At 46.2% G+C, this 72089-nt stretch overlaps 1 protein-coding gene across 1 annotated transcript; it reads right to left on the bottom strand.

Moving 5' to 3' along the window:
* Positions 1 to 36358: 36358 nt before the first annotated feature.
* On the bottom strand, positions 36359 to 54500 carry FZD4 (frizzled class receptor 4). The gene is made up of 2 exons (XM_068264853.1): positions 53698 to 54500; positions 36359 to 38548 (listed from the first exon to the last, which is right to left on the bottom strand). Exons 1-2 carry the CDS (start codon positions 53944 to 53946, stop codon positions 37223 to 37225), a joined length of 1575 nt encoding a protein of 524 aa, XP_068120954.1. The 5' UTR covers positions 53947 to 54500; the 3' UTR covers positions 36359 to 37222.
* Between the last annotated feature and the right edge of the window lie 17589 nt (positions 54501 to 72089).

Genomic DNA, 72089 nt, shown 5'->3' on the forward strand with positions numbered 1-72089 from the left:
ATTGTGTTTGAAGCAGAAAGAAATAAGAAAAGGGGATACATGGCAGTGACTGCAAGCCAGATAACTAGATATTAAGGTGTTTGGGAGGTTGTGGGCCCTGTGTCGCCTCTTAGTCTAATAGCAGTGTGTGATGGCTCGGGTGGCAGGGATGGAGGGGCGCACTTTGGTGTCTCAGCCTTGGGTGCTGGAGGACCTTGTCCCGGCTCTGCTGCCAAATGTATTTCCTTTTAAACAATACCAGTTGCATGGAAATCCTGCTGATCCTTCTGGTCACTAGGGTCTAAATCACACACCTGAAACAGGCATGCAGCTAATCTTTTCAGATGTGTCATAGACATTTGATCTGCATACTAGGGTCTATGGCAGGGATCACACTTGTTTTTCAGTTTTCAACTCGGCTTTTTCTGCGCACATTTTCTGCACACCAAGTGTGTTTCTATGCAGAAAAATGTGTGCTTTTTTTCACAACAGTTAATGTAATTGATACAGAAAACTGACAAAATGTGCACAATTATCATGCAGAATGTCAGGTTTTTTTCTGTGCAAGAAAAACACATTAAGTGTGAACTAGCCCCTAGATTAACATGAGTTTTCAGTTTTTCTGTGCAGAAAACGAGTATGAAAACAGTCAGGTATGTTCCCTGCCTTAAAGTATTAGAGGCAGAGGATCAGAAGGATAGCCTCATTTATTTCATAGTGACTGTTACATTCTGGTATTTGTCTGTGCGTGTGTGTTCTGAATGCATGAAGGGGTTACCCTGTCCAAAAAGGTTAGACAGGATGCTGTTGATTGTAGGGGTGTGTGTGTGTGTGGGGGGGGGGGGGGGGGGGGGGGGCTGGGGGGCGCAATTTTAGTATTTGCCATGGGCGCTGTCTTGCCTAGATACGGCACTGTGGACGGCCTTGTCTTGGTAGGTTTACAGTTGTGCCATACTCCTTCCATTTCTGAATGATCGCTTGAACAGTGGGATGTTCAAGGCTTTGGAAATCTTTTTGTAGCCTAAGCCTGCTTTAAATTTCTCAATAACTTTACCCTTGACTTCATGGTGTTGTTGCTCCCAATATTCTCTTAGACAACCTCTGAGGCCCTCACAGAGCAGCTGTATTTGTACTGACATTAGATTAGACACAGGTGCACTCTATTTAGTCATTAGCACTCATCAGGCAATGTCTATGGGTAACTGACCGCACTCAGACCAAAAGGGGCTGAATAATTACGCACACCACACTTTGCAGTTATTTATTTGTAAAAAATGTTTGGAATAAGATCAAGATGGCGCCGGACTCGGTCGCCTCGGCCACAGGGCTCCGGCCTTTTTCTTCTTTTTGAGGAGGTCTTTCCCTCCACTCACCTCTTGCCTCGTCTTGGGCTGGGGTAAGAGGCGGAGGGCATCGGTGGAATCCAGTCTGGCCCCGCAAACAGCCACGGACCGCGGAGGGAAGGCAAGGAAGCGGTGAGCTGCTCGGAGGGGATCAGCTGTTTGGGAGCCCACGTGCAGCATGGATCTAGCTGCACGGAGCTCCGCTGACCTGCCGCCGCTACCCCCCGGACCATCGGGACACCATCCGCTCTGCAGGCAGGATCAGCTGTTTGGTGAGCCCACGTGCAGCATGGATCTAGCTGCACGGAGCTCCGCTGACCTGCCGCCGCTACCCCCCGGACCATCGGGACACCATCCGCTCTGCAGGCAGGATCAGCTGTTTGGTGAGCCCACGTGCAGCATGGATCTAGCTGCACGGAGCTCCGCTGACCTGCCGCCGCTACCCCCCGGACCATCGGGACACCATCCGCTCTGCAGGCAGGATCAGCTGTTTTGGTGAGCCCACGTGCAGCATGGATCTTAGCTGCACGGAGCTCCGCTGACCTGCCGCCGCTGCCCCCCGGACCATCGGGACACCATCCGCTCTGCAGGCACGATCAGCTGTTTGGTGAGCCCACGTGCAGCATGGATCTCAGCTGCACGGAGCTCCGCTGACCTGCCGCCGCTGCCCCCCCGGACCATCGGGACACCATCCGCTCTGCAGGCAGGATCAGCTGTTTGGGAGCCTACTGTACGTTCTCCGGGTCTGCCTTGCTGCGGGGCCTCTGCACGTCCCCACCGACGCTGGCCCTGCCCTCCCGGGCCCAAGGGTGACCTCCGGGCACTGCTGGCTGCTCCAACACCCGCTGCATTGCCAGACATCTCTGCTCGGCCACCCACGTGGAGATCCCCAGTGCGAGAGTGGCTCCGCTGGCCACTCCAGAGGCAGTCTCCGCCGACTCCAGCCTGGTGGGCCACCCACGTGGAGGAGCTCCTCTCCTCTGAGCTCTCCCGCAGGCCAGGCCTCCCTCGGTGAGGCCACTGCCATGGAGATCACCCCCACATTCAGCCCTCAATCTGCGGCCATGTCTGATCACCCCACTAGGTCCCCTCTGCCTGCAACCAGGTCCCCTCTGCCTGCAACCATCATCAAATGGACTCTGGACCTGACCAGCCCAGACCGGGCACCAAGCCTTTTCCTTTAAACTCCTTCACTTTACACAGCTCTCTCAGTTGCTTTCTCACTTTCTCTCTCTCTACTTTCGTGGACAAATCGGTGCACCTGTCTTGTTGGGAGCGTGTTGCTGTGTAGCGTCCAGTGCCGAAGATGGCAGCGCTCATATCAGCTCTCAGGCTGCTCCTCCAGTCCCACTCTTTTCTGTCCCTGCTATCAATGTATTTGCTGTGCTGTGTTTTGTATTTACGTTAAATGTACGTGTGTGCTGTAATGCCCTGTTTTGCTTTTTATTTTTGCTTTTATATTTTATACGTATGACCCATGCTTGACTGCATGTGATGCTGCACTCTGCTTAATTGTACGCACAAGCTGTAATGTTTTTTTTGTCCTATGTATGCTTGTCCTATGTATTTGCCATGCTTAACTGTATGCTATTTCTTGTCTCTTCAACAACGACCCTGTATGTGCCAAAACCAATTCCGGGTACAATCCACCGATTGTACTTGGCGATAATAAATTCTGATTCTGATTCTGATTCTGATTCTGAATCATGTATGATTTTCATTCCACTTCTCACGTGTACACCACTTTGTGTTGGCCTTTCATGTGGAATTCCAATAAAATTGATTCATGTTTGTAGCAGTAATGTGACAAAATGTGGAAAACTTCAAGGGGGCTGAATACTTTTGCAAGCCACTGTAAGCTTTTCCTGCAGCAGAATTCAAAGAGTCATTAGCTCTGCTCTGTTTCATATTTTAAAATACCAGTGTGTGGTTTGTAAACTGCAAATATGACAGAATGATGCCATGTTATGAAAACAAAAAGCTATATAACTGAAAATAAAAATATGAGATTCTTTTCTTTACTACTAATGTTCTATCAATTATCTGTACTACACATACAGTTCATTATATTGTGGTGTGTTTTTTTTTCACTTTAGTGTCACTTTAATCTGCGACTATAACTGGAAGTTTAGCCATCTGCTAAAACCATCAGCTCAGTTGTGATGATTTTATGAAATTTTGACTCGATAAGCAAGCAACGCCTTGATATACAAGGTGTCACGCCTTGTATATCAAAACGTGGCTTGCTTATCACAAACAAACAAACAAAACAAACACAGAACATTTATATCGCGCTTTTCTCCTGGCAGACTCAAAGCGCCAGAGCTGCAGCCACTAGGGCGCGCTCTATAGGCAGTAGCAGTGTTAGGGAGACTTGCCCAAGGTCTCCTACTGAATAGGTGCTGGCTTACTGAACAGGCAGAGCCGAGATTCAAACCCTGGTCTCCTGTGTCAGAGGCAGAGCCCTTAACCATTACACCATCCAGCCACTGCTTATCAAGTCAAAATTTCATAAAATGTTTGCTTGTCTTGCAATGCGCTCTAAAAGTGAAGGTCTGAGGTGAAAAATATAAAAAATCTACTTACCTCAGGCTTCCTCCAGCCCCTTACAGCCGTCCTGTGCCCTCGCCGCAGCTCCGCTCCTTGTCGGTTTCCCGGGGTCCCCTCCGGTACAAGAGGCCTACTTGCGCTCCAACGTTAGGCTCACGTAGTCACGCTGACGTCATCCGGACTGTACTGCGCAGGCGCAGTAGTTTGCGCCTGCACAGTACAGTCCGGATGACATCAGTGCTAGGTCGGCATCTGCACTGGAGGGGACCGGGAGCCACCGGAGCTACGGCGAGGGCACAGGACAGCTGCAAGGGGCTGGAGCAAGCCTGAGGTAAGCAGATTTTTGATTATTTTTCACCTCGGGCCTTCCCTTTAAACCAAGTTACTCTTAAAAGGATACTGTAGGGGGTCGGGGGAAAATTAGTTGAAGTTACCCGGGGCTTCTAATGGCACGGCAATGCAGGCGCAATGGTTCTCAAACTTTAAAGTCTGAAATTCCAGAAGTGAACCGGAGGCGGGGCCAGAGCATCGGTGAGTGGCTGCGTGGGCACAGGAAGTCTGTGGGGGACCATTAGAAGCCCCGGGTAACTTCAACTCATTTTCCCCCAACCCCCCTACAGTGTCCCTTTAAGCCAAGGTTTTACTGCACTACGATTGGTATAAAGCTTCTAATAAAGCGAGTGGATTATTCAGAAAAAGACCTGGAAAATTGTCTATAGCAGCTCTCCTCCAAAGTGGCCATATGTTCCATCCACACACACAGAACACTATGGGTCCTGCTTTCCCGTCCTCTGATCTAACTTTAGCCAATGAAGATGTTCCAAAAATACTTGTGAATGTGGCACGGCATTGCAGGACCTTAAGAAGAAAGAGTGTCCTTGGTGTGAAATATTGGAGATGTCAATGCTAATTATACCGTCTGGAGGGCCTGATGTGTTTTTTGTTGTGGAGGGAAACATTCACTAAGCAAAGTAACTTGACTCTAGTTACAACAACAAGGCCTCATACTTATTCTCCTGCCCTTTTTCCACTTAGAATTTGGTACTATGTCACGTGACAGCCAGATGTACTTTACAGATGTCACCACCTAAATGAGTGTCCCCTGGGCCGGTTCTAGCTACAATGATGCCCTGAGGCAAAAGTAACTTGGGGGAAGGTGACACTCCCCTTGGAACCAAAACACCCCCAGGGCCCCTGAGCCATCCGCCAAGCCCAATCCAACCCCCCCCCCCCCATATCATTAGGTGTCCATCATATGTCCCCCCGTATTCCTGTATGGAGTGTACACACAGCATTCTCACTCTCATGGGTTACCATATCTGGAGAGGACCTTGGAGGGGCCCCCATAGGCTCTGGGGCAATTGCCCCTTTTGCCTCTATGGAAGTGCTGGCCCTGAGTGTCTCCTTCCTTGAGTCCCCATCCAACCCCCACCATCAATTCTAGTCACAGTAAGAATAAGTAGATAGCAGTGACTTCACTCAAAACCTTTCCCTTTCACTGTCCCAGGGGCAGGGCCAGGCCGAGACAGAGGCTCGGGAGGCACCAGCCTCTGGGCGCGGAGCACTGAGGGTGCACCTCTGATCCCCTCCCCCGGACATGTGCAGAGAGGATCAACCTTCAGCCCTGTCTCAGAATCCCATCTCTGTGACTCCTTTTAGCAATGCTGGAGGAAGACATGGTGATGAGACGCTGCAGTAGGGCTGAAGAGGGATCCAGGTGGCGCCGTCAGGTGAGGGATACAAGCCTGCTCCGCTCACTCTACTCTGCATATGGGGGGGCTACCTAATATGGGGGGCACATTTTGCTATCTATGCCGGGTTGGGGAGGAGTTGTATAATACTGGGGGCACATCTGGCTAGCTATACTGGGCAATGGGGACTTCCTGGTACTGGGGGCACATCTGTCTATCTATGCTGAGTGGGGGGCAGCTATACAGTACTGGGGGCACATCTGACTAGCTATACTGGGGAGGGGATGCCTAATACAGGGGGCACATCTGGCTATCTATACTGGGGAGGGGATGCCTAATACAGGGGGCACATCTGGCTATCTATACGGAGTTAGGGGGGCTACATAATATTGGGGGCACATCTGGCTATCTATACTGGGGAGGGGGCTGCATAATTAAGGGGGCACGTCTGGCTATCTATGCTGAGTGGGGGGGCAGCTACACAGTACTGGGGGCAAATCTGGCTATCTATTCTGGGGAGGGGGCTACCTAATACAGGCAGCACATCTTGCTACCTATACTGGCCTGGGGTGGACACAATTTGAAGGGGGGGGCACACTATAGAATTTCTACCTTTAGTGAAGGATAACCTTGCCCCAGCCCTGCCCAGGGGTGTAACTACTGAATAATCAGTCCATAAAGTTGCAGGGAGACCCAGGGATGTGAGGGCCCACAACAACTCACCCTTCCATATTGGGACCCACCATCACAGCAGGCTTTGTTGTGGCTACTGGCCACATTTGCTGTAATTGGCTGGAGTCATGATGGTATCCTTGTAATAGAAGAAGTCATGGGGCTACAATTGGTGTATGATAATTATCCAAAAGGGTAATCACAGGGAAAGAGGAAGGGATGTATTTATAGTGGGCCCAATCAAAGTTTTTCTTGGTGTCCCATGATTTGTAGTTATACTCGTTTACCTTCAAATCGCACATTTACTAGAAATTAAGGTCATCTTGGAAAAAAATGTCTGGAGGATCGTTTCTGCTGTCACATATGTCTCAGAGGAGAAGAGTCCTGCAAAGGAAATAAGAAGAGAAGAGTCCAGCAAAGCAAAGAAGAGAAGAGTCCTGCAAAGCAAAGAAGAGAAGAGTCCTGCAAAGCAAAAAAGAGAAGAGTCCGGCAAAGGAAAGAAGAGAAGAGTCCTGCAAAGCAAAGAAGAGTCCGGCAAAGGAAAGAAGAGAAGAGTCCTGCAAAGCAAAGAAGAGAAGAGTCCTGCAAAGCAAAGAAGAGAAGAGTCCGGCAAAGGAAAGAAGAAGAGAAGAGTCCGGCAAAGGAAAGAAGAAGAGAAGAGTCCTGAGAACCATTAGTCAAGGGATCGTGTCTGCTGTCACATATGTCTCACAGGAGAAGAGTCCTGCAAAGGAAATAAAAAGAGAAGAGTCCTGCAAAGCAAAGAAGAGAAGAGTCCTGCAAAAGGAAAGAAGAAGAGAAGAGTCCTGCAAAGCAAAGAAGAAGAGTCCTGCAAAAAGAAAGAAGAAGAGAAGAGTCCTGCAAAAGGTAATAAGAAGATAAGAGTCCTGCAAAGCAAAGAAGAAGAGAAGAGTCCTGCAAAGCAATGAAGAAGAGAAGAGTCCTGCAAAAGGAAAGAAGAAGAGAAGAGTCCTGAGAACCATTAGTCAAGGGATCGTTTCTGCTGTCACATAAGTCTCAGAGGAAAAGAGTCCTGCAAAGCAAAGAAGAAGAGAAGAGTCCTGCAAAGCAAAGAAGATGAGAATAATCTTGCAAAGCAAAGAAGAAGAGAGAAGTCCTGAGAACCATTAGTCAAGGGATCGTTTCTGCTGTCACATATGTCTCAGAGGAGAAGAGTCCTGCAAAGGAAATAAGAAGAGAAGAGTCCTGCAAAGGAAAGAAGAAGAGAAGAGTCCTGCAAAGCAAAGAAGAAGAGAAGAGTCCTGCAAAGGAAAGAAGAAGAGAAGAGTCCTGCAAAGGAAAGAAGAAGAGAAGAGTCCTGCAAAGGAAAGAAGAAGAGAAGAGTCCTGCAAAGCAAAGAAGAAGAGAAGAGTCCTGCAAAGCAAAAAAGAAGAAAAGAGTCCTGCAAAAGGAAAGAAGAAGAGAAGAGTCCTGAGAACCATTAGTCAAGGGATCGTTTCTGCTGTCACATAAGTCTCAGAGGAAAAGAGTCCTGCAAAGCAAAGAAGAAGAGAAGAGTCCTGCAAAACAAAGAAGAAGAGAAGAGTCCTGCAAAGCAAAGAAGAAGAGAAGAGTCCTGCAAAGCAAAGAAGAAGAGAGAAGTCCTGAGAACCATTATTCAAGGGATCGTTTCTGCTATCACATATGTCTTAGAGGAGAAGAGTCCTGCAAAGTAAAGAAGAAGAGAAGAGTCCTGAGAACCATTAGTCAAGGGATTGTGTCTGCTGTCACATATGTCTCAGAGGAGAAGAGTCCTGCAAAGTAAAGAAGAAGAGAAGAGTCCTGCAAAGTAAAGAAGAAGAGAAGAGTCCTGCAAAGGAAAGAAGAAGAGAAGAGTCCTGACAAGCAAAGAAGAAGATAAGAGTCCTGCAAAGGAAAGAAGAAGAGAAGCGTCCTGCAAAGGAAAGAAGAAGAGAAGAGTCCTGCAAAGCAAAGAAGAAGAGAAGAGTCCTGCAAAGGAAAGAAGAGAAGAGTCTTGCAAAGGAAAGAAGAAGAGAAGAGTCCTGAGAACCATTAGTCAAGGGATTGTGTCTGCTGTCACATATGTCTCAGAGGAGAAGAGTCCTGCAAAGTAAGGAAGAAGAGAAGAGTCCTGCAAAGGAAAGAAGAAGAGAAGAGTCCTGCAAAGGAAAGAAGAAGAGAAGAGTCCTGCAAAGCAAAGAAGAAGATAAGAGTCCTGCAAAAGGAAAGAAGAAGAGAAGAGTCCTGCAAAAGGTAATAAGAAGATAAGAGTCTTGCAAAGCAAAGAAGAAGAGAAGAGTCCTGCAAAGCAAAGAAGAAGAGAAGAGTCCTGCAAAGCAAAAAAGAAGAAAAGAGTCCTGCAAAAGGAAAGAAGAAGAGAAGAGTCCTGAGAACCATTAGTCAAGGGATCGTTTCTGCTGTCACATAAGTCTCAGAGGAAAAGAGTCCTGCAAAGCAAAGAAGAAGAGAAGAGTCCTGCAAAGCAAAGAAGAAGAGAGGAGTCCTGCAAAGCAAAGAAGAAGAGAAGAGTCCTGCAAAGCAAAGAAGAAGAGAGAAGTCCTGAGAACCATTAGTCAAGGGATCATTTCTGCTGTCACATATGTCACAGAGGAGAAGAGTCCTGCAAAGTAAAGAAGAAGAGAAGAGTCCTGCAAAGGAAAGAAGAAGAGAAGAGTCCTGACAAGCAAAGAAGAAGATAAGAGTCCTGCAAAGGAAAGAAGAAGAGAAGCGTCCTGCAAAGGAAAGAAGAAGAGAAGAGTCCTGCAAAGCAAAGAAGAAGAGAAGAGTCCTGCAAAGGAAAGAAGAGAAGAGTCCTGCAAAGGAAAGAAGAAGAGAAGAGTCCTGCAAAGGAAAGAAGAAGAGAAGAGTCCTGAGAACCATTAGTCAACGGATACTTGCCGTGATTAACTTTGCCTTCACGGCCAGAGTTCTGCTTTAAAGCCCCCCAATAGCCCTGGCATATTAAAATGTTAAAAATACAAATTCAAAACACATGTAATCCAATGTAAGCAGTGGTGGTCAAGATACTATAGCTCCTATGTGTAAATTAAGAAAAAGCAAGTGTGAGGATACTCACCTGAAACGAGATCCCCCCCCCCCCCCCCCCCCCCCCCATAGGGGCCAATAAGCATGGATCAGAGGTTGTGGCAACCTAGTATGTCTAGTCTAGTATGACTAGAGTATCAGAGAGCGGAAAGTTTATTAGTTGGGGCCCCCCATACCTCTGGGCCCCACTGTAGTCGCAGGGGCTGCTCCCCCCCCCCCCCCCCCAGTTACACCCCTGCAGGAGTTGATTCCAATGAGAGAAGAATCCATCATTTTCCCACATCGGGAGGCAATCTATAGGTGTATGGCCAACTTTCAAATGAGTCTAATTTTTAAAAAGATAATTGTTGATATAAACAATTTCATTTTTGTAAGTTGCAATTTCCTACAATGGCCATGCAGTAGCATCTATTGAGGTGCGAATGAGACCTGTGGTCGCCACAAGCTTAAATTAAAAATAAATAATACAAAAAAGAAAATCAGGGAGAAATAAATTGCCTGTCTGCCAGTCTGGTGGTAGCTGTGGATTAAATTGCAGACATATTTTGTCTGATAAAGAAAGAAAAAAAACCCAAAGCAAGCAGCTCTACACATATAACTTTCACAGAATAAAAGCGCTGTCACACTTAGGGGGTAACCTAATACGCCTGGCCCCTTCCGAGTATATTACATTACCTCTCGCATGAAAAGTAACTTCAAAAAGAATTTCCCCCACTGGAACTGTAAAATATGTAAGCATTAGGAGACTATTGTTCAGGACCTTTCTGTAGAGGGCTGGCAGAGGTTAGAGATTTAAATTACTTAGAAGACAAGACAGATGCTGAGAACTATATAGTTTCTTTTTTTCTAACATTTTTTTTTATTAGGTAGACATGATTTATGAAAAAATACGCATATAAAAGAGAAGTGCGCTTTTTGTTTTATTTGTTAGTATAGCTAGGGCACCAGTGTGCTGGCTGGCCCGGCTGTCACTTCTCCCTTACCTGTCGTAGTTGGCTGCAGATGCCCTTTAGTATTAGGTAGCCAGAAGTACCCTCAATATTAACCTCCTTGGCGGTAACCCCGTGTGTGACACGGGGTAAGCCGCCGGAGGGTGCCGCTCAGGCCCTGCTGGCCGATTTAGATAATTTTTTTTCAAACATGCAGCTAGCACTTTGCTAGCTGCGTGTTTGGTCTGATCGCCGCCGCCCGCTGCCAATGCGCCGCTACCCGCCGCGGATACAGGCCCCTCCCCCTGCGCATACCCCTTGCGCAGCCTGGCCAATTGCCGCCAGGCTGCGCTATGGGGTGGATCGTGACTCCTTGTGAGGTCACGACGTCCATGACGTCGATGACGTCACTCCGTTCGTCAGTGCAGTTTCTAGGCTAAAATGCACCCAGGGCGAGGGTGTAAAAATTGCGCCCCCCCCCCCCCCGAAGCAAGGTATGGGTGCCCACAGTGTAGGTTAGCCAGGTCTAGTTGCACTCAGTATAGATTCCCCCAGAATAGGTACCTCAGTATAGGTAGCCAGCTATAGGTCCCCCCAGTATAAGTAGCCAGGCATAGGTGAGTCAGTATAGTTGCCTCCGGTATAGGTTAGCCAGGTAGGTGCCTCCAGTATAGGTAGCCAGTATAGTTGCCCACAGTATAGGTTAGATAGGCAGGCGTCCCCGGTATAAGTTAGATAGTTAGGTGCCCCCACTACAGGTTAGCTAGGTGGGTGCCTCTAATATAGGTAGCCAGAATAGTTGCCCCCCGCATAGGTTAGATAGGTAAATGCCCCCAGTATAGGTTAGTTAGGTAGGTGCCTCCAATATAGGTAGCCAGTATAGTTGTCACCTGTATAGACTAGCTAGGTAGGTAGGTGCCCCCAATACAGGTTAGATAAGTTAATGCTCCCACTATAGGTTAGATAGGAAGGTGCCCCCCAGTATAGGTTAGGAAGGTGCCCCCCAGTATAGGTTAGATAGGTAGCTGCCCCCCAGTATAGGTTAGATAGGTAGCTGCCCCCCAGTATAGGTTAGATAGGTAGGTGCCCCCCAGTATAGGTTAGATAGGTAGCTGCCCCCCAGTATAGGTTAGATTAGGTAGCTGCCCCCTCAGTATAGGTTAGATTAGGTAGCTGCCCCCCAGGTTAGATAGGTAGCTGCCCCCCAGTATAGGTTAGGTAGGTGCCCCAGTATAGGTTAGATAGGTAGCTGCCCCCAGTATAGGTTAGATAGGTAGCTGCCCCCCAGTATAGGTTAGATAGGTAGGTGCCCCCCAGTATAGGTTAGATTAGGTAGCTGCCCCCTCAGTATAGGTTAGATTAGGTAGCTGCCACCCAGTATAGGTTAGATTAGGTAGGTGCCCCCCAGGATGGGTTAGATAGGTAGCTTCCCCCAGTATAGGTTAGATAGGTAGCTGCTCCCCAGTATAGGTTAGATAGGTAGCTGCCCCCCAGTATAGGTTAGATAGGTAGGTGCCCCCCAGTATAGGTTAGATAGGTAGGTGCCCCCCAGTATAGGTTAGATAAGGTAGCTGCCCCCTCAGTATAGGTTAGATTAGGTAGCTGCCACCCAGTATAGGTTAGATTAGGTAGGTGCCCCCCAGTATAGGTTAGATTAGGTAGCTGCCCCCCAGTATAGGTTAGATAGGTAGGTGCCCCCCAGTATAGGTTAGATTAGGTAGGTGCCCCCCAGGATAGGTTAGATAGGTAGGTGCCCCCCAGGATATGTTAGATAGGTAGCTGCCCCAGTATAGGTTAGGTAGGTGCCCCCCATGATGGAGGGGGGAGCCGCAGCCGCGGGGAGGGCAGCCCGACCTCTCCCTCCCTCTCCCCGGGCCGCCCTCCATGCGATCCCCCCTCGGACGGAGTGCAGAGTAATGCGCAGGGAAGCGCTACAGAAAACTACTCACCTCGCTGGCTCCAAGCGCTGCTCTCTCGCCGCCAGTCTCATCTCTCCATACACGCTGATACACACACACGCTGCTAAACAGGAAGCAGCGTGTGTGTGTATCAGCGTGTATGGAGAGATGAGACTGGCGGCGAGAGAGCAGCGCTTGGAGCCAGCGAGGTGAGTAGTTTTCTGTAGCGCTTCCCTGCGCATTACTCTGCACTCCGTCCGAGGGGGGATCGCATGGAGGGCGGCCCAGGGAGAGGGAGGGAGAGGTCGGGCTGCCCTCCCCGCGGCTGCGGCTCCCCCCTCCATCACAGCGCCCCCCTCCCAGCAGCGCCCCGGGCGGCGGCACGCCCCGCACGGGGGTAGAAACGGTCATGCCGTTCGTTTCCATGGCGATGGGGGAAGCCCTCAAGGAAATCCTGTTCAGAACGGGATTTCCTTATGGGCAAGCGGCGCCGGCGGCGATCGGAGGGGACGGGCGAACGCCGCGGGGAGGGGGGAAGCATGTAGCTAGCACTAGGCTAGCTACATGCTAAAAAAAAAAAAAGGTGAAAAAAACCCTCGCGCGGCTGAGCCGCGGGAATTGTACCGCCAGGGGGGTTAAATAGCTAGAGGTGCCCCTTAGTATTAGGTAGCCAGAGCTAACCCCAGTATTAAGTGGCTAGAGGTGCACAGAGCTGGATTTCTGGGAAGGCCACAAAGGCCCAGGCCTTGGGGCGGCTGCCGCACAAGGGGCGGCTGGACAAGGAAGAGGGGTTGCTGCATATGGAGGAGGCTTCAAATGGGGGAACACCACATGGCAGAGGGGTGCTGCTGCCCAAAAAAGCTGTACATGAAGGACAGGGGCTGCAGTTCATGGACATTACAAATGGATGAGGGGCTGTACATGGAATGGGGGACACTGCTGCGCATGAAAGGGGATCAACAAGATAGTTGGCCTAGGGGCGCTAAAAGTATAAATCCGGCCTTGGAGGTGCACCTGACTGAAAGGAGATCTGGTCAGTGGAATGCCGAGAGCTGGGTGAGTAAACTCTCATTTGCCCTATGCTCAGGACTCTGCATAGGGAAGGAAGGTGGGAGGGAGGCACTTGGAGGGGGAAGTGAAGCAGCCTGTTTTAACGTGCCTACTGCCTTATTGTAAGTCTGGCTATGGCTGTATGTTTTCCCCATGTTTGCGTGGGTTTCCTCTGGGCATCTGGTTTCCTCTCAAACCCCCAAAACACACAGGTAAGTTAATTGGTAGGGATTAGATTGTGAGCTCCTCTGAGGACAGTTACTGTTTAAAATTGCCTGGTTGTCCTGTTGATTATCTGCTTCAGGTGTGTGATTCAAACCCTACTGATGCTTGAAAGATAAGCAGGACTGCCAGGTAACTGGTATTGTTTAAAAGGAAACACATGGCAGCCTTCGTATTCTTCTCATTTCAGGTGTACTTTACAGCGTAACTGTCGGGCATAAAATAAAAAAACAATTCTTTATTTTTATCTGGTTGGCGCTTTGAGTCCGCCAGGAGAAAAGCGCGATATAAGTGTTCTGTGTTTGTCTGTGTTTGTTAAACAAGCAATAAGGATGGTAACCAGGTAAGCCAAGAGATAAAATCACTATTACTTTTCTTGTTGATAAATGATTATTCCCCAGTTTACCTGACTCTTATTTGGTACACACAACATTTGGTACACAAAAAGGAAGTTGCAGGGCATGCTGGGTTGTCCTTTTTTGCTACTACTTCCCCCTCAGACTTAACTAATGCAGCCTGATTGGCTGAAGCCTCTTTCCTTCCTATTTTCCCCTCCCACACCTTTGTTCCTCTCTGATTGGCCAGTATTTCTCATGCTGAGAAAATGCACTTTCTATAGTGAAGGGCGGGCAAATCAGGCAGAGGAGAGTAAGGGAGGAAATGACATCAGGATTGGCTTTAAAATAGCCACACTTAAAATGGGAAATGCTAAGAAGGATTTTCTCTTTTATTTACTGTAGAAAAACCACTAAAATCAAAATGTAGACAGTGCAATACATACTGCATGTTATGTAAGTAGAGCAAGTATTTATCTATTTATACGTGTGTGTTTTTTTTTTTTCTGAGATAGTATAGGGGACAGCTCCTATTTAAGAACTGGATGTTTAATTGCTGCCTAGTGGTGCTATCATAGTGAGATAATCAATGTTATTGACTTTCAAATCCCTACACCATGTGGGCCCGGGATACACGGAGGACTTAGTGAAATTGCACCACACCTCTCACCCTCAGATCAGCAGGATCCAATAAACTTGGTCACTCCCAGAGTGCACCTCAAAACCTTTGGGGCCAGAGATTTCTATCATGCAGCCCCTACCCTTTGGAACTCCCTTCCACGCCCAGTAAAGACAACCAAATCCCTGGAGTTATTCAAATCAAGACTGAAGAGCCACCTGTTTAGCCTGGCATTTGCGGACTTGTAGAATTCTTCCTCTGTACCACAATTTACCATTAAACTGAATACTGGTCTGAGCCATGCCCCCCCCCCCCCCCCCCAAAAAAAAAAATACACACACTGGCCAAAAAGATGATATGGTACATTTCAACCATCACATTAGCGTGAGACGTTTCTTCATGGCCCCCATTCTGGTGCAGTTGTGCTTTCCCCTCATCATCAGGTCTCTATTTCTCCCCTCACAGCTGCTGCAGCCAGTCAGCCCATCAGTGTGTCTGTCTGCACAAAGCCTCTCAGACACTGATGGATGTATCAGCTCAGTGAAAGCGATATTCCAACGTTCAGGGCTCTTCCCACACATAAAACACAGGTTAAGCTGGGATATGTATTGACCCCGGCATGTAATAGGCAGAGTCCTGATGAGTGATGATGTCATCATAAGCAGCACAGAATGCTGAGGAAATCCACTCATTATACAGAGGAGATGTAGCATGTGCTGTACCTACAGCAATGGAGATGTTCCCGCTGAGCACCTTATTATTAACCTCTTTCGTACCAAGGGCGTTAGAGTTACGTCCTCTGTGTGGCGGTCTGTGGCTGATAGGATGCAACTAACTTCCTTGAAGTCCCCTCCCCGATCGCACGCACCCGAGGGGAGATTCAGCTGTTATATGACAGCTGACATCTCCCCTCACTGATCAGGAGCCATGGCGATTGGTTCCTGATCACTATGATCGCCGCTGATCATAGTGATCACTAAAGAACAGTAGCTGAAGAGGAAGAAGAGGATCCACTCACCTTCCTGGCGCTCCCCCGGCGATCGTCACTCCCCTCTGCTCTGCCCAGCATCCAACCTCGCTCTGTCGCCAAGTTCCGGGTCCCGGCTTGGTGACGTCATTAAGCCAGGACCCGAAACTTAGTGGTAGTCCGCGGCTGGATGGCGGTTAGAGAGGAGGCGGGGAGAGCTGCTCATCGTAAGGCCCAGTGTGGTGGGTATTGGCTGCTGCCTGCACTGGGGACACCTACTTATACGGGGGACACCCATTACTAGCTATCTATACTGGGGATACCGCTGCCTGGCCATCTAAACTGGGGGACACCTAAACCAAGCAAACTGCTCTGGTCCCCAAGAGCAGTCCGATACATACCTGCTAAGTGGCCGTTCCCAAGGGGTTAATCTAGCATAGAAACTCCAGGGTAGCCCTGGTCTTCTGGACCCATGATATTTAAGAAGAGGCTTGTTCTGCACTCTAACATGGCCTCCGCAGACCAGGGATTCCCCCGATGGCCATCTTGTTGACATCACTGTTTTCCAAAACCTTGTTTCAGAAGCCAATGTTTGTATTCCCAGCTTCTGCAATACAGAGGCAGAGGCCGTCTATGGCCATTTAGAACTGGGAGTTCATCGGGATTGGTCGTGGCACAGGACCTTCTTAGAGGATACTGGCGTTGGATCACCACTGGCATGGGATTATCCAAAGGCAAATAATAATTGATCATTTAGAAGGGTGCGGAGCCTCCACATTGTAGCTATCCCAGCCTGCATGGGGGACCCCACGCTATCCGTTTTCATGAAATGTATATACAATGTGTATACAGAACTTGGAATGCAGTACAGTACCACAGCAAAGTGTAATTTTAGTTGATTTAACCAGTTAATGGCAATCTGACTTATTAAAACGTCCTGTTTGAGCCTGTTAACAGCAACAAGACGTTTTTAATAAGTCGCTCGCTCCCACCGCCATTGTGCATGTGTGCGCACCCTTTCCCCACCGCCGTTACCTGTCAGGACTCCGTGTTCTGTGATTGGGGAAGAGGACCGAGCTGTAATCTACCCAATCGCAATGCCTGGAATGAACGGACATAACCGCGATCAGTGACCACGTCCATTCATAAAACAGAAAGCCATCATAGTTAGTAAAATGTAAAAAAAAAAAAAAAAGTGAACACTTATAAAAAACAGGAGTGTTCACATCTAGTGGCCAAAAAGTAAAATTACAGACATTATTATTATTATTATTTAGTATTTATATAGCGCCAACATATTACGCAGCGCTGTACAGTGTATATATATATATTGTCTTGTCACTAACTGTCCCTCAAAGGAGCTCACAATCTAATCCCTACCATTGCCATATGTCTATATTATGTAGAGTAAGTACAGTATAGGGGGAGCCAATTAACTTATCCGTATGTTTTTGGAATGTGGGAGGAAACCCACGCAGACACAGAGAGAACATACAAACTCTTTGCAGATAGTGCCCTGGCTGGGATTCGACCCAGGGACCCAGAGCTGCAAGGCGAGAGCGCTAATCACTACGACACCGTGCTGCCAGTCATACAGTACAGTACATACACTTATAATGAAGTATTAATAAAATGAATAACATACTTCCAAAGCCCCCTACACCCCAAAAAAAAAAATAATCCACTTGTAAAAAAAAAAGAAAAAAAAAATCAGTTAAAAAGAAAATGTATATAAATAGTTGCCTTAGGGACTCAGCTTTTTTTAATCTATATTTTATGAGAGTAAATTACTATTACTTTACTACATAGGGGATTGTAATTCTAGACCAGACTAAAAAAAAAAAATTAAACAGAAAAATAACACCTATATTTCAAAATTATATATTGTCGTCATGCATTGTGATAGGGACATAATTTAAATGGTTTAATAATTGGGACAAATGGGCAAATACACCGTGTGGGTTTTATCCACAGGAAAACATTTTATTTTAAAACTATAATGGCTGAAACCTGCGAAATAATGATTTTTTTCCCAATGTTTTCATATTTTTCCCATTAAAATGCATTTAGAAAGCCTAATTGGTGGGGAAAAAAACAAGGTATAGATCATTTTGTTGTAATAAGTAGTCATAAAGTTATTAGCAAATAAAAGGGAGGATCACTGACAGGTGAAAATTGTTCTGGACCGATAAGGCAAAAACCCCTTGTGGGTGAACTGGTTGAAAACCATTTACTATGAAATATTAAAATAGATTTTTCTAAAAAATTACATTGTCTAATCACAATTTTTTTCCCATGTTTTTACTGATCCCCCTAACATACGTGGTATATTTGGTAATGGCAGCATGTAAGGGGGGGGTTTGCTATTAATCGTGAAAATCAGGGCCATTGACACCAAAGGAAAATTGCCACTTGCTTGCAGAATGCAAATTTAGTTTAAATCAGAATTAGGCTGTTCCAATCAACCCTACATAGTTACATAGTTATTTGGGTTGAAAAAAAGACACACGTTCAACCAGGGAACAAAGTACAACACCAGCCTGCTCCCTCACATATCCCTGTTGATCCAGAGAAAGGTGAAAAACCCTTACAAGGCATGGTCCAATTAGCCCCAAAAGGGAAAAAATTATTTCCCGACTCCAGATGGCAATCAGTTAAAATCGCTAGATCAACATCATTGGGAATTACCTAGTATTTGTAGCCATGGATGTCTTTCAACCCAAGGAAAGCATCTAAGCCCACTTTAAATGCAGGTATAGAGTTTGCCATAACGACTTCCTGTGGCAATGCATTCCACATCTTAATCACTCTTACTGAAAAGAACCCTTTCCTAAATAAATGGCTAAAACATTTTTCCTCCATGCGCAGATCATGTCCTCTAGTCCTTTGAGAAGGCCTAGGGACACAAATAAAGATAAAATCCCTGGATCAACATCATTGGGCATTACCTAGTAATTGTAGCCATGGATGTCTAATTGTAGCAATGGATGGATATTTCCATCTAAGCAATGCTAATTGCCTGCCTGTCCCCCTGATCCTCTATCACATTATTTTAGCCATAGACCCTGAACAAGCATGCTGATTCTCCGACTCATGCTTGTTTCACGGTTGTGACTCCAACACTACTGATGCCAGAAAATCAACAGGACTGCCAGGAAACTGGTATTGTTTAAAAGGAAAATAAATATGGCAGCCCCCATATCACTCTTCCCTCAGGTTCACTTTAAGGTTAAACATACATGTCACCGCTGCATGGATTGGGACTCGATTCCTCTGCTAGGTTAGAGTCCAGTGCTGATGCGACGTGGGGCTACAGGCTAGCAACGGGTTCTGTTGCTACGGGGAGGGGGGGGGGTAGTTGGGGTGGAAAATTGCGAATCACATGATGCAGTGGCTTCCAACGGGAGGAGTAAGGAGGAGAACAATGATCTTCAACTGATGCAATCCGGCACGCTTGGCGATGTACCTGGGAGGCTGTATACAGAGGCAGCCACAAATGACTTTCTTGGCCAAGAACCTTCTAGCAATGTGGTGTACAAGGCTTAAAGGGAAGGTTCAGGGAGGGGATTAAAAAAATAAAAATAAATTTCCACTTACCTGGGGCTTCCTCCAGCCCGTGGCAGGCAGGAGGTGCCCTCGCCGCCGCTCCGCAGGCTCCCGGTGGTCTCCGGTGCCCGACCCGACCTGGCCAGGCCGGCTGCCAGGTCGGGCTCTTCTGCGCTCCATTTCCTGGGACTTCTGCGTCCCACGCCGGCGCGCTGACGTCATCGGACGTCCGCCGGGCTGTACTGCGCATGCGCAGTAGTTCTGCGCATGCGCAGTACAGCCCGGCGGACGTCCGACGACGTCAGCGCGCCGGCGTGGGACGCAGAAGTCCCAGGAAATGGAGCGCAGAAGAGCCCGACCTGGCAGCCGGCCTGGCCAGGTCGGGCACCGGAGACCACCGGGAGCCTGCGGAGCGGCGGCGAGGGCACCTCCTGCCTGCCACGGGCTGGAGGAAGCCCCAGGTAAGTGGAAATTTATTTTTATTTTTTTAATCCCCTCCCTGAACCTTTCCTTTAAAGGGACTCTGAGCACCTCTCATGGGTATGCCTTTAAGACTCTGACCAGTACTGCAGAGTATTTAAAGATGCATACCTTTCTGTAGCTTGTGCTCTCCTCTTTCACTTGATGCCTGAATCGCCGTTCTACGCCAAATAGTTTTTGTTCGATTTCAGTTTAAAAATCGTACCTGCCATCTTGGCTATGTTATAACTTCCGGGTCACCCCTGTCTTCTCTGTTAGAGAAGTGCATCACTGAATGAAGCAGGAAGTGACACGCATGGCCATTGCAAGAGGCTCCTCCAGAGGGGTCATAGCATGACTTTGTTGGAAGAAGTCTGTCTTAAAGGCATGCCCATGAGAGGTGCTCGGAGTCCCTTTAAAACATAGGACCATAGATAAGGTTGAACTCCTATCTTAGGGCCCGCTTCCACTAGCTATGATGCAATGATATCATGGCCGAAATGAAACCAATGCAAGTCAATGGAGCAGTTTCGATTGACTGAATTTCCAGGAAAATAATCGGATGCATGCTGCAGATTCTTGCAGCAGGCATCCAATTCTCCTCAGCACTACCAGGAAGCCACATCCGGACTTCCGGAAGACAACTGGAAGTGTCCACAGCTGGATGCGATTGCAATGCATCATTCCCCTAGTGGAAATGGGAGCTTAAAGGACAACTGTAGCGAGAAGAATATGGAGGCTGCCATATTTATTTCTTCTTAACCACGTAAGGACTGCAGTCATAAAACCCCTTAAGGACCAGAGCCTTTTTTTCCATTCAGACCACTGCAGTTTTAACGGTTTATTGCTCGGTCATACAACCTACCACCTAAATTAATTTTACCTCCTTTTCTTGTCCCTAATACAGCTCTCTTTTGGTGCTATTTTATTGCTGCTGCGATTCTTAGTTTTTATTATAATCATAAAAAAAGACATGAATTTTGTCAAAAAAAAGATTTTTTTTTTTACTTTCTGTGATACAATTTGTCAAATAAAGTAAAATTTCTGTATACATTTTTGTCCAAATTTATTGTGCTACATGTCTTTGATAAAAAAAAAATCCCATTCAGTGTATATTTATTGGTTTGGGTAAAAGTTATAGCATTTACAAACTATGGTGCAAAAAGTGAATTTTCCCATTTTGAAGCATCTTTGACTTTTCTGAGCACCTGCATGGTTTCATGAGGTGCTAAAATTCCAGGATAGTATAAATACCCCCAAATGACCCCATTTTAGAAATAAGACATCCCAAAGTATTCACTAAGAAGCATGGTGAGTTCATAGAAGATTTTATTTTTTGTCACAAGTTAGCGGAAAATGACACTGTGAAAAAAACAATAAAAATCAATTTCCGCTAACTTGTGACAAAAAAAAAAAAAATCTTCTATGAACTCACCATACTCCTAACAGAATACCTTGGGGTGTCTTCTTTCTTAAATGGGGTCATTAATGGGGTTCCTATACTGCCCTGGCATTTTAGGGGCTCTAAACCGTGCAGAGTAGTCTTGAAACCAAATGTCTCAAAATGACCTGTGAAATCCTAAAGGTACTCATAGGACGTTGGGCCCCTTAGCGCACCTAGGCTGCAAAAAAGTGTCACACATGTGGTATCGCCGTACTCAGGAGAAATAGTATAATGTGTTTTGGGGTGTATGTTTACACATACCCATGCTGGGTGGGAGAAATGTCTCTGTAAATGGACGGTTTAGGGCCCCTAAAATGCCAGGGCAGTATAGAAACCCCACAAGTGACCCCATTTTAGAAAGAAGACACCCCAAGGTATTCTGTTAGGAGTATGGTGAGTACATAGAAGATTTTATTTTTTGTCACAAGTTAGTGGAAAATGACACTTTGTGAAAAAAAAAAAAAAATCAATTTCTGCTATCTTTTGACAAAAAATAAAATGAACTCATCATACACCTAACGGAATACCTTGGGGAGTCTGCTTTCTAAAATGAGGTCATTTGTGGGGTTCCTATACGGCCCTGGCATTTTAGGGGCCCTAAACCGTGAGAAGTAGTCTAGAAACCAAATGCCTCAAAATGACTGTTCAGGGGTATAAGCATCTTCAAATTTTGACGACAGGTGGTCTATGAGGGGCCTGAATTTTGTGGAACCAGTCATAAGCAGGGTGGCCTCTTTGATGACAGGTTGTATTGGTACTGAAGTGCAGGAAGTTCTCAAATCGTGACCTGATGTATTGGGTGCGTAGACCAATAAGACCGCAATACATTCTCTGCCAGGTTCCTAAAATTAAACCTGGATAAGACTGAGCTCCTAATCTTCCCGCCCCGTGCTGCTTCACCCCCCACTGACCTCTATGTCACTGTCAATGGCACAATCATTCATCCAACCACACAAGCCCGCTGCCTGGGTGTCACCCTAGACTCGGCCCTCTCCTTCACCTCCCACATCCAAACCGTAGCTAGAGCCTGCTATTTCCACTTACGCAACATCTCCAAGATCCGGCCTTTCCTGACCCCAGACACTACCAAACTCCTTGTCCATGCCCTCATCATCTCCCGCCTGGACTACTGCAACTCCCTCTTGTCAGGCCTTCCTCAAAACCGCATCGCCCCCCTAAAATCCATCATGAACGCAGCAGCCAGACTCATCTACTCCTCCCACCGCTCTGTCTCCACAACTCCCCTACGCAAATCCCTTCATTGGCTTCCAATTCACTTCAGAATCAGCTTCAAGATCCTATGTTTGGCATACAAATCCTTACACAAGTCCTGCCCAACCTACATCTCTGACCTGGTCAGCAGATATACACCTGGCCGCCCACTTCGCTCCTCCAACGACCTCCTCTTAACCACCCCACGCATCTCGCACTCCCATGCCAGACTGCAGGACTTCACTAGAGCTGCCCCTATCCTGTGGAACTCTCTCCCGCTGCCCATCAGGCTCGCTCCCACCTTCAACACCTTCAAAAAAGCACTCAAAACTCACTTCTTCAAGGAGGCCTACATCAACTCAACACTACCCTAATCCTTTCTGCCAATAACTTCTTGATGCACCCCCTCCTTTTGTGTCACCAGCCCCTCCCTCTAGATTGTAAGCCTTTGGCAGGGCCCTCTTCCCTTGTGTATCATACTTGACTGTGTGCACTTTACCCAGAATTTGGAACTGGTAGTTTTTTACCACTACCATTCCAGTTTATGATCTGGCATTGTACTATTATCTGCATTGTGTTGTGTATCTTATTGCTATTACCTGTATTGTTGTATCTATGGTCTGTTACCTGTATTGTTCTGTCAACCCTGTTATCATTGTCTGTAAGCCTATTTATTGTACAGCGCTGCGTAATATGTTGGCGCTATATAAATCTAATAAATAATAATAATAATAATTCTTTTTGACTAGACCCATGTTAAGGAGAAGGCCCAAAAAAATTTTACGTTCGGAATCTTGGAGTGGCTTCCACCGAAAAGGCTGGGCATAGTAGCTTCTTGGATTGGCGGTTGCGTATTGTGTGGCATAACGGTTGGTCTCACCACAATTAAGTCGTACCAGCAGTGATCAGAAAAAAAAAATTCTGTCACTGCGGTGGGGCGGGTGAGGGTTTGGCCGGGTGATCAGAAGCCCGCAGGGGGCAGATTAGGGCCTGATCTGATGGATAGGAGTGCTAGGGGGTGACAGGTGGTGACAGGAAGTGATTGATGGGTGTCTCAGTGGGTGATCAGAGGGGAGAATAGATGCAATCAATGCACTGGGGAGGTGATCGGAAGGGGGTCTGAGGGGGATCTGAGGGTTTGGCTGAGTGATCATGAGCCCACACGGGGCAAATTAGGGCCTGATTTGATGGGTAGGTGTGCTAGGGGGTGACGGGAGGTGATTGATGGGGTGTGAATAGAGGGGGGAATAGATGCAAGCAATGCACTGGGGAGGTGATCAGGGGTATCTGAGGGCGATCTGAGGGTGTGGGCCAGTCATTGGGTGCCCGCAAGGGGCAGATGAGGGTTTGATCTGATGGGTAGCAATGACAGGTGGTGAAAGTGGGTGATTCATGGGTGATTAGAGGGGAGAACAGATGTAAATAATGCACTGGGGAGGTGATCAGAGGGGTCTGGGAGGCTATCTCAGGGTGTGGGCGGGTGATTGGGTGCCCACAAGGGGCATATTAGGGTCTGATCTGATGGGTAGCAGTGACAGTGGGTGACGGGGTGATTGATAGGTGATCAGTAGGTGATTACAAGGGAGAATATTTGCAAGCAATGCACTGTCAAGTTGATCAGAGCGGGTCTGGGGGGCTATTTGAGGGTGTGGGCGGGTGATTGGGTGCCCGCAAGGGGCAGATTTGGGTATAATCTGATGGGTAGCAGTGACAGGGGGTGACGGGGTGATTGATAGGTGATCAGTAGGTGAGTACAAGTGAGAATATATGCAAGCAGTGCACTGGCGAGTTAATCAGAGGGGGTCTGGGGGGGCTATTTGAGGGTGTGGCGGGTGATTGGGTGCCCGCAAGGGGCAGATTAGGGTCTGATCTGATGGGTAACAGTGACAGGTGGTGATAGGGTGTGATTGATGGGAGATTGATGGGTAATTAGTGGGTGTTTAGAGGAGAGAGATGTAAACCATGCACTTGGGAGCTGATCTGACGGCGGGTCTGCGGGTGATCTGAGGGTGTGGGTGATCAGACGCCCGCAAGGGGCAGGTTAGGGTCTGATGTGTAGCAGTGACAGGGGGTGATTGACAGGTGATTATAGGGGAGGATAGATGTATACAGTACACAGGGGGGGTCTGGGGAGGATCTGAGGGTGTGGGGGGTGATCAAGAGCCCCCAGGGGGCAGTTAAGGGCTTAATCTAAAAAAATAGCGTTGACAGATAGTGACAGGGAGTGATTGATGGGTGATTAGGGGGGGTGATTGGGTGCAAACAGGTGTCTGAGGGGGTGGGCAGGGAGGGGGTCTGAGGGGTGCTGTGGGCAATCAAAGGGCAGATCAGTGTGTTTGGGTGCAGACTAGGGTGGCTGCAGCCTGCCCTGGTGGTCCCTCGATTGCTGGGACCACCAGGGCAGGAGGCAGCCTGTATAATACGCTTTGTATACATTACAAAGCGTATTATACGCTTTCATTGCGGCAGATCGGGGGTTAACAACCCACCGGCGCTTCCGAATGGCCAGCGGGTTGACGTCGCGGGTGGGCGGAGCCTATTGCCAGCGGATGCGCGCGCATCACTGCACGCGATCCCCGGCCCAGAAGACACCCAGGACCCGACGCCAATGTGCGTTACGTGGTCCTGGGCATGCCAAGTGGTTAAACAATACTAGCTGCCTAGCAGCCCTGCTGATCTATCTGGCTGCAGTAGAGTCTGAATCACACCAGTAACAAGCATGCAGCTAATCTTGTCAGATCTGAAATTGTCAGAAACGCCTGATCTGCTGCATACTTGTTCAGGGTCTATGTAGTGGCTGGATGGTGTAATGGTTAAGGGCTCTGCCTCTGACGCAGGAGACCTGGGTTCGAATCTCGGCTCTGCCTGTTCAGTAAGCCAGCACCTATTCAGTAGGAGACCTTAGGCAAGTCTTCCTAACACTGCTACTGCCTATAGAGCGCGTCCTAGTGGCTGCAGCTCTGGCGCTTTGAGTCCGCCAGGAGAAAAGCGCGATATAAATGTTATGTGTCTTGTCTATGGCTAAAAGTATTAGAGGCAGAGGATCTGCAGGATAGCCCGGCAACTGGTATTGTTTAAAAGTAAATAAATATGGCAGACTCCATATCCTTCTCATTACAGTTGTCATTTAAGATACCCCATACATTGATCGATCAAGAGACAGATCTCTCTCTGATCGGAGAGAGATTTGTTGGCCGCCATAAACCGCAGGCCGATTTCAGCATTAAATCTTTTGGGATGCCACCACACTGCCTTGCCACCCCTGGCCGCTGCCCCCCCTAATTTTTTGTCCCCCCCAGTTATACTTTACCTGCAGGGCAGGCCCGCTCATGAGGCGGGGTGAAACTTTTGCCTCAGGCGGCAAATTTCTAGGGGCGGCATCCGCCCATTGGTGGGTACGGGGAGCCGGCCGCCCAGCTGGAGGGGTAGCGGGCAGGACGGGGGTATTGGGCCTAGCGGCGGGGAGGGGGGTCGGACCCCCCCCCCTCCCTCGCCTGGGTCCCCCGTCCTCCGCTCCCCTCCAGCCTTAAATAGATAAGAAGCGCAACTCGTAAGAGGCAGTGGGCGGGGAGGACTCACCTCTTCCTCGCTCGATCGAACGTGCGCCCTACTGACGTCACTTCCTGCAGCGCCGCCCACTGTATTGTAAGTGGACGGCGCTGCAGGAAGGGACATCAGTGGAGCGCACGCTGGATCGAGCGAGGAAGAGGTGAGTCCTCCCCGCCCACTGCCTCTTACGAGTTGCGCTTCTTATCTATTTAAGGCTGGAGGGGAGCGGAGGACGGGGGACCCAGGCGAGGGAGGGGGGGTCCGACCCCCCTCCCCGCCGCTAGGCCCAATACCCCCGTCCTGCCCGATACCCCTCCAGCTCGGCGGCGGTGGTCCCCCCCAGGGGGGGGGGGGGGCGGCAGCGGCGGCATTTTTTCTTCAGGCGGCAGAAAGTCTAGGGCCGGCCCTGTTTACCTGTCACGCCTATCCTCGAGTGTCTGTGCAGTACTTCCGCATTTGTGTCCCCACCGATCTACCCAATAGGCTCCCCTGCTCTACAGGATCCAGAGGTTTCTCTCTTCTTAGTTAAAGGAAACCTGTAATGGGGCAAGTGAAAAAAAATAGACATACCTGGGGCTTCCTCCAGCCCCCTCCAGGCTAATCGCTCTGCCTCCTAGGTCTTCCGCAATTGGCCCAGTAAGTCCTTCAGTCTGGGGCGTACTGCGCATCACGCTCCTGTTGCCGTCCCAACACGGGAGCTTGTTGGAGGATCATGCGCAGCCAGATGGCGTCTGCACTGAGTGGCCCCGAATGGAGGACTTTCCGAGGCCAACTGCGGAAGATGCAGGAGAAAGACAGCGAGGGAGTGATCAGCCTGGCGGGGCCAGGTATATATAATTTTTTTCTCCGGCCTCTCAGGTACACTTAAAGAGACACTGAAGCGAAAAGAAAATAAATTAAGATATAATGATTTGTATGTGTAGTACAGCTAAGAAATAAAACGTTAGGAACAGAGACATAAGTAATATTGTTTCCAGTACAGTAAGTTATCTATGCAAAGGAGCCATTGAGCTCCATGACTTTCAAAGTGGCAGAGAGCTCTTAAGCTTGTTATCTCAACTGTCAGTCACTGTACTTTCTTATTCTCGGCAGAGGATAGTTCAAGTTCACTGGCCTGCTCTGTAAAATCATTTAGAATGCCGAGTAGTGTAAAAAACTGCAAATAATAGAGAATGATGCAATGTTATAAAAAACAGTAAATGAAAATAAAAATATGATAATATTTTCATTGCTACTAATGTTCTTGTAATTATCCGTACTACACAGCCAATTCATTATATCTTCATATTTTTTTTTGCTTTGGTGATGACTTTTGGCCCGAGGTTGGCCTCCGGTACACTTTAATAAACACTCGGACACACAAAGCATTCAGCAGCTGAAAATGTGCTTTTATTGGTTTTGATAAAAAAAAATTAAATATAAAAATTTGTACAGTGATAAATTAGGAATTTACAAGACACATCAATAAAAGACATATAGCAAAATATAAACACCCATAAAAAGCAGTGTCTACATTTATTTTTCCCACAGAAGTTCACAAATTCATGTGTAACATGAGTAGATGACTTGTACCTGGAAGGTCGTCCGCATGTCAGGTGTTTCATCAGCAGTAGTGATTGGACAGAGCGCTGAGTGGCACCGTTCCATTTCTACATAATACTAAAGCTGGTCGAGCATCTGCTATGACTACTAAGGCACCACAATGTTGGCTGTTTTCATCTTACACCAATACAACTTCACAGAGAAAACACAACTCCTAGATAAAAGATTGCCACAGAGGTAAAAAGAAATAGCGAAAAGGTAATTCCACCGTGAGAAGCTTCAAATGGAAGCGGTCATTTTTGAGGCCTCATACGACTAAGTTCTGGTGGTCCAGCGGTTTTGGATGTAAGCCTGGCTTCAGGGGCAGAGAGAGATAATTGGCATATTCAGCAGTGTGCATTGTGGGTAGCCAGTTACACGCTAAAGTGAACCAGAGACGAAGCACGTATCTTACCATATATATCAGTGGGAACATTAGAGAAAACACCTATCCTGCTCTGTTTCATTCTTCACTGGTCAGCCTGCTTGTTATCAGCCCTGATAAAATCCCAGACTAGGCATTCAGTCTGGCTTTGCTCAAGAATCATTATAGTTGAGTTATTATAGCAGAGCCAGAAGGGGGCAGGCTTGGGCTTGAAGAGACAGAGAAGACAGACTCCGCTATAATGATTCCTGAGCAAAGCCAGACTGAATGCTCAGTCGTGGATTTCATCAGGGCTGATAACAAGTAGGCTGAGCAGTGAAGGATGAAAAAGAGAGCAGGATAGGTGTTTTCTCTAATGTTCCCACTAATATAGATGGTAAGATACAGGATGGTGCTTCGTCTCTGGTTCACTTTCAATCTGAATTACCGCAAATACCTTCTGTTTTAAGAAGGCAAATGCCCATAAGCATTGCTTTTTTTTGTAGGAGGACTTTTGGGTCTCTTTTAGTCCCCTATACTTTTCTAGTGGTTTTGGGTCACCCTGAGCTGCTTTGGTTACTTATCACTTTCATGTTGCATTCAGAACTGGTTTGTAGTCCAGAGCTCTGCATATCTCCTATATTCATAGAGGACTTCTCTTTCTTCTACAGTTGCCCTGGATGAGGACCGATCAAGCATCTACTTACTCCTGGCTGCGGTGAACCCAGCCTCACCAAGAGTCTGGGGGAATCCATACCTGCTCATAGCCCTTTGTAAAACCGAAGTAGCCATTTGGTATGTTTTCCCAGTCTAACCAATGTAGTTGAAGAGGAACACTTCATGTCCATCAGGCCTCCAGTGTATTGGAAAAGGCACCATCAAGAAGCAATCCAAGTGCATGCTTCAGAGGGTTCAATGGACTCCATTAGAAGCATATTGGTGTCACTGCCAGGTGTTCTGTAAGTGCTCATCTACCTGCACTTTTAAAAAGAATGTTCACCATTTATAGGGTCCTTCAATCAAAAATGAGGTTTTCTACACTACATGTCTAATATTGAGGACCTCTTTTATGGACTCCACCAGTGAGACTTTCCTGCCTTGACTCTTCCCATGGACATTTTGGTTTCATCAAAATTGGATCTGCTAAGATCCAGCATTGAGAATACTGAAGCACGGCCGCACTGCGACTGCGCCGTAGCATGGAACTGCTTGGCCTCCAGCAGAAAAAGCCAGGCGCAATCAGGTCCATGCTACTGCGCAGGCGCAATCAACAGATTTTTCGGGGGTTCCAGCGTTAGAAGAGGATGTGGGGAACAGGGGAGGCCTCTTTAAGATCCAGAGGCTTCCCCTCCCAAGCTAAGTACCCCCCATACAGGTACACTTTAATGTGCACCTAATATTTACTGACAGCCCATCTAGGAACGCCATCCTCACACATTCTAAAGATTATCAAATGGACGTGGTTTTAAAAAAATTTTTTTTAGCAAATCTATATAGTTCCATAAAACCTGGAGAAAGTGATAATTTAAAAGGGGCCGGAAAAAAAAACAATATAGTGATCCCTTGATTTCAAGTGTTGAGAAGCCTAGTCCATTTACCCGAAAAAATATAAAATAACCTTTAGAAAGTACTGGCTGATGTAATGTCCAATTAGAGTAAATCAAGGTAATTAAATTCAATTTGTGAAAAAAAAATCCTTCCATTTAATAGGCCACAGAGGGGTCCAGACGGTCTGGCAGCAATTTTGATCACAGTTTACCAAGGCCCTGAATAATATGACCTAACTATGGAAGAATTAGTGGAGTCAAACAAAGGGTCATTTCTGTCCCAACATCAGCCTGTGGGGTGGAGGTTTCATGAACTACAGGGCAAAAAACTGATGCCAAGAGGGATACAGGGATCATTGCAAAGCTCTGTTTTAAATGCCCCCCCATTTACAGCACAAGACTGCAAGTCAGTCTTCTGTCTGGACGAGTAACTACGAGTTCACAACCTATGAGTCACTTAGCAGTTGGTGACATCACTGAGGAGCAGTGACATTAATAGTTGATGCTGAAGACATTAGATCAAGATAAATTAAGTCTAAGGGTGCCCATACATTACGGCTCAATCAGATTTAAAATTTTCATTGAATCGGAAGAAAAATGGGTGCTTCAACATGGCCGCCCGATTGATCTTTTGATCAATTTCCGGCCTAAAGGATTGATCAAAAACAACCAACCAATGGACTCCAAGTTAGTGTCCTCCCAAGTGACAACCCCCTCCCATGTGCAGTACTGTACTTAAAGCTCATCTGGCTAACAATGGCGCATTGTTATGACGTCACTACATGCGCCAAGTCATGTGGCACAGGTGCTCACAGTAACGTCGAAGACTGGAGGAGCCCAGCAGAGCCGCGAGGCTGAGCATGGACATGGGGTAGACACACATACACCTGGGGAGCAGCAGGCAGATTTCCAATAGATTTCATGCGGAAATCTATGGGATATCACTGTACAGTGTGTGTGAACAGGCAATAGATCTCTCTCTCATTAGATTCCACCAGAGAGGGACCTATCAAATGGTCCATCTGGCCATACATCATGAGATGTATGGCCTGCTTTAAGCCTCCATAATTGTTTTACAGACTGAAATGACTGTACTCTAAAAGGTATTCTTTAAAAAAGGGAGGACAGAAGAACTCTTCAATTGCAAAGCCTTTAAAAAAAATTAATGAAAAACGCGATGAAATGTACACAGTGGTGCAAGGCTATTTTAGAAAATCGCAGTGTCCGCAACACTTTGAGCCCAAAAAAAACTTGACAACTTGTGTTGAAAAATGCGTTATTTCAAGGTTAAATCCCAGGAGACCTTGCAAGTTCCTGTTGAAGGACTGTTAGCCAATCACGATAAAAACAAACGCATTGAAAAAAGCAATGCAAAAACACAAGCATCAATTTTAAAATAGCTTTGTGATTGGCAATTTCAGTGCGTACAGGCCCTAAAGCCAGCCACACATGGTTGCCTGTCCAGTGAGAACTGGATTGGATCATTAAATCTATTGAAGTTTGATCAACTGGACACTTTGGTGAAAAACGATTCCCAGCAATTTGATCAGAGTGATTGAATCTGCTAGGAATCATGGGAAAAAATCAATGCATGTATGCAGGGCCGGCCCTAGACTTTTTGCCACCTGAGGCAAATTTAGAAAAAATTGCCGCCGTCGCCTGGGTCCCCCGATCTGCGCTCCCCTCCAGCTGTAAATAGGAAGCAGCCGATGCCCGATAGTAAGAGGCACGAGCGGGGAGGACTCACCTTTTCCGCGTTCCAGCGTGCGCTCCACTGACGTCACTTCCTGCAACGCCGTCCACTTACAATACAGTGGGCAGCGTTGCAGGAAGTGACGTCAGTGGAGCGCACGCTGGAACGCGGAAAAGGTGAGTCCTCCCCGCCCGTGCCCCTTACTATCGGGCATCGGCTGCTTCCTATTTACAGCTGGAGGGGAGCGCAGATCGGGGGACCCAGGCGAGGGGGGGGGGGGTCCGAGCCCCCTCCCCACCGCTAGGCCCAATACACCCGTCTGGCCCGCTACCCCTCTGGCTCGGCGGCCCCGCACCCATGGAAGGGCGGATACTGCCCCTAGAAGTTTGCCGCCTGAGGCAAAAGTTTCACCCGGCCTCATGAGCGGGCCGGCCCTGCATGTATGGGCACTTTACCGAGAGGGGGGGGGGGGGGTGTTGCATGCCAACTAAGGTTACATTTTGAAATCTAGTACTGCTGGAACCAAACAGTGGAGCCCCCGGTCCTAGCTCTGCAGATAGAGTACTACAGGTGATCTAGCTGAGTCTCACACACTTTATATCGTAATACAATGTTCTTTTTCCAAGATCAGCAAAGCAAACACTTAGCTGCAGCAAAATGACTCTTCATCCCATCTATCTAATGACAAGGTTGAAGGACATGAGAACATGTACAGAAGGCTTTTCTGACATCCGTTCCTTGGATGCCAGCAGAAATAGTGAATTAACTGTCTGTCAACATGATGGACGGGGCTGTATTTGAGCAGATTCCCCTGCCAGTAACTACGTCAGAAGCAAATCCTGAGTGAGTGAAGCAACGTTGTGTAAGGCATCTGAGAACAAATTGCTCTACACAATGCATAAAAAGACTATCGTGCGGCAGCTCTGCACCGGAACTGCTTCCGTGGGGCCTGAAACTGAAAATAGGAGCAGGTTATCGGCTAAGATTAGCTAAGAAGGTTAGCCTAATACAACATGAGGTGGTACATGATGGACAACGATCACCATTTCACATGGTCACCAGTTCCTAAAGTGGCTTTGAATCTACATTTATTATTTTAATAAAATCATTCTTCAGTCACAACTGTGTTAGCACCCCTGGACCAGGACCACGATCCATCTTATTAGATTTTCATTGGTGATATGCTGGATATGATAACACACATTTGCATTGAATAGTGGTAATCCTTAAACTGTTTCCTTACTCTAGTAAGGAAGTGGCTGGATAGTGTACTGGTTATGGGAAACCAGGATTTGAATCCTGGCTAAGGTCAGTACCTATTCAGTAAGTAGTTCAAGGCAAGACTCCCTAACACTGCAGGGTGCCCTCTTGAGCGTGTCCCAGTGGCTGCAGCTTGAGCGCTTTGAGTCCAACAGGAGAAAAGCGCTATACAAATGTTCGGATTATTTTAGTTACATCTCTCTGACACTACAGGTGTCCTTGGTAGGTTTTGGGGCTCCATATTAATAGTGCTTGGGGCCCCAAGCTCCTTGGTTACGCCCCTGGGTATGGCGCCAAGAGTGCACATCCATTTATATTGAATGAGGGAAATCGCACCAAACAACCACCACCTTACAGGTGAATCCAACTGGCAGTTTTCTAAATTGAAATAATTTAATAAATGGTCCTGGCCTTCAAAATGTCCGCTTCAAATCATTGGTTTTTGCTCAATATCTTATTTCCGAAGAAACTGAGAAATCATTTATATAGGAGTTATTTTCCACACACAAAAAAAAAAAATTACATATACATACATACACATATACATATACATATACATATACATATACATATACATATACATATACATATATACACATATATACACATATATACACATATATATATATACATATATATATATACACATATATACACATACATATACACATACATATACACACACATACATATATACATATATATATATATATATATATATATATATATATATATATATATATATATATATATATATATATATATACACATACATACATACATTATATATATATATATATATATATATATATATATATATATATATATATATATATATATATATATATATATATATATATATATATATATATATATATATATATATATTCTTTTTTCTTTTCCAACATTATACATTCTATAAAAAAAAAAAAAAAAAAAAAAAAAAAGGCACCACACAGAGTATACTAAAACTATAACACAAGTCACATTGCAAATAGTGCATCAATTTTTAGTTTCCCTAAAAATAAACGAAAACCTGTGCTTATCTTTTTACTTTTATCATGCACTTTGAACTACCCACAGGGAGGTAAAGAAAGTCACAGGCCCATCTGCATTTAACTTTTTCTCCTGAGTTTTTTCCCTAGGTGATATTTTTACACCTGGTCAATAAAATACATTTTTAGACCAACAGCAAGCTAGAAAATACTCTAATTTTGATAGTATTTTTTTTCACCAACCGTTTCAATTGCAGAACACTGAGAAGAAAGTAGAAAAAAAAACTATTTCCTATTAGCAAACTTTGGAGAAAAAGTTAATTGACTAAAGCTGGCCACTAATGGTCCAATTTCTAGCAAAAAATCGTTCGGTCGATCAGAAATTCTGATCGGATTGGTTGTAAATAATCTAAGTTGATGGGCACAATCGATAATGAACGATTATAAAAACAATCGTCCGATTGAATTTTCGTCAAACCAAAATTTGGATTTTCTTGTTGGTCGTGATAGATAGGAAGCAATGATTGGTTAGTTGATGGTGTAGTGAACGATTTTTCGTCCGATCAGAATTTTTGATCGCTCGAACGATTTTTCGCTAGAAATTGGACCATTAGTGGCCACCTTAAGGCTCATGAACCGCTTAATTTTTCTCCTGACTCCTTTGGCTAAAAAACTTGTGAAGCCTGTACAGGTAGGTCTACTAAAAACATGCAAAGGGCCAAAGACTGCGTCCACAGCTAGTAAACTGGTGACTTACTTTACACTGTTACCAGCAGGGGTCAGTAGAAGCCTCCTCATGCATTGAAATGTTGCACAAGGTTGTGAAATGCATATAGTCTCAGAGAACAATGTCAGGTAGTACGAGGATGAGATCATAATATACGACCGCATTACTAGAAACAGGGTGACCATACTTCAACATAATGAAAGCGGTTCTTATCACAAATGTATGGTAAGAATTTTCGTAGGGTAGAAGAAAAAGCCAGGCTGCCCCGTAGTCAATCGATAACATCCCGATACCAAAAACTAGAAGCAACACAGGGATGAAGGCTTCATAATGAAGTCTAGAGAAGGCCAAATAGAGGCTACTCATTTTCAATTAATGCAAAGTTTGGCCGCTTGGAAATGGACCAATCCAATGCTGATGATGCAAATTTTCTGCAGCTTGAAATTGAACCTATTAAAATCGACTTGAAAATGATTAGAATCTCATTGACTATCTCTCATGTAGACCCAATGACATTTTCTGTACTACGGCTCTCAAAGTTCTACATTCTTGGTGGATCGCTTATGGGTATGCTCATCTTGTCACATGACCCTGAAAACCCATCAGTGGACAATCAAGCCCCGAGTAATGGTGGCAATTATCTATAAAATCCCACGGACGACCGTTTCTGCTCACCGGGGTGCATACAGCTGAATAAGCGCTAATCAGATCAGATTAATGGAATCCATTTTTTTGGATTGTTCCCATTAATGTGATCAGATTGGTTAGCAGGTTTTCGCCCACTAATGGGCAGGACCACTTGTTTCCAACCAATTACCAAGTTGAGCAGAAATGATCGATCACCCACAGGATTGTATCCTTGACGGTCGGCCACCATTACTAAGACTGAAAGGTAGTGGGCATGTTTATGCACAATAGGGATGGCCAATTAGATGCAAATATTTTTAAGTTGATGCAGGATTATGCAATTTTTAATACAAGTTTATAAAGCTTGAAAATGGACCAATCAAATTTTATCTCAACTGGATTTGATTGGTCCATGTTCAAACTGCATAAATGTGCATAATGCTGCATCAACATCAAATTATTTTCATTTCATTGACCATCCCTAATGCACACCAGGCTTGGATTCTACCTAGTACACATTTGTGGACAAACAAATGCTCCTACACAGAGGAAATTCTCAAAAGGAAGATTGTAGTACGAGGGATTTGGCAGCTGCCATATTTAAAGGGGAACTGAAGAGAGAGGTATATGGAGGCTGCCGTGTTTATTTCCTTTTAAGCAATACCAGTTGCCTGGCAGCCCTGCTGATCCTCTGCCTCTAATACTATTAGCCATAGCCCTTAAACAAGCATGCAGCAGATCAGGTGTTTCAAACTTTAAAGTCAGATCTGATAAGACTAGCTGCATGCTTGTTTCTGGTGTTATTCAGATACTACTGCAGAGAAATAGACCAGCAGGGCTGCCAGGCAACTGGTATTGATTAAAAGGAAATAAATATGGCAGCCTCAGTATACCCCATACTTCAGTTCTCCTTTAACACAGTTCGAGGACAAGCTGCTTACTTGGCTGTCAAACTATTCTGCTTGTCCTCTGCTTCAGCGCATCCGTAGCCAGGCACATTGTGTGCCTCTTTCAGTGTAGTGGTAATGGATCTGCTGAGAATGCAAGCAGCTGTGTTTTGTGCACGGCAACAGATGCGGCTACTATTACCAGAACCTCATCTGGGTAGCAAAGACAACGTACACCAATCACTAAATCCAGAATCCAGGTCTGTGTCCCAAGCGCTACTGAAACCTAACAATCAGCAGGATAACTGGGCAATTAGTTTTTTTTAAGGGAACTAAAAATGGCAGCCTTCCCATCCCTCTTACTGCAAGATTCCTTTAAAGGACTACCATCATGGAAAATTGTAAAATGTAAAATACATGAAAACACATACAACTAAGAAGTACATTTCTAACCGAGTAAAATGAGCCATACGTTTGTTTTCTCTTAAGTTGCTGTCACTTACAATAGGTATTAGAAATGTGACAGGTTTTGGACTAGTCCATTTCTTTATCAGGGATCATTAGCATTTTGTTTATTTTCACAAAGTAATCCCAGGAAGGGATCTATACAAAGATGCTGGCTGCCCCCTAACTGTTGCACATTATTTTGGCAGTTTGACTGAGCAACTGTCATTCACTAAGTGCTTTTGAAATAAAGAAAACCGCAATAATTTCCCATGAAGAGATAAGCTAGTCCAAAACCTGCTAGTTCAAGATTTCTACTACCTACTTTGATTGACAGCACTATAGTAGAAAAGTCATTTAAAGGGAACCAGAGACGAAGCACCCTCATGTATTTTACCATATATATCAGTGGGAACATTAGAGAAAACACCTACCTTGCTTTCTGTTTCATTCTGCACTGCACAGCTTGTTTCTTATCAGCCCTGATAAAATCCCTGAGCATTCAGTCTGGCTTTGCTCAGGAATCTTTATATCTGAGTGCGTTTTCTGGTGACTTTTCAAGCCCAAGCCTGCCCTCTGCTGGCTCTGCTCAGGAATCATTATAACTGAGTCATTATAGCAAATGAAGACTGAATGGTCAGTCTGGGATTTTATGAGGGCTGATAAGAAACAAGCTGTGCAGTGCAGAATGAAACAGAAAGCATGGTAGGCGTTTTCTCTAATGTTCTCACTGATATATATGGTAAAATACATGAAGGTGCTTAGTCTCTGGTTCTCTTTAAAGCTCATTTTACTCTGGGAGAAACATACTTAGTTGTATATGTTTACATGTATTTTAAATTTTACAATTTTAGTGACAGTGGTCTTTTAACACAGCATTTAGAAATACATGGGTACTAAGAAAACTGGGGCAGTCACAGAGCTCACACATAGAAATCTGCAGCACTCACTAATCTGGAACCTGGTTAGGTCAAAACACCGAAAACAAAAATACAAATATTTCAATTCGTAAGGCACCAGAGTTATACTCTTAGTATGGTTTCCAGTGTTCAGTCGCTCTCCCTTTTTTAAAACTGGCAAAAGGTATAGATAAAAATTAAATATGTTAAAAATACACTCTGGGCCATAGTCACGTCATCATGCCATGCTGCATAAAAATGAGGATAAGGTGTGCTCAGCACTTTATCACTGCTTTGTAGACATGTCCGTTAGCTTGTTGTCTCAGAAGCAGCCTTCCATGCCTGTACAAGTTTTAAGACTTTACCACAATGTAACCTTGAAAGTAGAAAAAAAAAGGTTTTCATGCAGCACTGAAATAAAAAGACAAAAAGGTGAGGGCCCAAAAAGGCCCCAGTGGTGACAAGTCACAGAGCTGTCACAAGTGATCAAGACAAGCTTCGCTTTTCCTGAGGCCATCAGCTTTTACCTCTAGGTCAACCTTTACATGAAAGCAAGGTATAAAGGTAACCACATATACGATATCCAGCTCAACGCTGATTGTAGAGCGCTCCTCCAACAGGAAGTCTGTCTGGTTAACCAATGACCCACAAGGCCTTGGCCTTCAGTAACAGCAAGTTAGTATGATTTAGGGCAGTGTTTTCAAAGTTTAAAGTGGGTCGCAAGCAACTATACCACAGTTTCGTTGCCTTTGCCCGGTTTCACCCAAGCATCAGCTCTTTTCTTTCTTTTCACTTTTCCAGAGTTCACTAATCTGTTCGAACACTTCTGCCACGTATGAAGGGTCTTGGCTGACCAGATCCACATTCCAGACGTGATACCCACTAAAAGAGACATGAATATCTTGAGCATCTCCACAGCCATGTTGGAGTCATCGGCCGTGTACCGGAAAATGGCCCAGTTGGATATTTCATAAAAATAGCAAGCAATCACACAGGTGGCTGGGACGGTGTACAAAACTGAAAAGACCCCGATTTTCACCATCAACCTTTCCAGTTTGTCTGTCTTGGTGCCGTCTTTTTGAAGATTGGACCTGATTTTAAATAGAGCCACAAGGCCAGCTGCTATAAACAGCGTCCCAATCACCAAGTATGTGAAAAGTGGAGCAACGACAAAACCGGTAAGAGCATCAATGTTCTGATTGCCAACGTAGCACAAACCAGTCAGCTCATCTGCATCCACGAGCCTCATGATCAAGATGACTATGGTCTTCACAGCTGGAATAGCCCAGGCAGCAATGTGGAAGTAGGAACTGTGCATTTCTATAGCCTCGTGTCCCCACTTGAGGCCAGCTGCGAGAAACCAGGTCAGCGTCAGAATCACCCACCAGATGGAGCTAGCCATTCCGAAAAAGTACATCAGCAAGAAAATAATGGCACATCCTGTGTTTTTCAGCCCTTCCTGAATGAGGACAGGTTCCGGAGCCTCCTCAAAGTCGCAGGAAATTCTCTCCCGGCCCACGGTCAGCCTCACAATATAAGCTATGCTATAAATATTATAACACATGCTCAGGAAGATGATAGGTCTCTCAGGATAAGAGAAGCGGGAAGAGTCAATCAAGAATGTCAGCACCGTAAACGCTGTGGATATAAAACACAAGCTGGCCCAAACAGTCATCCAGATGTCCGTAAATTCCTTAGACAGGCGGCTGTAGAGTCCTGCGTCGTATCCGCACTTTAGGACACAACTCGTGCTCCTTTTCACCCAGGTGTATTGCTCAGAGTTGGGGCCAAAAGCAGAGCAGTCCTCTCCGGGCTGCGACGTCTTACCGTGCAGGGGGACCTCTTCGTCTCCTGGACCTTCCATGCACATGTGATTGTGGTCATTCTGCGGTGGAAACCTGCTACAGTTCAAGTTCTCCGGCCACACAAATCCAAACTCATTGAGGACCGGCTCGCATCTCTTCTTGACAGAAAGACACATGCCACCGCAAGGGCCGATGGGGATGTTGATCTTCTCCGTACACATCGGAACAAATACAGAGCAGAGGAAGAACTAAAAAGATAAAAAATAAAAATCTCAGATTAGAAGTTTCAGAAACAAACCAACATTTACATATAAAAACAAGCAATGAACAATAATTTATGGTCGAGGAAAAAAACAAAAAATAAATCCAACATGCCCAAATCAAGTTTAATTTTAAATCAAGTCATGAAAAATAAAGGCCAATGTTGAGATTTAAATGACGAGCTGAAACTTAATTGTAAGGTGGACAGGAACAGTTCCACAATGGGGAGAAAAAGTAATCTGGGGGGCCATCCAGTACCCCCCACCCATTTTACCCCCCGGGCCTGAGTCGACTGCCACCCTCAACTTTGCTGTAATCCATGGGGCCCAGGCACTGGTTTCGTCAGCATTGCCACTAACCTGTCCCGGCGTACTGCTTCAGCCCGTGCACTCTAATCTTCATCCTCGTAGAGCCCCCTCTGCTCAATGACCATTCGCATGTTATTGCGTAATGAACTGCAACAGGTCATGAAGAAAAGGCAGTGAGCAGGGATGAAGATGGGGAGAATGGACAGAGCGGCGTGGCCAGTTGAGCTGCTATGCTGACAAAACTTTGCAGGGTCCCTGGGGAGCACAAGTCAAGGAGAGACTTGTGCTCCCCAGGGCCGGCCCAGGACAGGAAGCCACCAAGGAGAACATCAGAAGTTGATTTACCAACACAAGTGCAAAGAAAACCAGTAAAAATGGAGCAGTTTCCCAGAGCAATCAATCAGGCTTTAGCAGTTTTAATAAAATAAAGTTCCTGATTCGCTACCCGGACCTTATAACTCCCAAGCCTTCCAGAAGTTCCTCTGATCAGCACAGAGCAATTCTGACAGCGCATGCTCGGTGAAAGAAAAAGGCTCATGAAACTTGTGCCTGCTCCACTTCTGAATCGTGCCGGTAACCCCAAGTATTCGAGCGAAAGTTTCCGTTGAAAACGTAGAGGACGGGGCAAGGGGAACAAAAGGGACCCCAAGGACAAGAGCAGCATCTGGACACTCTGGAGAAACTATCTAATGGGCTTCATTCACACCCTCCCCCCCTCAATTTAGGAGTACTTTAATAGAACACCATTTTATGTGAATAAGGGTTTTTGTTTGTTGTTTAAATCCACAGTTTTCACAAAATAAAATTCTCATGTTCCCTTCCAGTCGGTCTGAAGCCAGGAACAACTGTCAGTTGACAAGGAGGTGTGGCTTCAGCTAAGAGCAATCATTTTACTGCTGTACACCCATGTGACTAACAGGGTGTGGTTTGGACTAGCTGGATTATGTCCATGACACTCTCCTACTTTTGAACAAAACTTTAAATTAAAAAATAAATGTTTTATTGTGTGCATATGGGGGGGGGGGGGGGGGGGGGGGACGACACTATTTTACTAAAAATTCTTAAACCGAGCCAGTAACACCGCCTGGCACACATCCTCCTTTACAGTGACATTTTGTTTGGCCAACTTAATCCCCTCCTGCTCAACCTGCAAAGAGCTCAATCTGTTAAAAGGCAGGCAAGATTGCCTTCAGAAATGTAATACAAGACCCAAAGTAAACTAAATTATCAGGTTTGGGGCTAAACAAAAGCTCCTGGCGAACAATGATTTATTTCATACCCACGCCTGAACTTTCACCTTTTCAAGCATTTTCCACCTAAACCTTCTTCTAGGCCAGAGTTTGGTTAATCTGCCCATATTATAAATTGCTTGCTTTGCTTGATTAACCACTGTGAGTTATCATGAAGCTTATCAGCGATCTTCCCACCCATAGGTAAAACCGGCAGAGGGGTCCCGTTATCCAACTGGAAATCTTTCAACTGTCTCTTTGTTAAAAGTTCCCTCTCTCCTCTGGTTTCAGTGTTCACTTTCTTTTCATTTCGCTGTCTTTAAGCAATTATCACTGAGATCTCACTAATGGGGAATTCAATATGTCCCATTTTTTTTTCTTCCTTACCCTTTAACAAGCTGAAATTAGCAGGCTTCCTAATCAGTCTCCCACAGACTGGGGGGAAAAAGGAAAGACAAAAAGGGCTGAAGGAAAAATCACAAGTAAACAGATCGGGCCTCACATTCCTGCCTACCAGCCTGTCACTCTCACAAAGAGCTGAAATCCTTATATCAACAATGTGTGCACAGTGTCAAAGTGGATCTCATGGCAGCTAACTAACCACCAAGCCAAAGTGCATCTGTAGGGCTGCTGGCAAGATAGAATCGCGCAGAGCTGTTGTGCAGCCGTCATCGCCTGCAAATACTTTACTTTTCTCTTATGAGTTGCACTTAAAGCGCACCTGAACTGAGAACTTCCTTTCAGCTCTAAAAGATTCGTAACAGCATTATCGGATCCGAGATGAAAAACTAACTATAACAAGTAACTGGTCTATATATCTTATCTAAAGCAAATCTAGCTGCAAACAGCTTCAACAGTTTATAATTATTTATTCCTGTGATACAATGAGAGCGGCCATGTTCTGCTTGTCACATTACACACATCTATATCTCCAGCCCTCAGCCTGTGAAAACTTCACTCCCCACTCCTCCCTCCTCCCCTCTGCCTCTGAAATCTCTGGCTAGTAACCTCCTCCTCCTCCTCCTCCTGCCTAGACTGAGCTCCCATAAGCCCTTGCTACTGTCTGCAAATGCCAAGGCACTCTGGAGAAGCTGTGGGCGAGGCTTGTTTAGTTTATAGGGAATAGGAGTATTAAAACAGAAAAAAAATAATAATAATAAGTATTTGGCTTGAGGAATGCCCTATAAACAATAGGAAAGGAACACAATTATGCAATGAGCAAACGTTTAGATCCACTTTAAAGAAAAACATTTTTTTGTTACAGCTGAGACAAATCTTGCAATAAATCTGCAGTGTGTCAATTTCCTGTTTTCATGGAAGCAGACAGAGTTAACATCCTGTATTTACAAATAAGCTGCTCTGCTGTGGCAGAGGAAATTTTTAAGCTGACACAGCTGAGAGATCAAATTTCGTTGGTGATTAGTCACAGATGAGGAGGAATGAGGCCTGTGACACTGAGCGTTTTCGGAGTGCTTTTCTGACCATCAGAGCGGTCTGAGCAACTAATTTTTTTTTAATCGCTCCCAGACATTGTTGTTGATGAGTGGCTTGGGACATCATCAATACTGGTACACATGCATATGATAAATTACTACATCAGAAGCATGAGGGACAGGCTGTGGGGGGAGGCCTCCAAAGGAGAGGCGAGGCTCTTGAGAAATCCTGGATGTGGAACTAAGCTAGAGGACCAGACGGTCTCCTGGAATGAGTGAAGGTTGCGGGTGGAATGGTATCTGGAGATTACTGAGGAAATGCAAGGAAGTGACCACTTATGAAGAGCTTTGTATGATAGGGTGAGAAGTTTAAACTGGATCCTTTGGGTAATAGGTAGCCGATGGAGGGATTGGCAGAGAGGGACTGCATCAGAGGAGCAGGAGGAGAGTTGGATGAGATGGGCAGCAGAGTTCAGTAGGGACTGTAGAGGTGCCAGTCTGGTTTTTGGCAGACTGCAGGGTAAACTCAGAACAATAGTCAAGATGGGATAGGATTAGAGCATGTACATCTAACCTGTTACTATTTATAAAATTCTAGCTATAAATAAATGGGGCAGAGAGACACCCCAAAACTTTGGGTTGCACTGGGTTAGGTTTTCCATCCATGTATTGTGTAATCTACGGTAATGTATAGCATGCGGGAACTCAAACCATACACCGCTAAACATGCCAAGCGAAGATCATGTGGAACCTAAAAAACTCTCCAACCACGAATAAGGAACACCTAAACTTTCAAGCTATGAACGTTACAATCTGAACTATCCGGTCAGAGCATCTATACCATCAAACCTTCTAATATGCTATATACACTTCAACTTGCGCAGGGTATATTTAACACCATGGATACTTAACACCGCAATCCATCACTGCTACAGACTGAAAACTGAAGTGGTCTGACTACAGCTACTGCAAGCCAGACTACTGATCCTAAAGGCTAACTTAAGGTGCCCATACACTCGTCAGATTGGCAGATAGATAAGAAATGCATCTGATGATCTATCTGATGCGTTTTTAGAACAATTTTTTACCAGGATAGAATTCCAATAGACTTCAGTTTGAAATCTATTGAAATTCGATCTGATGGCATTTTTTTGCCATCAGATTTCCATTAAAGGACTTCCGAGGCCAAAATTACTAAACTGACACTTTACCTTTTTATTATCAGAATCCACGGAGGACGCCCTGCTCGTCCTCCGCTCCCTTCCGCCGTCAATCTAGAGTTTTCGGTTCCCCCAGGGCTTTGCCCGAACCCACCGAACGGGTAGCATCCGTTCCACCACTAAGATGGCCGCCGCCTTGATCCGCGGCTGCACAGTACCCTTTGCCGCGAGTGCGACTGCGCAGCCTTTAGCCCACCTCCAGCCGCGCCCGACGTACGCTTCAGGAGGATGCCGGGAAGCACTACGCGGCTGGAGGCGGGCTAAAGGCTGCGCAGTCGCACTCGCGGCAAAGCGTACTGCGCAGCCGCGGATCAAGGCGGCGGCCATGTTAGTGGTGGAATGGATGCGACCCGTTCGGTAGGGTCGGGCAAAGCCCTGGGGAAACCGAAGACTCTAGATCGACGGCGTAAGGAAGCGGAGGATGAGCAGGGCGTCCTCCGTGGATTCTGATAATAAAAAGGTAAAGTGTCATTTTAGTAATTTTGGCCTCGGAAGTCCTTTATGGCCAATGCAAACTGATAAGCAATCTCATCAGATCAACCTAAATTTTCCACCCTGCCAGTTCGATGGAAATCCATCGAAATCGATCGAAATCGCCCATCGATCAGTCGATTGGCCAACCGATTTGCGATCGATCGGTCAGAAAATCGGCTGAGTGTATGGGCCCCTTTACATGGGTAGTGTGGCAATTTCACTGCCTCTTAAAGCAGACCTGAACTCAGAACTTCCCATCTGCTCTAAAAGATAAGCAACAACATAACCTTTAAAAAAAACATTTCTTTGTTACAGCTTACTGCAATAAATCAGCAAAATCTACAGCATGCACTTCCCGCTTTCATGGAAGCAGATAAAGGGTTAACATCCTTAACATATGCACCTATTGTCTCCACCCCCACCCTTTAGATTGTAAGCCTCTGGCAGGGCCCTCCTCCCAGTGTTTCCAGCTTGATTATACAATCTTACTGACAATCACCCCTCTTGTGGACTAGAAGAGTCTCTATTTTGACCTATGACACTGTACTGTTATAAAATCATTTGCATGATCTTGTTTTGTTGTGAGTTTCCGTATGTTCTACCTTGTATGTTAACCCCATTTATCTATTGTGCAGCGCTGCGTAATGTTGGTGCTTTATAAATACAATAAATAATAATAAATAATAAAAACAACATCCTGTGCTTACATATAAGCTATGTGTGCGGAGGACTGCCTTTTTTTCTGTGCTGACACAGCTGTGAGATCAAATTACACTTGTGATTACTCAAAGATGAGGGTGAATTAGAAAGGCTCTTCTCTCTAAACACACACAGTGCATTTCTCTCCTTTTTCCTTGTGTCCTGAGCATCCTGAGCAAGAATTCAGGGCCATTTTATAAGGAAACCAAGGTGAGAGTTATTCAGAGACTGTCATATTTACTTTTAAATAATGCACATTGCCTGGCTGTCCCCTGATCCTGTGTCTGTAAGGGTAGGAACACACTAGGCAGAACTGCATATGCAGTTTCCATAGCACATAGTGGAAAACACATGTGATTCTGCCTAGTGTGTTCCTCCCCTAATACTATCAGCCACAGATCCTGGACAAGCATGCAGATCACGTGTTTCGGACTGAAGTCTGACTGGAATGAGAATTTCTGCATACTGAAAAACCAATCAAACTCGACCTTAGCAAGATTTGATTGGTGCATTTTGAAGCTGCATAGAGAATTTGAATAATCCTGCATAAACTCAGAACTATTTGTATCTCACTGACCATCCCTACGCCTGGCTGTACTTCCTGACTGAGCATGTGCAACCAAGGCCCATGCATGCCCAGTAGAATGATGCCAGTCATAAACATCTATCCTCTTTGCAGGATTTGCTTCTTTCTACTGGGCATGTGCAGAACTTACTCACACATGCCAAGTCCAGCCACAGCCACGCTCATGCCCAGAAGGAAGCTATTTGAAAGGAGCGAGTTTATGAGGACCCTGTGTTCTACCACCTCCATGTAGTATGAAGTCCAATAGATTTTGAATGCTATGAACAGTAGTAGGTAAGCGCTCATGCTACATGGAAGTAGTAAAATTGGATGTGTATACCAGGCTTATCTCTCTCTCTCTCTCTCTCTCTCTCTCTCTCTCTCTCTGTGTAAAAATCCCTTTAATGCGGACCTGAACTCTGAACTTCCTCTCTGCTCTAAAAGATAAGCAACAGCAGAATAACCTTTAAAGAAAACATATTTCTTTGTTACAGCTGATACAAATCCTGCAATCAATCTGAAGTGTGTCTATTTCCTGCTTTCATGGAAGCAGACATAGGGTTAACATCTTGTGTTTATAAATTAGCTGTTCTGCTGAGGCAGAAAGCTGACACAGCTGAGAGAATAAATGACAACTTGTGCTTAGTCACAGAGGAGGGGGAATTAGACAGGCTAAACTCTCTAAATACATTCAGGGTGCATCTCTCTGTTTTCCTTCTGTCTTGTGCAAGAGTTCAAGTCCACTTTATCTCACAGTCTTTAAAAACTGGACTAGTGTTAACTTCACACCCCTGTTCTGAAACAGCTTTGGACCTCTAAATAGCGGCCATACTATACTTTACAGTCATGCATTCAGTATACAGCAGCCTCTCATATTGCGCGCTTCATAGCATGGGGTAACTGCACACTTTGAGTTCTTAGCTTTAGCATTGGAGATCTTCCGGTCTTTAAAACGGTTTCAGTTTTTATTGTGTCATTACTAAAGCAAATAGGTTTTCCTCTATTCCAACTATGGCATCTATTCCACCCCCCCCCCCCCCCCCCTCACTACATTCCAGCAATTGACAGAAACGCCTAAATATAAGCTGTACCTTAGTAAAACGTTCCCTCTATTCTGAACAGGAATTCTGGGCCTCTGTAGCTTCTAACTATAGATAACTATCTGCACCTCATACACACTGCAGTCGAGAATTTCTTAACGCTAATCTACAAAAACAGTCTAAGTATCCAGACCGGCTCGCAAACACAACTTTAACCTTGAAGTAGGACGCTTCAAACTTAGTTACTCATTCCCTAAAGAGTACCTGTCATGCAGCAAACAGGTTCTTTAGCTATACTGGGAGGTCTGATGGAAGGAATTCTATATTCCGCAGTGCGCACCTGTACAAATGTCACAGCAGTCTCAGAGGACTATTCCTGCTGGATCACAACCTGAAGCCCCCAAAAAATTAAAACAAACAAAACCACATACAAGTACTTCCCAGGCTGTCCTCTGGTCCCCCGCTGCTGCACAGGACCCTCCAAGCTGATCAGGGCCCCGATCCCCTTCTGCCACGTGCTGCAGCCGTTCAAGCCTGTGCAGTAGCACACAGCTGCTCGTACAGGAGTGGACGTATTCACACAGACGCAGTATGGCCCCGTTCTTGCTTGAAGAGTTGCGCGGCCCCAGTCACATTACCGACAAGACCTTGTTAGTAATCTTTGGAGGGTCTGGGAGTGGCATGGGGGGCCCGGAGAATAACGTAAGAAGCCTCTATAGGATCCAGAGGCTTCCCTTTACTTCCGGGTTGAAGAAGAAAGTGTTTGTAGTCACGTGATGCGTGTGGACCGCATCGTGGGAGGCGCCAGGGACGGACAGGTTTACTGGGAGATATCTGGATAGCAACTATCCGGGTGTCTCCCGGATCCGGATTTGAGCATCACTAGTCAGAAGATCAACAGGGCTGCCAGGCAACTGGCATTGTTTACAAGGAAAGGAATATGGCAGCCTCCATATCAGTCACACCTCGGGTTCCCTTTAACATGTACGTGGGCTGTGTATAACAATAGGTATCTGATCACTAATGCAATATTTGCAATGTTAGAACCCTGGCAAGCCACCTCCAGTATTCACAGTATGAGACAGTCTGTGTCTGAGCTGAATGTAAACTCTACAGTGTGTGCTGACCTCTGTATGAAAAATGTGCTTATAATACGTTCCCACATGCTCCTCATCTCCTCCCAGACTGTTAGCTGTCCCTATATACTCCATAATATAGTGCAGAGCTCACCAGCACACACTGGGTACAGGTGTATAATCCAGTGAGGAGTAACTTCTTACTATAAAGAATGTTGAGACATGCCAGGATCTTAACAAGGTATCAGTTAAAGAAAGTAGGTTTCGAGAGCCTCATTTTAAGATAATTTAAACACACTTCAGTAGTGGCTTCATATTTAGAGGGATTCAGCAGTAGCAGTAAAAATACAGACTGGGCAGCATTTGTGTGTGTTATTCTTAAAGGAAACCTGAGGAGAGGAAGATATGGAGACTGCAATATGTCTAAGGCACAACCCTGAAACAAGCATGAGGATAATCCAGTCAGACTTGAGTCAGAGCACCTGATCTGTAGGTTTTTTCAGGGTCTGTGGCTAAAAGTGTTAAAGACACAGGTATGGGGGAGCCAGGCAATGTGAATTGTTTAAAGGACATCTGAAGTGAGAGGGGTATGGAGGCTCTTGTAGATGGATGTCACATAAGGAAGATGTAGCTGCTGTAAATGCAATAGGTGGTTACTATAGACAGAACATGAGCTGCAGATGAAAGGGGACTAGCTGGGAATTTATAGCAAGACTCTTCAGCTGTAGCAGTATTGCTGGCCACAAAGTGTTAATCTCCTAGCAACAGGAAGTGGGTGGGGTCAGCCCTAAACTCATACTCACAGAGAAAGACTGGCTGGTGACTCCTCCCAAATGCATAGCTGGAAACCAAATTACAGATTTCCCTAGAGTCCACAGCAACCTGGAGGGAGAACACCGCCCGGACTTCTGCAGGAGGAGGGTGAGCCATTTTCCGGCTTTGCCCTGCACCCAAATTTCCAGATGCTTTAATTACATGAATGCCATTGTAGTTGATCTTCCAATAAAGTCCTTCACTTGATCCCTCCATGGAAAAAGTAATTTATGGGTTCCTTTATTATTTTTATCTGCAGCCATGCAATCAGCTTTTGCATGAGGTCTATTTACCGTAAACAGTCAGTCAACAAAGACAACTATGCAGCTTTTTCCTGGAGTTTAAACTGGTTCACCCCCCTGCTTGTTTACAGTAATAAGGAATGCTAATGTTTCCTGCACTAAGCTGTGGGTCAGTCCAGGCATTACCATCAGGCAGATCCACTCCTGATCCTGGCCAGCAGGGAAGGAGAAGGCTACAGCAGATGTATTGAGTCACCATTGGTCGGACATGCAAAGTCACCTGCTCCGTACAAAGCACATGCCGACCGGGTTTCGTGGAGTCAATGTTAAAGTTATTCCTACTGTCAGAAAGAACAGCCACCACACTGACGTTTATGAGTAGACAAAAGCAAACATGGTAAGTAAGGCGTTAAATATTAACAGAAAGATCTATTTTAGTAGCAAATGATCGTTTCTGGAATGACGCAGGTTCTGGGGTTTCCACCAGTAAAAAAACAAAACTCAATTATAACTGGGCATACGTCAATAACATGATAAAGATTAAACGAGTCATAAACTTAATCACTACTACAACACATACAAGATAAAAATAGGCGAGGAGAAAAGAGGTCTACCAGAACAAGGTACTTAAAAAAAAACCAAAAAGGAAATTGAGAGCCCCTAATAGAGTAGTATATTAGCACAAATAGGATTTTCAGTACATTCAGAAGAAAAAAATGTAATCACTGTATCAGCAGGTGGGGAGATTAAACCTGACCTTAAAGAGAATCTGTATTGTTAAAATCGCACAAAAGTAAACATACCAGTGTGTTAGGGCAGTGTTTCTCAACATTTTATTGGTATGTACCCCTTTTAAAACCCTGTACTCACCAAGTACCCCCTAGCATAGTAAACATTATCACAAGTACCCCTTGACAAATATATATTTAATCGTAGTACATAATAATTGGTTCTAAACAATTTCCATGCATTAACCATTGCTTTTAATTAGCTAAAACACTAATTTGGTGTTTAAATAAGATTGATCATTTTCTAAAACTCTTAATTTATTATTCTTGGTTAAGTATATAAAGCCCGAGTACCCCCTGGAACCATCAGAAGTACCCCCTGGGGTACACGTACCACACGTTGAGAACCTAGGTGTTAGGGGACATCTATTACCCTCTGTCACAATTTCGCCGCTCCCCGCCGCATTAAAAGTAGTCAAAAACTGTTTTAAAAAGTTTATAAACAAACAAAATGGCCACCAAAACAGGAAGTAGATTGATCTACAATATGTCCACACATAGAAAATACATCCATACACAAGCAGGCTGTATACAGCTTTCCTTTTGAATCTTAAAAGATCATTTGTGTGTTTACCTTCTGTCCCCTTCTTCTCTCATGCACTGAACATTACAGGCTTCCTGCAGACAGCTCTGCATGTGCCTGTGTTTGTAATTCCTCAGTATGTGTCAGCCAGCTACTTTCACAGCCTAACAGAGGAGGATTTTTATCCAGCTCTCTTCTATCACTGATAAGATAGCAGAGAAGCTGCTGGCTTATGTAAATAAAACACACACTGGAGTGTGCATAGAGGAACAGACCAGCACGGAAGAGTTGGCAGCCTTCCAGACACAGGCCGACAAGTCTGACAAGGGAAAGATACATTGATTTATTACAGAGACCGTGATAGTACAAAGTGCTGCAGTGAGCCAGAACAGATTAGAATAGGTTTAGGAACTTGTAGGATGGTAGAAAAAACATTGTAATTTTTGTTACAGAGTCACTTTAAGAAGTTTCTCTCTGTAGAACGAAACAAACAGGGGTAACACTCCTCCACCAAGGGTGGACTTTATGACTTAGGTAGCAGTGGACTGAACACCCCCAAATAGACTAAAACAGTTGATATTCAGTTGAAAAACTCTGAAATCGAAAGTCCAAACAATGCAACACGTTTCACAGGCATTCACCGGCTTCATCAGGTAATAAATGAGTAACTGTCTTAAGACTCTCAGACAACAAAAGCGCCTCTGGCTGAAAGTTTTAAGACAGTCACTCCTATTTATTCCTGCTGAAGCGGGTTAATGCCCGTGAAACGTGTTGCATTGTACGGAGTTTATCAATTTAATATTTTTTCAACTGAATATCAACTATTTTAGTCTCTTTGGGAGGCAAGTCTACTGCCACCTCCCTTTTAAACTATTTTAAAAATGTAACAATTCCTACCATATGCACACTTAGCAGAAAGCTAATCGAGCATCAATTGAACCGTACGCATTGTACAGTTTGATGCAGTTCAATGGAATGGGCAATCAACTTCTCTCCCCAATCGCACAAAGATTTTCCAGCAAGTCCAGAGTGAAAGTCAATTCATCGGATAAGTTGAAGCAATACATCACTGACAAATTTGATCAAAATGATCACAGTCACCAGACATCAGGAACCCTCCCCCCCCACCCCCAAACGAAAAACAAAGCATGTATGGCCATGACAATTTTTGCAAATGATTTTTTTCATGCTGAACGATATTTTTGTAATATCCCATGACGTCGTTTTACGTGGTGTTACGACCACCATGTTGGATTATATCGTGGAGGATCATTCTGATTCCCATTGACATTATCAGGTAATTTGTTGTGACTGTGTAAACGACAATTCATTTCAGACGACACTAGGAGATTCGGCCAGATGGATCAGGGGGGATACGATCTTTCGTCGAAGGAGATCCCCAATCCATCTGGCCGCGAGTACATATAAGAGTTTGGATAACTTGGGTATTAATCATAGGAGGAAATCTAGCAACTCCAAATCTCAAATCCAAAAACCGGCAGAAGAAATCACACCAGCTTCCAGCACAGGCATAAAGGGAGCCTGATGTACAACTACAAGGTGCTACAGGTGAGCGCTGTAATAACAGCGCAGGAGATTAGAGCACAGTCGGCACCATAGACCGTAATAGGAATTACAGCTATAGCAGCGCACAGTGAGTAACTTCGGCGCTGTCAGAAGACGGAGCTAAAGTTACATTTAAAACTATAATTTGACTGCCAGCAATCGCTGGAAGCTGAATTACATCATTACCCACCATCCACATGAACCCGGAGGGGGGATAGTAATTAGCGCCACCGGGACTTGTGCAGGAGCAGGGCAAGCCGTATATCGGCCGCATCCTGCACCCAAGTCTCCCAACGACGAGTTCTCTTGTACGCACTACAGGTACTCACGCTCTGATTTTAATCAGTGCAGCATTTGATGCAGGGGAGTTACTACAAATCATGAGCCCACCTAGCAAAACTTTGACCTAATAATCTTTACACCCTTTCCCTTGCCAACTCATGGTGACCCATCTCACAAGGGTCATAAAACAACCGTGGCCATTACAATCTTTACACCTATCATTTATTGTATATATAAAGCGCCAACATATTACGCAGCGCAGGACATTAGTTAAGGTTACAGACAATATTTAGGGGTGACATACAGCAACAGGACAATACAGGAATACATGCAAACCAGATCACACAGCACAGTATGAGTACCAGGTAATGCTTAGTCAGTCACTGGATGGGCGCATGGAGATTAGGCAAGTTAGGTTCACTCAGATGCATAGCATGGGTTCACAGTAATGGAGGTGCATGATCCGGTAGGAGACACAAGGAGGAGGACCCTGCCGAAGGCTTCTAGAGGGAGAGGTAGGAACATGAAAGGTAGGGGACCAGAATTCACCTGCGGGTGTAGAGCACTAGTTGGGGGGTTAGGCCAGAGTGAAAAGTGCGTTTTGAGGGTTCTTGAAGATGTTGAAGGTGCAGGAAACTAATGGGGGGGGGGGGGGGTGAGGAAGGGAGATCCATAGTGTTGGAGCAAGAGTAGTGAAAAAACCCCTCATATAAAGCATGAAACCCTTTATCGGAGAGAGCGAAGCAGTAGAAGAAGTAGTAGTTGGGCCCCCCTACCAGCTCCTCTGTATTCACACCCCTGATTTGGTGCGTCAAGCCAACAAACTACCCCCCCCCCCCCCCCCCCAAAAAAAAAAATGCCCGATCAATTTAATGTGACAGTTAAGATTGCAAAATTGATCAGTTGGGTGGCAGAAGTATATAATCGATGGCTGCATTATGTTGTACCGCACAACCAATGCCCAAAATCACATTCTAAAGTGATCCCTTAATGAATTCCAGCAGCCAATGGGCAGACTGATCACTGCTAGGCACTGCATTGCAAATGTGCCAATGTTTTCAAAAGGTATTTAAATTGTTTCCAAACCTGCATCAACAATTGTAGTTCTGTTGGCACATTGTTGGGCAGCCTATCACTATTATTGTACAAACATAACACGGGAGAGGATAGTGCTGGTACTAAACCATCATCTATAGTTCAGGCAGTGCTAAAAAATAAAAACAAACAAGATGTATAAGCCACGGTAATTATAAGCCGAGATTATGTAATAAGCATTTATCTCAGAGAAGGCAACGTGACTCTGAAAATGAGATGCTGACAGCTGTGAGCAGGGCACCCACTTCTGAGCTGGCTGGGGCACCCATATTGCCAGAGAAGGGTGCCAGTCGGCAGGTTATGCCCCCGCCAGACCAGGCACCCTGAAGGGGACTAATGCAGTAAATCAGAACAACAAAAGCGGGCTTTTAACAACATACAATCACAAATGTCCTGCTTCACAAGGACAGTCCTAGACAGTGGCATAGCGATAGGGGGTGCAGATGTTGCGACCACTCCAAGGCCAGATGGGCCCCCCTCAGTAGCAGTATTAGCTTTTTATTGGTTCTGTGCTGGTAATGATCACTTCTATAGCTGTGTTGAATAGTGGTAATCATTAATAACAAGCTGGTCATTAACAAGACAGATGACCATCAGCAGTGGGCAAAAATTGCTCTTGCTGCAAGTGTAAGAACACGGTGCTGGAACCCAAACAGGGAAAACAGGTCCCTGGACTGCCGGTGCCAATCCTCGCTCAGGTCGCCCCCCTGAGTATAAGCAATGTACGAAAGTTAAGAGGCGGCACACCACGGGCTTTGCTAATTAAAGCATATATTGTAGCAGAACAGCACACACTACATGTTACGAACCATCACGGTCCTTCATCAGGTGTCGTGATGAAGGACCGTGATGGTTCGTAAGATGTAGTGTGTGCTGTTCTGCTACAATATATGCTTTAATTAGCAAAGCCAATGGTGTGCTCTGCACTTTCGTCAAAAATTGCTATCTTGTCTAGCTCCCCATTTCATCTTAATCATTTACTAGCATAGGGGACCCAATGTAAAACTTGCAATGAGGCTCAAAGCTCCTTAGCTACGCCACTGGTCCTAGACGTGCTGGTCTGGAAAAGGCAGGGCTGTGGAGTCGGAGTTGGAGCAATTTTGGGTACCTGGAGTTAGTGATTTCATAAACTGAGGAGTCGGAGTTGGATGATTTTGTACAAAATCCACAGCCCTGGTAAGCATTAGACTAAGGAGTCGGAAGATTTTTGTACCAACTCCACAGCCCTGAGAAAAGGTGTCAACTTTATATATAAAAAACAAAAAAAAACAAACAAAAAAAAAAAAAAAGCAAAGGTTCTTCCTAGTACTACAATTTACCAAAAACATCAGGTCTAAAAGCCCCTACCCACTATGCGATTTTTACGGACGACCGGCTATTGCAATCTTGCGACGTGGATAAAGGTGCACGATTACGCATAACATTTGGTGACGACGTCACAACAGATTGGATCTTTAAGATCCCCAACTAATCCCGCGCAAAATGGCGCAATCGTTTGAACTCTTGTTCGCACCCATCGTGCGCCATCAAGGGTACCCGTCCACAAGGTAGATGGACCAAGGAGCGCTTGTGGTGGTCGTCGTCACCCATCTTCCTTCGTTGTTAGGAGAGTATTCACCCTGTCACTTTTATTGCCCCAGCATGGAAAGAATCACTCATCATCTACAGTGTTTGGCCCAGTGCTGATACTTAAAGTAATTGGGACCGTGTAATGAGCATTTAGAAGAAAGTGACCCTGGCAATGAGGGGAGGTCACCTCAGCAGCTGCGTGGAGGGCACCCACCTGTAGCTGGCTGGAGCACCCATACTGAATGAGGGGGGAGAAGGTGGTAAGCTGCAGCTCCGCGTCCGTCTGGAGCTCGTGCCCGACCAGATTGGGCATCTTGGTGACATTGTAGCCCAGATTCTGGCAGATGGAGATCCTGATGGGGTCGCAGCGCCTCTCCTCCTCTTCCCCGAAGCTGTAGACCTCCACCGCCAGGCAACACAGCACGGGCAGGTACAGGACCAGCGACCACAGCATCGGCTCCATCCCTGGTCCAGGAGAAGAAGAACCACAACCTTGAGCGATCACAACTTCTCAAATCGCAATAAAATCTCAAACAGCTCGCAGCTTTTTCTAGTTTTGCTTCAAATCCTGGCAGCCAAGTGAGAAGTCCTGGCAACCCGATGTGCTGCTAGCAGAAAGCTCAGGGGCGATCCAAAGTCCAACAGCTCATCAGAACAAACACAAAAATGGGAACAAAAAGCAACTTAGCCCAACAAAACTTGATCGTTCCTTTATGCACTTGTTATAACCCAATCCAGACAGTCCGAGTCCCGCAATGCCTGCAGAGAGCAGAGGGAGCAGATCGCCTGCACGGTCCGCACTCTACTGCAGGGGAAAAAGTTTGCAAAAAAGTTTTGAAGAAGTTTGCGGAGTTTTCCCCTGCGCGTGCGATCCAACAGGCTGCAGCAATCCGGAGGCGACAAGGAGATCTGTGCAAGGATAGCAGCAATCCGGAGGCGAGAGGGAGATCTGTGCAAGGATAGCAACAATCCAGATTAGATGGACGGATCCAGAGAGCTCTAGCTGCGATCCCAGCAACCTCACACTGCCTCATCCAGCCTGCTCTGAGCTCCTAACTGTACTGAGAGAGTGAGAGGAGAGGAGGAGGCAGAGCAGGGGAGGGAGGGAGGCTGAGACTCCTGCTCCCATGGTACGGTATCCATTGAGGCTCAGTCCAGGCACACAGCTCATGTTTCCTCTCCTATCAGGGCTACTTTTATTAACCCTCTCCTTGCCCAGCTGAGTGACCTGCTCCACCAGGGGAGGAAGCCTCCCTCCTATTTGACCTGTAGGGTTAATGAGGCTTCCTCTGTTGCTAAGGGAATTTCTCTCTGGGGGTTTTCACACTGGTATCAGATGCACCATTCAGACTGTAATTTTAGGATTCCTGAGGATTTGGTCTGGTTTTAGGGCTGAGCAGAGTATTTGTCCTGCACTCATGTTACACTGTGTGAAAGGGCCTGGCTGGCTGTTGTGACTGGGGGTCAAGCGAAAAATTCACACTGTCCCTGCTATGTAGTCACTCTGGGCCATTGGATTCCTGGCTGGCCTGGGGGGGGGGGGGGGGGGGAGGGGGCTGTAATGCGAGCCATACACAGATCAATAATGGCACAATCCGACAAGCGATTGTTAAAGGTGCCTGTTAAAAGACAATCTCTCATAACCGTAAGATTGGATTGGGAGCAGTTAATGGTGCTGATCTTTATTTATTTTAGTATTTATATGGTGCCGACATATTACGCAGCGCTGTACAGAGTATATTGTCTTGTCACTAACTGTCCCTCAGAGGGGCTCACTATCTAATCCCTCCCATAGTCATAGATCTATATCATGTAGTGCATGTATCAAAGTCTAATGCTGGGTACACACTGTGCGTTCCCGCACTCGATGCGCCGCTCGATTCCTGTCGATTCGTGGCCGCTCGATTATTTCCGACATGTCCGATTTGCGTTTCGATGGATCGCTAGGTCGATTTGGCATACTTTGCATGACAATCGACCTAACAATCATCGAAACGCGCTCGGAAATGCTCAGAAATAATCGAGCGGCCGGGAATCGAGCGGGGCATCGAGTGCGGGAACGCACCGTGTGTATCCAGCATAAGGCCAATTTTAGGGGGAAGCCAATTAACTTATCTGCATGTTTTTGGGATGAGGGAGGAAACGAGTTCCCAGAGGAAACCCACGCAGACACGGGGAGACCATACTAACTCCTTGCAGATGTTGATCTGACTGGGGTTTGAACCGGGGGCACAGCGCTGCAAGGCGAGAGCGCTAACCGCACATTTCCTGCTCTCAGTTAGTTACAATTGTTAGAATGGCATCAAAAGATCGAATCTGAAGGAAAAATCATACCGTTAATGGCACCTTTAGGGTAGCCACACGCTTTTCAATTTCTGTGTTTGCTGATCGACAGTCAACAACCGGTCCGTCAATCCGAATTTCGATAATTTTAGTTTGATCGGATTGCTTAGCATTTTTCCCCTCCGTTGGTGGCTCTGAACAATTTGTTCCAACTGATTGTAACAATCGGATTGGACAGTCGATTGTTCAAGAAATTGGATCACTAACAGGCACCTTTAGTAGTAGTATTAACTGATATATTTACCTTATCTACCTGATCTCCATTAACCTCCTTGGCGGTAACCCCGAACGTAGTTCGGGGTAAGCCGCGCAGGAGGTTTTCTCAGGCCCTGCTGGGCCGATTTGCTTAATTTTTTTTTGCTAGCTGCGTCAGCACACCGATCGCCGCTCTCCGTCGCGCCGTGCCGCCCCCCCCCCCCCCCCCCCAGACCCCGTGCGCTGCCTGGCCAATCAGTGCCAGGCAGCGCTGAGGTTGGATCGGCGGGACTCCCAATGACGTCCCGACGTCGGTGACGTCATCCCGCCCTGTCGCCATGGTGACGGGGGAAGCCCTCCAGGAAATCCCGTTCTTTGAACGGGAACGGGATTTCCTGATCGAAGCGGGCGGGGGGATGCCGCTGAGCAGCGGCTATCATGTAGCGAGCCCTGGGCTCGCTACATGATTTAAAAAAAAAAACTAAAAAAACTGCTGCGCTGCCTCCTGGCGGAATTTTTTAGACCGCCAGGGGGGTTAAGAAGTCCATTAACAGTGCAATTTTTCCTTCAGATTTAATCTTTTATATGAAATCTATGCCCTGGCAGCCAGATAGCCATCAAAACAGGGCGTAGATTTCAGTTATGGTGGTCTGAACGTAGTTAATGGCTAGCCACAAACTTTTCAATTTCTGTGTTCGAACGAGTTTTAGATTTGATTCTTAAAGTTGAGGATGAATCGAATACACTTTCGGCTGTTCAGTCAGTGTAAAGTAATCGATACCGGGGTGAGAATTGAAATTCTGTTGATCAAGCAAGATAGAAAATTTCAGTTGATTGCTCAGGAATCGACTGCCATTCACACCAATACCGCGTTTCAAAAAGTGCTTGGCTGATGTAACCCTATGAGGGTGTTTGTTAAAGGACACCCGAGGTGAAAATAAACATTTGTATCTGTCCTTCTTCTCCTAAAAATGACTTTTTAAGATATTCCATAGTTTTATTTTATATTTAATCCACTTTTTTAGTTTTTACTGTTTTATTGTTTTTGATCAGTGACACATTCATTGTAGTATGCCAGAGCTAAAATTTATGAACTATTGACTCTTTTTATCTCTTTCCTCCTCTCAGAAGCCATTTTCTGCTAGAAAAGTGTTTTATAGTTGGAATTTCTTATCAGTGAGGGTCACACTGTAGTCTGACCCAGTCCTGACTCAGACAGGAACTGCCACTTACATACCTGATGTTTAACTCTTTCAGGCAGAGAAAGAAAAAAAGGAACACATCACAGTTATTTCTGTTTTAAGAAAGCAAACTCTTGTTTTCCTTAGTATTTTAGTAAGGGGGCTTTTAGGACCATTGTAGCCCCTCACACACTCCAATGAGTTCTGGTTCACCATGAGCTTGCTGGTTAGTCCTTACCTCTCGGTGTTACAAGCCCTACTCCATAGAGCCAAATTAATCCATGCCGTGCACTGATGAGGATCAAACAATCCGAAACAGTCTGCATGTTGGATTATTATGGCTCTGTACAAATTAACAAGCTGACACATCATTGCATTCCAGCGGTTCTGGAGGTGTGTTTAGCTTCTAAGGGCAACAATGGTTGATTTGCATATATTCAGCAGTGATGCACTGGGAGACATCTCAAGCTCATTCTAACCTGAATTATCGCAAATTCTTTCTGTTTTAAGAAAGCAAACTCTTGTTATCATAGTTATTTGTGAGCCAGGCACTGTACATACACATGTCACCTCGGGTATCCTTTAAATTCGTAACCGGGCTGCATTTAGGACTTTTTGGAGTGATTCAGCTTGAATGAATGCGCAAAAATGCTCATTCAGTGGAAAATGGATTTGCAAAATCTCTTGGGATGGCAACTGTCCAGTTCATTCAGATGCAACTTCATGGGGAGCCGTCTGTCCACCGCCCATGTCAAGCGCTAGCTGTCAATCGATCAGACACTTTGAGGGAGCATTCACACTTATCCATGCAAATTTCACATGTCATTTTTGCATGCAGCGTATGACTGCATATAGCGATTTTGTTTCGGTTTTGTCCTTTTATTTCTTCCCTCTGCAATTCTGCGGTTTTGTACACATATTGTATTGGATTTGTCCATGCATGAAGTTATTAATTTACTAGCTGATGGCCCGGCATTGCCCAGGTATGTATTTGGCAGGTGCTGGCTCCGCCCACTTTTTCTAACACACAATTACTCAATGACCCAGTTTGTGAGCTTTGTGGTCTTTGGCATCAAAAATTTGCATTGAAATGAAACAAATCTGATAGGCTGTGGCTCCACCCCCTTTTCTGAATTTGAAGCCCAGTCACCCAATGACCAACTGTACCAGGTTTGAGGCTTGCGCCTATTAGGGATGGCCCTGTCTAGGAGAACTCATGCAGAAGCATGTGACCAGTTTGATCAGCTGATAGATTTGTAAGGCTCTGATTTGCTGCTCAGGATCAAGTGTTAAACCAGGAAGTCATCACAGCAAATCAGAACCTTACAAATCTATCAGCTGACCAAACTGATCGTATGCTTCTCCATAAGTTCTCCTAGGTTGGGCCATCTCTAGCACCTATAACAGTGCAAGAATGGCAGCAATTAAATATTCCCCTTGAAAATCAATAGGTGCATTTTGATTGGCTTTTGTAGGCTCCACCCACTTTTTTGAATTTTAATCCTAGTCACCCAGTGACCAACTGCGCAAAGTTTGAGAACCCTGCCATTAACAGTGTAAAGGGGCCCATACACCTAACGATTTTCCCGCCGATATACGGCCGATTCGATCACAGTGATCGAATCGGCTGTGAAATCGCTGCGCACACCGCTGACAGAACGATCGATTTCCATCCAAAATCGATCGTTCCCGTCGATTCCCGTCGATCCGTCCGTGCGGAAGATTTTTCTTGATTGCCGGCGGGTCGGGAGTGCGTCGATAGCGGCGTTCGAATGCCCGACGACCGACGCAATACAGCGGGTATACATTACCTGTTCCAGCTGGCGCGAGTCCCCGCTGTCACTGCTGAGTTCTCCGCTCTGGTCTGGTCTCCGGCATGCATCACTTCTTCCTGCCCAGCAGGAAGTTTAAACAGTAGAGGGCGCATGCCGGAGACCAGACCAGACCAGAGCGGAGAAGACAGCAGAGACCTGGGGAGTCGCGCCGGCGGAGCAGGTAATGTATGTGTGTGTGTGTGTGGGGGGGGGGGGGGGGGGGGGGCGGCAGCACCACCTCCACAGATTGTGAACGGTTTCAGGCTGAAATCGGTTCACAATCTGTTTGCAGTAAGGCAGCCATACGATCCCTCTCTGATCAGATTCGATCAGAGAGGGATCATTCTGTTGGTCGAATCTGATGGCAAAACGACCAGTGTATGGCCACCTTAAAGCGGTAGGATCAGCCATACTATGCCAGGGGAAAAAACACATATATAAGTAGATAAATACTTGATCTACTTACATAACACATGTATTATACTGTCCACATTTTGATTTCAGTGAATGTTATATAGTAAATGATGAGAATTCTGTTCCTGGTCGGGGCCATGTCTTTTGCCCACAGTAAAGGCTAACTCGTGATGTCATTTCTGCCCTTTACTTTTTTTCTTGCCTCCTCCAATCGCTGAGTCGCCTCAGCCTTGCTTGTAAACACAAGTGAGTAGGGGATTAGGTTTCAGATAAGAAGCTGGCAGGGAAATAAAGGGAAGAGGAGGAATAGATTATAGATAAAAAGAACCCCCAGCATGCAATTCTTTGGCACGACTACTAAAGGGCCAGTGCTCCTTAAGTATGTGATAACTCCAAATCATAACAGCAGAAAACGTTTTGAAAGTTTTGAATGCAGGATTAGCATCTTTATCACTTAATACACTCAGACCAGTTGCTGTTGAAATTTGATTTTTATGGTGACGATACCGCTTTAAGAATGGCTGCAGCTGCATATTCCTAGTGAAATTTGTAATTGTCTCCGCCCACTTTTTGGTTATGGGGATAAAAAGTATCCTATCTGTTATTCCAGGTAATGTACTATGTGTGTGCCAAATTTCATTCCTATCCGTTCAGCCATTGTTGCGTGATCGAGTAACAAACATCCAAACTTTCGCATTTATATTATTAGTGAGATTAACAAATGCAATTTTTCTAAATTTCCATTGGCTTACATTACACAAAATTAAAAAAAATGCAGTCCAAGACCCCTCCTTCCCCCCCAAAACGGCCCTTAGTGGACCCACCCATCCCCCCGTGGGTGCAGGGACTGCAGCCATTATTGTTATGCCACTGCCCCCTGTTTAGATAGGCAGAGGTGCATTCCTGCTCTCCTCCTGTAAAAAAAAAAGAGCGACAAAAATTTCAAGAACACCTCACTTTTTGATAGCTAAAACGGCGTAGTAAAATTAATATTTTTGGCTAAATTTTCTGCAAACACAAACTCGTCCAATTTTGCTGCAAAATTCATTTGTACCAAAATGTTCCACCCCTCCTTATTCAGCAGCGATCCCACCGAAATATCCGATCCTGTATTCCTGGTTAACAAGAGGCCCAGGTAGGAAAAACTCATCAGCTTACATAAAAAAACATTTACCCTCCACCCAGCGCCTAACATATTCATGCCCATAGCCTCTGCCGCTGCATTGTTCATTAGGTGGTCACATTAATTGTTGCCCATGACACTCAACGCCCACGGCATTGCCGCCTCATTTAGCTTCAGCCGTGTGAACCCGGGTCTAAAGGGAGGTCTGCTAACCTTCACTGGAGAGGTCACCCCAGGCTAATTAGCAGGCAGCTGTAGCATCCATTGTACATATAGAAAGAAGGGGGGGTGTACAAGGATGTATTGGGGGACAAATTGTCAGACATGGAAGCGGCATCCTGAAATCATTTCCCGCAAATAGAAAAAAATAAGATGAGAAAAACATTCGCTAAACTTCGCATCGTGGAGCATTGCCTGCTGGGTGTTCGGCTGGAATCTTAGTCTTAGCATTTTTTTCTATACACGGACGTCTGTCATTACTGGCTAAATATTTGCCAGCATTCTCGTTTTGTGAATTTATCTGAATCTCAGCCTCTACAAATGTAAAAATGCAGGGCCAGCTCAACTCCTGCCCCCCCCCCCCCCTTTCCTGAATCTCTTCTCTCCCCTCTCTCTGAGTCTCTGCATTACAGGATCTTCTCAAAAAATTAGCATATTGTGATAAAGTTCATTATTTTCTGTAATGTACTGATAAACATTAGACTTTCATATATTTTAGATTCAAATACACACAACTGAAGTAGTTCAAGCCGTTTATTGGTTTAATATTGATGATTTTGGCATACAGCTCATGAAAACCCAAATTTCCTATCTCAAAAAATTAGCATATTTTATCCGACCAATAAAAGAAAAGTGTTTTTAAAACAAAAAAAGTCAACCTTCAAATAATTATGTTCAGTTATGCACTCAATACTTGGTCGGGAATCCTTTTGCAGAAATGACTGCTTCAATGTGGCGTGGCATGGAGGCAATCAGCCTGTGGCACTGCTCAGGTGTTATGGAGGCCCAGGATGCTTCGATAGCGGCCTTAAGCTCATCCAGAGTGTTGGGTCTTGCGTCTCTCAACTTTCTCTTCACAATATCCCACAGATTCTCTATGGGGTTCAGGTCAGGAGAGTTGGCAGGCCAATTGAGCACAGTAATACCATGGTCAGTAAACCATTTACCAGTGGTTTTGGCACTGTGAGCAGGTGCCAGGTCGTGCTGAAAAATGAAATTTTCATCTCCATAAAGCTGTTCAGCAGATGGAAGCATGAAGTGCTCCAAAATCTCCTGATAGCTAGCTGCATTGACCCTGCACTTGATAAAACACAGTGGACCAACACCAGCAGCTGACATGGCACCCCAGACCATCACTGACTGTGGGTACTTGACACTGGACTTCAGGCATTTTGGCATTTCCCTCTCCCCAGTCTTCCTTCAGACTCTGGCACCTTGATTTCCGAATGACATGTAAATGTTGCTTTCATCCGAAAAAAGTACTTTGGACCACTCAGCAACAGTCCAGTGATGCTTCTCTGTAGCCCAGGTCAGGCGCTTCTGCCGCTGTTTCTGGTTCAAAAGTGAGTTCATGCTTCCATCTGCTGAAAAGCTTTATGGAGATGAAGATTTTATTTTTCAGCACGAACTGGCACCTGCTCACAGTGCCAAAACCACTGGTAAATGGTTTACTGACCATGGTATTACTGTGCTCAATTGGCCTGCCAACTCTCCTGACCTGAACCCCATAGAGAATCTGTAGGATATTGTGAAGAGAAAGTTGAGAGACGCAAGACCCAACACTCTGGATGAGCTTAAGGCCGCTATCGAAGCATCCTGGGCCTCCATAACACCTGAGCAGTGCCACAGGCTGATTGAATCCATGCCACGCCGCATTGAAGCAGTCATTTCTGCAAAAGGATTCCCGACCAAGTATTGAGTGCATAACTGAACATAATTATTTGAAGGTTGACTTTTTTTGTTTTAAAAACACTTTTCTTTTATTGGTCGGATTAAATATGCTAATTTTTTGAGATAGGAAATTTGGGTTTTCATGATCTGTATGCCAAAATCATCAATATTAAAACAATAAAAGGCTTGGAACTACTTCAGTTGTGTGTATTTGAATCTAAAATATATGAAAGTCTAATGTTTATCAGTACATTACAGAAAATAATGAACTTTATCACAATATGCTAATTTTTTGAGAAGATCCTGTACATTCTCTCCTCAATCCCCTCTTCTTTCTCCCTCCCCTGCCCTTTCTCTCACTCTCTCACACTGCCTCTTCTCTGCCTCTCCACCATTAACACTTTTCCCTCTCCTCTTCCTCTCCTTTCATTCCTACCTTCATCTATTTCTCTCCTCCTCCCTAACGTTTTCCCTTTTCTCTCTCCTCTTCCTCTCCCTTCACCTCTACTTCCATCTCTTTTTCTCCTCATTTCTACCATTTCCCCTTTTCTCTCTCCTCCTCCTCTCCCTTCACTTCCACCTCCATCCTTTTCTCTCACCTCAGTCTCACCACCGTTTCCCACTTTTATCTCTCCTCTTTCTCCACCTTTTTCTTTCTCCTCTGTCTCACCACCGCCTCCTCTTTTCTCTCTCCTCTTCCTTCACCTCTACCTTCATCTATTTCTCCCTCCCCCGTATCTCTACCTTTTCCACTTTTCCCTCTATAGGCACAGATGTCGTGGCATCCTAGACAGCACCCTACTCGAACCCAAAACCCATCACCGAACCACACCACAAGTGTGCTGGCTGTCCCAGCTGTCACTTCTACCTTAGTTTCCTTGCCCATCATAGGTAGCTAGTAGTATTAGGTAGCCAGAGCTATCCTCAGTATTAAGTAGCTAGCCAGAGGTGCCCCCAACTGAAGAGAGATCTGGTCAGTGGAATGCTGAGACTCAGGTGACTAAACTCTCATTTACACTCTGCTCGGGACTCTGCATAGGTATGGCAGGAGGGAGGCACTTGGGGAAGGGAGTGAGCCGCCTTTCCACCATCAGGCGCCTGTAGGCACGTGCCTACAGTGCCTTATGGTAAATCCAGCCCTGGATCATAGTCTAGGACCAATTTAGGTGGATGCCAATTAACTTATCTGTATGCTTTTTGGGATGTGGGAGGAAGCTCTTGTTCCTGGAGGAAACCCACGCAGGCATGGGATTTTGAACTGGGGACCCAGCACTGCAAGGTGAGAGAGCTAATTGTTGGGTTTATTCACCCAACGATTTACAAACAAACACAAACACAGAACACTTATATCGCGCTTTTCTCCTGGCGGACTCAAAGCACCAGAGCTGCAGCCACTAGGGTACGCTCTATAGGCAGTAGCAGTGTTAGGGAGACTGGCCCAAGGTCTCCTACTGAATAGGTGCTGGCTTACTGAACAGGCAGTGCTGAGATTCGAACCCTGGTCTCCCGTGTCGGAGGCAAAGCCCTTAACCATTACACTATCCAGCCACTCTATTCATTTAAGATGAATAAACAGTAATCCGGGATTTTGTTTTGATTTGATTTTGATTTGATTAATGGTTCGAACTGCCCAGTTGAGTTGTGTTTAGTTGTAGCTTATTTTAATCAGTTTGAATGCTCTTTCACACTACATGCAATTAAAAAAAGTCCTGCATGCTAGTTTTCCTTCTTGTGTTCCTAGCATTCAGTGAAAATCGCAAATTGGAATTGCAAATCGGAATTGCAATTTGCAGTGTAAAATAAGCCTCATAGAGAATTCTAAAGATATTATAAGGCCTGGAACCCACTACAAATTGCAAAGCGCTATCGCAATCACCAGCGTTTTTAATTAGCGTTTTGTTAGCGATTTCATGAGCATTTTCCATCGATTGTGATTTGCAATTAGCGATTTTAATTCTGATTGGTCATTTCAATTATTATAATTTTTTTTTACAGTTTGAAGTAATTTGAAATCACACACAAATCGATATGTGTAGCAATCGCTACCGTGGATTTTGTTACATTTATTTACATTGGCAGAGCGTTTAGGGAAATCGCTAGCGATTTAAAATGATCTCTAAACACTCAAAAAAGCGCTGTAGTGGATTCCAGCCCTAAATCTCAGTGTGGCCCCCTAATCAATAGTGCTTCATTATTATTCATCATTATTCAAATTAGCAGCATCAATCATTTCCATAGTATGGGGTAGACATGTGACCCTGTGTGGCTGCTGCTGGTGGGCTGCATTTCTGAAGACAGCTGTAATTTACAGCCACTGGCCTCAATGACAGAACAATTTGCTCCTACAAGTGACCTGAGCCACAACAATTACACCCACCACAGGCACCAATGCCCCCTGCTGCTGCAGTCAATCTGCCCTAAGTTTGGCTACAGGTCCTGTATGCAGCACCCCTGCTGTGCTCCCCCTGCCTGACTCACTCACATATTCACAGCCCTGTTTGGAAACAGATTTGCTTACAGTTCCACCCCCCCCCCCCCCCCCCCTCGGAACACAGACGCATAACTGTCATTGCTCATAAATACTGTATGAGATTAGCTGGAGGAAAATATAGGTGGTACTTAAAACTGCTTGAAGTGATACTGAAGCAACTGTGGGAAAAAAATTCTTACCTATGGAGAGGGATGGCATCAGAACCCCACATGATCCCGAATGCTTCCAAATAGTGGCGGCTCAATATTGCACATGCGTGTGCGAGCACTTCTGCATGAGTAGTATGCACTCTGTCCACGAGAACTTCCAAAGATGGGTGGCCCCATACTGCACATGCGCGAGCACGCACTTGTGCATGCGCAGTATGCACTCTGTTCCCGAGTGCTTCCAAACATGGGTGGCTCCATGCTGCACATGCGCGAGCAGGCACTTGTGCATGCGCAGTGTGCACTCTGTCCACGAGCACTTCCAAAGATGGGTGGCCCCATACTGCACATGCGCGAGCACGCACTTGTGCATGCGCAGTATGCACTCTGTTCCCGAGTGCTTCCAAACATGGGTGGCTCCATGCTGCACATGCGCGAGCACGCACTTGTGCATGCGCAGTATGCACTTTGTTCCCGAGTGCTTCCAAACATGGGTGGCTCCATGCTGCACATACGCGAGCACGCACTTGGCATGCGCAGTATGTACTCTGTTCCTGAGTGCTTCCAAACATGGGTGGTTCCATGCTGCACATGCGCGAGCAGGCACTTGTGCATGTGCAGTATGCACTCTGTTCCCGAGTGCTTCCAAAGATGGGTGGCTCCATACTGCACCTGCGTGAGGATGCACTTGTGCATGCGCAGTGTGCACTCTGTTCCCGAGTGCTTCCAAACATGGGTGGCTCCATGCTGCACATGCGCGAGCAGGCACTTGTGCATGCGCAGTGTGCACTCTGTTCCCAAGTGCTTCCAAACATGGGTGGCTCCATGCTGCACATGCGCGAGCAGGCACTTGTGCTTGCGCAGTATGCACTCTGTTCCTGAGTGCTTCCAAACATGGGTGGCTCCATACTGCACATGCGCGAGCAGGCACTTGTGCATGCGCAGTATGCACTCTGTTCCCGAGTGCTTCCAAAGATGGGCGGCTCCGTACTGCACCTGCGTGAGGATGCATTTGTGCATGCGCAGTGTGCACTCTGTTCCCGAGTTCTTCCAAAGATGGGTGGCTCTGTACTGCACATACGCGAGCACGCACTTGTGCATGCGCAGTATGCACTCTGTTCCCGAGTGCTTCCAAATACTGGCGGCTCCATACTGCAAACGTGCGAGCATGCACTTGTGCGTGCGCAGTATGCACTCTGTTCCAGAGTGTTTCCAAAGATGGGCGGCTCCGTACTGCACATGCGTGAGCACCCATTTGTGCATGTGCAGTATGCACTGTGTTCCCGAGTGCTTCCAAACATGCGTGGCTCCGTACTGCACCTGCGTGAGCACCCATTTGTGCATGCGCAGTATGCACTCTGTCTCCGAGTGCTTCCAAAGATGGGCGGCTCCGTACTGTACATGCGTGAGCGCGCACTTGTGCATGCACAGTATGCACTCTGTTCCCTAGTGCTTCCAAAGATGGGCGGCTCCGTACTGCACCTGCGTGAGCGCGCACTTGTGCATGCACAGTATGCACTCTGTTTCCGAGTGCTTCTAAAGATGGCCGCCTCCGTACTGCACATGCGCGAGCATGCACTTGTGCCTACGTTGTACAGAGCTGCCTGTCTTCAGAAGCCTTCGGGAACACGAGTGCTTCCAAAGCCTTCCGAGGATCTCGGAGGAGATACATTTCAATGGGGTACAGAGAGGGAATCAGGATCCAGAGAGAGGATCAGTAAGGCTCTATATGATCCAGAGCCTTTGTTCTCCATAGGTAAGTCTCTGCTTTTTTTCTTTCCATAGTTGCTCTAGTATTGCTTTAAAGAGAGTCTGAAGCGTTTTAAAATACCTGTTTTCATGGAGCAGGCCGCTTCAGCATTATAATCCAAACTGACTCGCCGCATCCCCGCGGCAGAATGAGGTCTTATTCCCCCCAAAGTCCCCGGGGGAAAGTTTAGGGCTCCGTCCGGGTAGAGGCAGAGCTTTGGGCAGTAGCTCTGCCTCTGCTTCAGTCAATCTCCGTCTATCTCCGCTTCTTCCCGCCCCTCTCAGTCTTCTTTCACTGAGAGGGGCGTGGAGAGGCGGAGATCGGCGGAGATTGATTGGACTGGAGGCAGAGCTACTGCGCAAATTTTGCCCTGGGACTTCATGAAGACCTCGTTCTGCCATGGGGATGCGGCGAATCAGTTTGGATTATAATGCTGAAGCAGCGTTCTCCACAAAAACATTTTATTTTAAAATGCTTCCGACTTTCTTTAGAGGGGAACCTGAAAGTGAGAGGGACATGGAGGCTGCCATATTACCTTTTGAACAATAACAGTTGCCTGGCAGTCCTTTTCGGCAACAAGCCCTTTTTACGAGCTGTCCAGCAAATACCTGCAGGAGATCTAGTCACATGAAGGGCCCTTTTCCACCAGCGCGTTTGCGCTGGCTGAATCGCAAAAACGCAAACCGCTAGCGATTTTACAATCGCTACGGTTTGCTTTTTAACATAGGAATCGCGGTAGGTCATTTCCACTACCGCGATTTGCTTTTTACGGGAACGCGAACGCGCGGCGGAGCGATATTTGCCGCGATTTTGCTGTGCAGTGCATAGCATAGCAAAATCGTGGCCGTGAACGTCGGGGAATCGCCGGTAATTGCGATTCAGCAATCGCTAGCGTTCAGCGTGAACGCTAGCGACTGCAAGTGGAAAAGGGCCCGAAGGGTCTACATCTCCTGGCATGCACTGTCCTGGTGGTGTGTGTAGAATTTACAGTGCTTGTACTGTACCTCCAATGGGGGGGACAGAGTTGGTCCTTTACAGCAGAGAATGTACCAGGGCATGCTGGACCATTTCTAAGACCAATTCTGATATAGTAAACCACTTTTCCTGGTCCCTTGGAGTTTACTATGACGAGATTATACTGTGAAAGAAGAAGAGAGAGGGGCGCTCTAAGTCCGTTGCACTGCTGGACTGTGCTCTAATAGGACAGGTCTCACCTGTTTGTGGTGGGGCTTGCACAGCGTACACAGCCCAGATCAGCCTTGTCCCTCTTAGCCGAGCCGGGGACTGAGCTCCAACGCGGGGCAGAAGTGACGTCACTCGCTCCAGGAAGTAGTAGGTTAGTTGCCGGGTAACGCCAGACAGCTCAATACGGAGCTTCTGGCCCTGTGCAATGTGTATTGCTAAACATTAACTTGAAAAAGCGGAGACTGTATCTCCGCGAAACGCGTTGTTTTAATAAAATTTTATGTTCCTACCATATCCAAGTCTATCTACCTTCACTCTCGTGAAGTTTCCTGTTTAGCAATACACATTGCACAGGGCCAGAAGCTCCGTATTGAGCTGTCTGGCGTTACCCGGCAACTAACCTACTACTTCCTGGAGCGAGTGACGTCACTTCTGCCCCGCGTTGGAGCTCAGTCCCCGGCTCGGCTAAGAGGGACAAGGCTGATCTGGGCTGTGTACGCTGTGCAAGCCCCACCACAAACAGGTGAGACCTGTCCTATTAGAGCACAGTCCAGCAGTGCAACGGACTTAGAGCGCCCCTCTCTCTTCTTCTTTTACTACAGTGGTTTTATCGGGAGCAGCCAAGTCCAGACTGTGGGGGCCAGATCGCATTCAAGGGGCATCCACTAGCTCCATACTGCCTTTTGAGATTATACTGTATAATTCATAGGCAAACACAGGGGGGGATTACAGCTGCCCAGAATCCCCCCTCAGACCAGGGCCAGTGCAGTGTCTGGGGACAGGCACAAGTTGAGACACCAGAATATCTGCAGGCATCCTGCAGCTCACAGCACCGCCCTCTTTCTTTCCCTGCTACAGCTGACTTTGGATGTAACAGCAGCGTGTGTACAGAGCATGGAGCAGCTCTGGGGAATGTGACAGTCAGGTATGAGCACAGCCCTGTGCCCTGCTGTGTGAATGCTTCACTTTCTCCTTTATTACCAATGTCGGCTGTCCTCATTATTATCTGTATCCAAAGTACTCCTGATCGATCCCGTTGTAAGTCGGTCGGACAGGAAATTGCATTATGTGTACCCAGCATGATGTCCTACCATATTATTATACTGTATTTTGCGTGGCTGAGGGAGACCTTTCAGGAATCCCCCCTTTGAAAATCCTGGGTTTGCCCCTGTAATACTGTAGTTTTAAATTCTGCCATGGGCAATCTATCTGTATGTGGATTGTACGATCTCAGCTTGCTTGTGTGCTTTCCCACTGACTAATCTGCTTTGCTCCCAAATTCCAAAACTGGAGGGTTGGATGGCATTCCAGCAGCCTAGCCCAAGTGTACGGTGATCTCATGTCTGTGGGTGTAGCAGGAGACTGGTGAGGGATAACTGGCCTCAGGGAAACATTCATCTGCTATAATTCCTGCAGAGATAAGTGAAATGTACGAGTGGGAAATGGATGAGATAACTTTTCATGAGCCGATTAATGGCAGCTCATCCGCTTTTCGAGAATGGTCAGAGGCGGCCTTAGAGTACGTGAGGCCAGGGGCGAGTGTCATATTCCCGGCCTAGAGCCATAAGTGTAGGCCATCTACCATACCATCACGCTCATAGGCTTGTCCACTTCTAATGCAGTACGCCTTCTTATTGTTTAAAAACAATTGTTTGTTAAAGGCCACTAGGCCAACCAATAAACTGGAGATGGCTGGCTGGGGAGCTAGGGATGGGTACCAGGCTGGTTGGGGAGCTAGGCTTCAAACTTTCGCTTGTGGTTTATTTGAGCATGGACACATACATGTTACGGGTTACCTGACCCTTCCTTCCTACACTTGAGGAAGGGTCAGGTGACCCGTAACATGTATGTGTCCATGCTTGAATAAACCACAAACGAAAGTTTGAAGCCTGTGGAGTGCCTTTTTCTATTGTGTTGGAGTTCCTTGCTGGCAGGAGTGGTGGACCTGCAGAGAAAGTGCACCGGCAAGTGCTGCCTAGCCTAGGCAGTTCAGACTGATCACCAAGGTGTTCATTGAATGGTTGGTGAGCTAAGGATAGGTAGAGGCTGGCTGGGGAGCTTGGGATAGATACAGGCTGGCTGGGGAGCTAGGGGTGTGTACCAGACTGGCTGGGGACGGGTGCTAGGCTGAATGGGGAGCTCCCATGCACCAGGGGACAGGGTGATATGTGTTGTGTCTGTTGGCCTGACTTTGCTGGCTGACTCTGATTCTGTTGGTGGTATTGTAGAGTCTTTACCTGTTTAGCAAATTCCAAAATGTAATGCTCCTGAGTCCTGTGAGAGGTTGATTGTCACAGACTCGCAGTGGTCGGCGCTAGGTCAGTGGTATTTTGCACGCCCATGGCCAGGAGTGCTATGTAAATCATGATGTCAATGCGAAGGGCGTCCTGTCCGTGGGTATGCAATCAAGGATGCATGCGCCGCTGTGTCAGCACCTGAGTATGAGCCGACCATGAGGAACGGGGCTCTCAGTGCGAGCACAGTGGGCATGACTGCAGGGCCCCCTTCAGGTGCGGGGCCTGGGGTAATCGCCCCACTTGGGATCCGAGGACTGTGGTGGAGGTGGGAGGCAGTTTGACTCCAGGAGGTAAAGGAGCTGTGGCCAGGGAGGAAGAGAGGTGTGGTGCCGCCCCTTGCGAGACGCCACCTGACGCACGCTCAGGTGACGTCATGTAAGGTCCGCCATGTAAGGCTTAGGGACTGTTTTCACTACACGCAGATTGGATGCAGAAAAACTGACTGCAATGAATGCCTATGGGCCTGTTTCCACTAAACGCGATTTTTCTGATGGAGATTTTCCCATAGGCATTCATTGGAGCCATTTTTTCTGCATCCATTCTGCGTGTAGTGGAAACAGGCCCTTCATTAACAATTCGGGCTGCGCATCAGAACGGGTTTCGGGGCAGAATCCTTAACTGCCACAGCTCCTAGTAGAAACCGGCCCTAGGGGAAAGTCTCTGCAGCAGGGACACAGACAACAGTAAAGCTGGCCATACACTGGCCCGATTTGCGGCCGCTTCGACAGCAGATTCGATCACTGGGATCGAATCTGCTGCCAATCGTTCGCGCTAAACGCACCCGCCGATCCGATTTCCTCCCGAAATCGGATCGGTCCGTCGATCGCGCCGTGCGGAAAAATACCGCCGATCGCCCACGGGTAGGGAGTGCGTTGCTAGCGGCGGCCGATCCGATCAGGTATACATTACCTGACGCTGGCTCCCGGGCATCTTCGCCGCGCTGCACCGCTCTGTTCCTGCTTCCATCCCAGCGTACATTAACTTCCTGAGTCACTGCAGTGACCATGAAGTTCAAATAGAGGGTGCTCTATTTGAACTTCCTGGTCACGGAGCGACACAGTGTACGCTAGGATGCGGTGCGAAGTGCAGCGCGGAGAAGAGGACCCGGAGCCAGCTTTAGGTAATGTATACGGGGGGGGGGGGGACGACAGGCGGCAGGAGCAGCTCAACAGATTGTGATCGGTTTCAGGCTGAAACCGATTTACAATCTCTTTGCAGTAAAGGCAGCCATACGATCCCTCTCTGATCAGATTCGATCAGATAGGGATCTGTCAGCTGGTCGATCTAATGGCAAATCGACCAGTGTATGGCTACCTTTAAAGACACACAAAGGCTGTAACCCTTTCACATTCTTCTCCAAACTGAAAAAAAGCCTTTTGCCTTGGTTTTCACTTTGTTTAAACAGTTTTAATCAGCAATCCAAATAGTGTTGTCATTCCTCAGATTCCTGTGACCTGTGAGGAGAGTGAGGTCACAGCAGAGTGATGCCCCCTCAGGAGGCGTACACAACAGTGATAACAGTATCTCAATAATGCCTGGTGAGTAATGGATAGGCAACCAGTCTGATGAGAGCCAGATACTGCACAACTGTCACTTCAGACACTTTATTTACACAAAAAAAGATACAAAACAGCCAACAGGGTCATGTTGATAAAAAAAAAAAAAATAATAATTAAAAAAAATCTAAAGAGAACCTTCTGCACATAAAATTCAGTCAAGAACCTACAGCAGACTTCAGTTCTTATTCCTCGGGGAGAGAGCCAGGGAGTGAAGTGAA

The sequence above is a fragment of the Hyperolius riggenbachi genome, chromosome 2, assembly GCF_040937935.1.
Source record: "Hyperolius riggenbachi isolate aHypRig1 chromosome 2, aHypRig1.pri, whole genome shotgun sequence".
NCBI lineage: Eukaryota > Metazoa > Chordata > Amphibia > Anura > Hyperoliidae > Hyperolius > Hyperolius riggenbachi.

What these genes read in the sequence shown, in the direction of transcription:
- FZD4 (XM_068264853.1), bottom strand. Translation starts at nt 53,946, where the DNA reads ATGGAGCCGATGCTGTGGTCGCTGGTCCTGTACCTGCCCGTGCTGTGT. An exon ending in GGTGCTCCAGCCAGCTACAG is followed by an intron (nt 38,549 to 53,697) that starts GTGGGTGCCCTC and finishes TTATCTTTTTAG; the next exon opens with TTCTTCCTCTGCTCTGTATT.